The following is a 72,089-nucleotide window of genomic DNA, read 5'->3' on the forward strand; positions in this document are numbered from 1 at the left end:
AGAAAATCTAGAAGGCAACTCTCACACCATACCTATTACATTCCAACGCATCTTTGACTTTGCTTTCATTTAGGTATGTGGGAAAAGAAAACCTTCTAGTATCTCATCTTCGAAATAACAATATCATAATTGCTCTCCTCTCCAAATAAGTTTTGAGCCTCAAAACTTTTTCACAAATTAAAAAGATCAAATTAAAATAATTAATTAATTAACTCTATAATTCACTCTATAATACATTAAATTTAAACTACTTAAACTAATTTGATTAAAAACTTCATTTAAATTTAAATTGAATTAAACAATAGCAATGTAATAATTTTGTTGATATAAAACACACAAATAAAATAAAATACAATATTCATAATCACAAGTAAATATTACAATATTTAACACATATAACTTGCATAAGGCTAAGTACTTTTAATATTATCTTTACTTGTAGTCCTTTAATTGCCTTAATCATAAAAAAGTTTAACAATGGTAAACCAGTCCTGTTTATCTTCATGTAATCATTCAATTATTATGACATATTCACAAAAAAAATCCTTTAAATATGTTTAAGCAGATATATATATTAATATGCTGGTTTCATTCAAAATATAAACACAAATAACTATCTATATATGATTTTGAAATATTTAATATTAAAAAAATGAACATTCAAATATCAATATTTCTATTTATAATAAACATTTAAAATTATCATTACTCTCAATTTAGACTTTATTTCTTTATTTATGGCTATATAATCTCTAAATATCATTACTGCATAGATATATTCAATTATTTTTGATTGAACTTGCACCATATATATACTACAAAAAAAAAATTATATAGATAATACATTGCAAAGCATATATACTTATAAACACCTATTCATCAATCACAATTACTGAGTAATTTATCATTTTCAATTAACTAATTGCTTCTTGATTGTTACATTACAATTGTCTACTTTATTGCTAATGATAAACAAATAACTATGCAAGATTATTAAATATGTTATATTATTCCTTAACATGATATATAAAAATTATGAGGCAAAGACAAGTAACTGTAAAAAATAAACATGCAATACATATATTTACAAACAAAAGCCAGGCAAATATAAGTAAGAGCAGAAAAAGCAAGTGTTTGAGTTATCCATCCTCCTTTTGCATATTTACACAAAAACAATCTAATTTTGGCACAATGCTAATTTCTCTCCTCCCTTAAAAAAAATATTTATTCAATGATAAACCAGAAATTGACAATGGGCAAAATTATAAACTGCTCTTATATAGTCAATTCAATAGCAAGACAATTCTTTGAACTTTTCTTCCTTTTACATACCCCAATCAAGATGGCAATAAGTAAAATAATAACAATGCATGATGCTATAATTGATAAGCTTTTCATGTTCAACTATTCTATTCCATTGAAACCAAGTTGATGTTGGCATTAGTAAAAACAAAACATGGATTTGCCTTGACCTTTTGAATTGCCAGTACAGTTGTTGATAAAACTTTCACTTCGTAAGCTACTGCTTATGAAAACAAAATTGTCATTCTTTCAATAATTAAAGCTATGTAGGTTAAAGTTTCATTAAAGTTATCATTACATCTGGTAATTCAACATCTCCTGTTAATAAAATTTCACTCAAAGACTAAAAAATAATGTGGTCCTTTTCCATTGTCTCTGCCAATGTACCAAGCCTTACACTTATTTGTGAATCATTGGCTAAAAATTCTCTAAATTAATGTGACACAGTGAATCCCACGATCCACTTTAAACAAATATTTAATCTAGATCTACTCCTTATCTAGACCAGCTAAAAATAAGGTTAACGTTATTTCAATCCAGAAAAAATAGATATCCTCCTAACAATAATAATAGATGTTTTAATTAAGTAGCTACTACTGACTTCTTTTTCTTTTTCCCTTTCATTGTTTTATTTGCATGAAACTCTCTTATTAAAATGGAAGGTACCCTATCTGCAGTAACCCAATCAGATTTTTAAAGGTATTTCCATTTAATTCTATACCACTTTGTACCCCTGTAATTAACACATTTGATGATTTTTTCTGCTTCATCATAGCGTTCTTTACTTTCTTGGGGTTGTTTATCAACATCTTTTTGACTTCTATTTTCAACTGAACTATCCTCATTGTCCTGAATTAATTCCTCAGAGACGTTTTGTTCATTTTTATCATTTCCCACACTCTTTTCTTTTAAAGATTCCCTAATAACAGGATCTACGTAAGGTTTTAACCTGTTGGCATGCACAGGAGACCTTAGTTGTTTGTTACTCTCACATTCTCCTAGTAAATATGTAGCCCTTCCTACACATTTGGCTATGTAATATGGTCCACTATATTTTTCTGTAAGTTTGGGACTCATACCTTTCTTTACTTGGTGATTTTTTAACCAAACCACGTATGTTTCCTTGAAAACTGGGAATTCTGCATTTTTATTATAATTTTTGCAATCTTTGTGTTGAGACTCTTTTTTCAATAACATGGCTGCTTGCCTCCCTGTTTCTAATTCAGAAAGTTTCTCCTTTACAAAGGTCTGTAAAGATGATGTTATATCTTTCTCTGGCTGAACTATCCTATCAAAAGGAGTCTCCATTTCCATTCCAAACAATATATGAAAAGGTGAATAACCAGTGGCAGTTGATGGTGTTGATCTGTATGCCATCATCACTGAAGGAAGTAAAGATGCCCAATCTTTTTGATTTTTCGCACAGATTGATCTCAAAGCTTGGCTAATGAAACTGTTCATTCTCTCACACACACTGTTACTTTGTGGATGATATGCAGAAGTACACACTCTTTCTATCTGATAGATGTCACACAAAGCTTTAACCAACTTTGACCTAAAATTTGCACCTCTATCTGAAACTAAAACCTTTGGTGCCCCATATCGAGTAAAGACTTGAGAATACAATATTTCTGCAATTTCAGAAGCCTCTTGAGTTTTCAATGGAGATGCCTCTGGCCAACGAGAAAATGACTCTACCACTAACAAAATATATTTATACAGCTACAGGATTAATTTCGAAGACACTTTAATAGCCTTGGTTTATAATCCTTATGGTAGTTAAACGACTATTATCGGTGCGTTAATTATAGGGAATTAAACCTTAAGCCGTTGGGACCCAGCAGCGATAAATACTACTCTAACTCGGCCTAAATTTACTCAGCTCGCTTTTAGCCACCCACTGTGAGCAGGACACCATCATCAATAGAAAAATACTCCTGCACTTTCATTAAGATAAACAGGGTGATAAACCCGATGGGGTGAAAATACCGGCCTTTGTTAGTCAGAACAATAGCAGCCCTCGGATCGCGTCGCGTATTTCTCGAATTAAATGCTCTCAAATTGCCTTATACTGTTGAATAACCACGAAGAAAAAATAATAACTGAAAGTCCTTGAATAATCCCACCTTTTATAATACTTTTTTTTTTACATTTCAAATGACGAACATTTTGCTGTTGCGAAACACGCTAGTAAAAATCGCGCACTATCTTTCCCGACTTGGGTTTATTCAATTTGATGCACTATAAAATTAAGAAATTTAAAAGTTATAATTATATCATTGTCAAGGTATTTAATTTCAATTTAAAAAAAATAAATAGTGTATGTATCACAGCTGCATAAATTTTCAACATTTTTCTAGTCGTACACCATGATACACCGCAGTAGGGTTATAAGATTGCAGTCATTTTAATTATTCGTATGACAAACAAACTGCCAAATTATGAAAGGGGGCACCTTCCGGACCTCCATACATACGGCACCTGGCAAAGCTGATAGACAAAAAGGCAATTTTCAAATTTTCAGCGCGAGATCGTTTGCAATCCGAGAGAGACGAAGAGGCAATTTTCATATCTGCTAAAAAGACTTCGTTAGCCCAGGGAATTATATCCGATATAATTCCCTGGTTAGCCAAAGAGCAAGACGAGAACGCAAGTTTCGTATCGTCAGCGGGAGATCGTTCGCAATCCGAGTGAAACGATAATGCAATTCTCATATCCGTTCAAAAGCTTCTGTTTGCGGAAGATCGTCAGCCGGAGATCGTTCTCGATCTAAGCGAGACGAAGAGGCAATTTCATATTCATTCATGGGGATTGGTTCGCAAAAGAGTGTCAGCGGCAGATCGTTATCGATTGTTATTAACCCTCCCTTCCCATTGAAATTTATTATTTTATAAAATATTTTCCACTTCATCACACTCCCACCCCATTTTGGACAGCCTGTATCCCAATACTAGGAAAATGGCTTGGTTCTGGGTGAAATGATGTAATTGAACTTAATTGAATAGCCGCAATGTATTTAATTTTATCTGATTTTATTACTGGTGAAAACTTAGCTATGATATTTGGCGAATTAAATTTATTTTAAATTTACATTTAACCGTACCTGGGAATTTTGAAAATCTGTACTTAGAATTCTAAAAGGTCAGGTTACGCCCCTGATCCTTAACCTACCCCTCGCTGGTTAATTACTAGTTTACTTAACATCACAAAACGCAGTAGATCACTTTCCTGAAACCGCACTAATACGTGTATCAACAGATTTGCTCGCGGGGTTTATGTAAAGGGTGGTTGATTTTAACTTGTGTATAGGCAGAGCTTAGGTTTTGCGTAGCTCGTGAAGTTTATATGCACTTTTTCTCAAAAGTGTTTTAACATGTCCTGCCCCACCAGTCAGCTTTTGTTCATTACATCCGGGATATAGCGGTTTCGTTCGTGTCTCTGAAATATATGAGTCGTCGTAGAAACTTCCAACACTTTACTTGCTTCATGAAAGTCTGCCCTTCCATATCAAAGTCGAACATTCTGCGTGTGTTGCTAGACTTTGTTTTGATTATTTTTAACGACACAAGTTGATAGAAGTCTTAGCCGCCCTGACGCGTTAACAAGAGTTGCAGCTCTTTGTTAGTAACGAGCAGTGGTGGGTGGAAGGGTATCACGTGATTTTCGGGAGCCAATGAAAAAAGCGGAAATTTTACAGTCCGTAGTATGTACACAAAAGATCGCGTTTACCGCAAAATACCAGGAAATAAAAGTTTCACAGGTGCGTACATGAAATTCTTACATTATTTATATAAAATAGTTTTACGGATCCAATAAGACATATGTCAAGAATAATCTTGCTACATAACTTTTAAATCTGTGCTATACTTAATATTTTATCACGACTTGTAGTGGACAGTACTGTGTTTTTCATCGGACAATAATAATCGGAGGTTTTACCATAAACACCCCAACTTTCGAGTGGGTTATCTCGAAAAGCACTCGGACGAATCTTTTTAAAATTTCCTCAAGCTTTCATCGTATATTGAATTTTTAAAAAAGTCGATGGCACCCGATGGCACCCCTGGATCTTAAGAGTTATAGGCAGAGAAGTGTTGCATATAAATAGATTTACTGATTTGTAGAATCTTAGCTAGTATAATTCATGTAGATGGCCCGATAGACTGAAATGTTGTACAATATCATTCCCAATGTGTTAGAAAGTATAATAGCTAAACAATATCAGATTTAGAAATAACAACAGTGATCAAGAGTTATTTGCAGATGTGGTATTTTACAGTTGTTGAAATCCTACCGGTAGTATACTCAGCTAGTACTCGTACTGTACAGCAGTTTATAACATACAAGTAAACATAAGTGGGCGAGAGAAGATGGACGAGGTAACTAACTATTTTGTTCATTATGTACACATTTAATGTAATAATATAATTCCATGGTTAAGTAAGGCATTGCATTTATGTATCTCAACATTTAAGTCATTATTAATAAGTGCCTCTCAGTAACTTACTGTACATTGAGAAGTCTAGTGGTAATTAATTGCTATTTGGTTACTTTAATAGATGCTGGAATATGGAAAAAGGTGTCGGTCAACTCCAACTGGTTCTACACCTGTGCAAAAGGAAAAACATGGTAATTCTTTATTAAATCTTTAAGACCATCAATTTGCTTTAACTGAAATGTTTAGTTATAGCTAAAACACACATTGAAAGTCAGGTAAATGGCACTGATTGGTACATTGAAGATATGTTTAGGTGCAAAGATCTACAGTAGTCATGTATTGATTGAGTTTTCATTATAGTTAGAGCCACGTCTGCCAGGTCTCTCTTCCCAAATTACAATGATCCATGGCAGAGTAATGAGGTTAGAAAGTTAGTGGAGTTCATTGGAATAGCAGACTCCACATTAACCTCATGCAATGAACACCAGTGGCCTTCTTCTAAAAATCGCTCATTTTGGCAAGAATGTGCTGAATTTATCAGCAAGGAGGCTGGCACTGTACAAAGATCTGGTAAATTGAAAAGATTTTAGAAACTTTCAATGTTTCTTTTTATTGTTGTGAAGTGTTACCTGGTACTTACTTGTTTGTAGTTGTTAAGGATTATAAAATGTAACTAACATTTCATTTCGATGTATTTCTGAATCCAATGAATTAATAATAATTTTTGTTAATTTTGTTATTTTTTACTAGCAGATTATGGTGGAAGTTTCCAGTCAGGTTTCCTTGCTGCAAGTTAAACTACAACTGTTCGGGTGGAAGGGATTATTTTTAGGGAAAAGATTTTGTTGATTTTTACTTTTCTGACATACACCTTTGTTTAAGTTTGCTTCATTTTGTTCTAGATGGTTATTTAAATTTTGGCTATAAGTGATGAATAGCACTCTGTGAAACATTCTTGAAGATGATTTTCAATTCAAAATGTGCTTGTTCAATTTGCTGTGATTGGGGGTGGGGTATTAAACTGTCATGTATTGCACTTGACATGCCCCGTCAATACCCTGATACTCTCAGCATACTAAAAACAAAAGCACAATGTATGTATGTATATATATATAGTAAATTTTAATTTAAAAAAAAAAGACCTTAAAGATTTTAAAAAGATTTTAAATAAGTTACGTTCTTTACCGCTGCATGCTGTGGTAACTTATACAGCAACTTGTTTATCACTTTTTGTTTTGTTCAAATTTCAATAATAATCACCTTTTTCTTTTTTATTTTTTTTTAGGAAATGCTTGCAGGACTTATGCCTTGAAGCATCTAGCAAAAAAATTTGACTCTGTAGAAAAGGCTGAAGATCATTTTGGAGTTTATGAACTTGAAGAGGAAAGTGGAAAGAAAAGTCCAATTGTTGAACATGAAGATGATATTGAATTGATAAAAAGAAAGACCAAAGACATGGACACTGGCCAAATTTTTCATTTGATTGATTTTTTATGCCAGGAGTTGATAATTGGTGAAAAAGTGTTACCGGCCAATTTTTTTGAATCTCTTCTTTCTTTGGTTCAAACAGAAAATAGAACTCTAATACTTAATTTTATAGATGCTCTTAAAAAGGATAGACTGACGCCAGGCAAAATGCCACATGGAATGATTTCATACATTTTTAGTTTTTTATCCAGTGAGGAGATGGGTCAGGTGATGAGATGCCCGCCTGACTATGAAGCATACATGACAACCATGTATGCCCACTTTGGGAACAAGTGGATATCTCTACATAATGGGCCAATGTGGACTGGTACATGTAAGTGCAGACCTTTTATTTATTATTTTATTTAAAGTACTAATTAATGTATGGTTCATTATAAATAAAAAAGTAAGACAGATTTAAACTTAATTGTTTCTTATATAATTCTGATTTATGAAGCATACTTGTATCTATAGGTTCTGAGAGTACACGAGAAAACTCTGTAGGGAGGGGTAGAGTAGATCACGATGAAATGGAAACAGACCACAGTTATAGTGCTGGAACAGAATCAGCTGCCCATGAAGTTGAACTTGCTGGACGGGACCTTCTCAGAGAGGCCATTGATATGACTGTAGGTCCATTAGAATGGTGAGTAAATTTAATGGACTCGTTTCTCCCAAATCTATCAGTACACACTTGATGTAAATTTAATGGTTTCTATTTATATCATAGTACATATAAGCGTAGACTTTTAGTTTATATAGCATGGCAATAATGACATTTTGTACAATATGAGAGATAAAAAAGACTTTTCTTTTTTACACAGTTCAACATCAAGATCAACTCTATGGGCAGCTGATTCTGTTTCAGACAGAATGGAAATAGATGAGGGAGATCTCAGCATTGAACACATTGAAAGGCAGCATGGTTTAGTGAAAGTCAATAAGCACAAACCTATGCAATTGAAGATCATAGAGGTAGGATCAATAATTATTCGAAATTACATTCCATTTAGTTATTGCTATTATCATAGATAAGTTTTGTTTACTAATTTTCATTCCATCACATTTACATCTTCAGTACATTTCTGTACACCTCTTTAAAAAAACTTTGATTTACAGGCAAAGTGCAATATTCCTGGCATCAGTGGCAGGTCCATAAGAAATAAAATAAAGATGTCTGGACATTTTGGATCTAACTGTACGGGCACTTCTGTCCAGATGGGAATGATCCATAAAGCCAAGCAATCTAACCCCAGTGGAAAGTGGATTATCAAGTATGATCTAACTGATGTCACTCCTGCCCTAAGGGAGAGTGTCAAACACGTGTGGGCCGGGGATGTAGACATCGGGGACGGGGAGGTGCAATTTTTACACATGTGCTACAGGGACAAAATAAAGGCTGTCGGAGAAATAAACAAAGGTAACAGAAGGGATGCTGCAGTAGTCCTCAGTGATTTACAGAATCAAAGGAAGTTAGTCCTAGAAGATAGGCCATTTCTGGAAAAAAAATACAAGGAAGCTAAAGTCAAATACAACTTGAAAATAGAAAAAAAATCAACTCCACCAGAAGAGAAAATGTTAGCCATTGCATGGGACTTACAGGAATGTGAATATTTACTAGAACTGGGCCTAAAAATATCCAATTCCATTGAAAATGTGTGTACAGCTGTAAGACGGGGTTCTGAAAGATGTATCCCTTCCGATATAACTCAGGTCAAAACAGACCTTATGCTTTATTGGAAGGGATCCTTCAAAAAGAAAAGAACTGCTGCTACACATTTACTTGTATTCATGATTTCGGATGAGCAAAGAAACACAAGACCTTATGCTTTGCCTGTCAGGTGCCTGGCAGTAAGCACCCTGAAAGACAAGAAAGCAAAACTGCTTACTGAAGAACTAATACAGGCAATGACACAGGAGGGCATGCATGTTGTTGGTATGCACTGTTTATAGAATAGAAATTGCAAATGAATAAGTATTAGGCCCATTTAAATGAAAAAGAAAGCATCTGATTTTTTAAAATTTTTGAAAGATAACTGTTTGTCAGTGGGATATGTTTATATAAAAGTGTTAATTAACAAATTTGTCTCATTTATATTATTATTTTTGTTTTCATTTAAACAGATTTATATTTTGCTTTTACATTTCAGGGTCAGTTTCAGACGGTGAATTTAATTCTCTGAGAACAAAGGGAGGAAGACCAATATCAGTCATACAACTTATAATGGATTCAAAGGAGGAGGCAAGGAAGATAAATGCAAATCAAATTGAGGTATTCCTAAAAGTACAAAAAGGACCCGGTAAGGATGACTTCATTTGTAATGGTTGTAAAAAAGATCACAATGTTTGTTTTTAATTTAAAACACACAAAGCATGAGTAATTGTGTTTAACAGACAACTCAATTTTACGCATGCCCCATGATATGTTCTGATGAACTTAATTTTTCTTTTACTGTAGATGGAAAGCTACAATCAGAACGAAGGCATGAGGCCATACCACTTGATGACCTTGAAACATTAGCCTCACTTCAGGACGAAGGTGTTCTATTTGAAGAAGCTATTTTTGTTTTGAGGAGGAAACATTTTCCTCACATGCATAACCCGTACCCTTGGGTTGCAGGTAAACCAATATATCATTTCTGTGAAAATTGAGTACTAGTACATTTTTTAGTAATGTAAGTTGATGCCATTTTGAGAGACAAAAAGAGGTATTATGATGAACTTCATATGTTTATATCTATTATTTCAAGGTAAATCTGAAACAAAATCAGACTGCCTCAAGTCTTTAATGGCAACATGGATTTTCCGAAACAAAATCGAAAAGTTTGCAAGGGAAGGGATAGATTTCAAAAGTCATTTAATGGCTTTTGAATATGATGAAGAAACTGGTAATTATTTATCACACTAATAAAAACAGCTTTAAATCTTATTCAACGAGTATCATGCAATCATTATGATTACCACAAAGTAAAGTTTCATTGCAGAGTCAAGATAATTTCATCCTTTAGCATGTAATAATAGCATTCATAATTTTTGCATAGGTGAACTGCTGCATGAAAGGGAAGATCATGGTCATGTACTAAAAAGAATAACAGCATGTCTCAGAGATGGACAAATTCAGGACTTTGACTGCACAAAGCTTGTGGAGGCACTGCATGACAAAGACACCAACCTAACATACTCCGCACTTGTAGGGAAAAACAAGCAGAGTGTGCCTGATTGTGAAAGGTTATTTTAATTTGACCATTCCCACAGATATTTGGACCAATCTATCTCCTTAGGGATTCTCACTGAATTGCTATCAACTTAACCGTCATAAATTTATGTCACGCTGTTAATTATCTTTACCCCCTTGCTGGTTTGATAGCAATTTAGTGAGACTCCCCAGGGAGTTAGACCAATCCGGATGGATTGATATAGGCATGGGAATCCAGGCCTAATATCTAACCTGTAAAATGTTTATAAACTATTTTAAATTGTTTATAAACTATTTTAATTTCCTGAATAATCTACATGTTTTTCCTAATACTTACCCCTTTTCATTTTAAGAATATTTTCTAAACCTATGATCACATTCATGGAGGAGAAAGGGTACACTAATGAAGCCAACTTTCTCAAACTCATATTCAACTGGCACAGAGCTGCTGATGGCAGAGGACTCACAGAGCAACAAAGAAGGAAATACAACCAGAACTTTTTGAACTATATACTTGATTCCTGGATTCCATGGCATGCATGGCCAGGTTATAATTATAAGGACATTGATGTCAACTGGTATGTATAGACTACATCATATACACTGAGTGTGACATAATACATTATGCATGTACTTCATGTGGGATTTTTTATGGTGGCTTTTAATAAATTATTTTTGATATGTCATACATGGGCAAATATTTAAATTTGTCATCTTATTTGTAGCCCAATCAAAGGCATATGTGGTTTAACAAGAGAACTAGTGGTGGCCCTTGTCTGCAATCTAGAGTCGAAGTTGCAGCGGTCTACAGATGTCTCACGCCCTCCAGAACACCCAAGGGCTTTTACAACCGATGATGTGGAAGCGTTTTTTGCAATGTTGAGGGGGCTGTTGGGAAGAACCTTTGACACAAAACAGTTCTTTGAGCAATATCCGTAAGTATATAAGCCTTAAATCATTTTTTGGCATAATGAATGTAAACTTTGATAAAAAACAGCATATTAAATTATTAAAAAAATAACATATAATATATATATCAAATGAGTACTTAAAAATATATATAGATAATTTCCGCATTACTTTCTGATAACATTATTAATGTCTATTCCTTTGCATATTCAGAAAAATCATTCAGGAGTTCTTCAAAAAGCTAGACAATGAAGAAAAGTTCCATTATTATACTGGACACTGTGTTTATGGGATAAGTGAACAACTCCCCTCATTTAATGAACCTGCTAAAAGTGACAGGATAGAAAAATTGAAGGGAGGGAGAAGGGGAGATCCAGGTATATTTGTGGCAGGTAGGGCAACCTACATCCCAAGAGGTGGGCAGTCTGTGAGAGCAAGATTCCACCATGCCACTGAAGAGCTACCACCTGTGCAGTTCCCTGTGCCTGATTGTCTATCTGATTGATATTACAAATGATCAATATTACAGTAAGGAATTTTCATCATATTTATTCTTTCAATTTTATTGCAAATTCCTTTGTATTTAAGAGAACATCTTCAAATTTACAGGAAAGGTTCACAGTGATCAAAATTAATACAGATGAAATTCAGATATAAGAGTTATGGAACCGTCATGCTTGAAGTAACAGTTTGTTGATAGAAAAAATTTCTTTGTAAATATTTTAATTCTATATCAGCAACATAAAAAAATTTCTTAAATTCAATTGGTATATGTAACCAACACTATAAAGAAAATACCAGTTTATTATTGAACATATTTACTTTTTCTTATCACTTGGATAGGCCAAGCTCCTTTTTTAGTAACAAATAACTTAACATAAAAACCTGGCACTTTCCACAACCTAAAGGAAATGTTGTCAACTCTGCAACCAGTCACTAAATCTAAATTAACGTACCGCCATAATTCCTGTGGTAAATGGCCAATTGTAATCCACTCTCCTTCGTGCAAAATCTGGACTGCCTTGCTTCCAATAGAATAATCATTATCCAAAATGAGTCTTGTTGATACAGTTTCAATAAGCTTTTTGTTCATTTGGTTATGTATGTTTTTCAATAAGGTTTGTCTATACTGAAAATGGGCAACCCCCAATACTTTAAAAGGTAGACAGTGCTCAACATTTTCATCAGCAACATCTTCATCAGCATGTCCTTCATCAGCAATGTCTTCATCAACAACCTCTTCATCAGCAACATCTTCATCAGCATCTCCTTCATCAGCAACATCTTCATCTTCCCCCTCCTCTTCTTCACTACTTAGGTTTTTGTTGTCATCCTCGATGAAAGGTGCACTATCAGACTCCCAGTCCCAAACAATTAGGCAGGGACCAAATAACTTAATGTTAGTTTTGAAAAAGTAACGGACAAAAATGGTAAAAGGTTCAACATTTAATTGCAGACTTAAAATATCACTAGATGAAAATAAAGCTGTCTGTCTTGATCCATTACATAGTACAGTGGTTCTAAGCAATTCAACAGAAATGCCTGGGAAACAAGGAATAGTGTGTGTTATTTTGTCTGGAAAAACTTCTAAAACAGTCATTTCCTCATCACCTCCTTCTTCTGCTTTACAAATGCATAACATGTCTGAAAATAATTAATACATAGAAAATATGTGACACTGATCTATTGCTGAGCTGCAGGTGTACCGGTATATAGAATCTGTCTTGAGATGAAATATACATTTGGTGTAGATATGGGGTATATTCCTTTCTTTTTATGACATATTTATTAATTTAAATTTTAAATTTAATTCGTTTTGAATTATTATGGAGCAAACAATTACACCTACCTTTCCCAGTTTGTTAAAATAAGCAGGACTTAGAGCAAGATGAGTATGTATACAGTGGGCAATAAAATGACGTCGACCACACGACCAAACGATAAATAACGACGTAACGTTACGATTCACCCGTGCACATACTAGAATTTCCAAAAACATTTCTTTTTTACAGTGACATAGTTCATTTCCGAGTTTTTTCTATCGAGTCTGACCCCTGAAAAGTCAATGAAAGCATCAATATAACATTTTATTAATTCTTCAAGCAACAAATAAATGATATAAAATTTACGTTATTACCATGTAAGTGTCGCATTATTGAACGACGTTACAGGAAGACGTCGCCGGGAGCTCACTTTCGATGTTTACTCTTCGACGGCAAAACGTCAAATGAGACATGTGCGTGCGCATCTTTTGACGTATCACGTGATACCCTTCCAACCACCACTGGTAACGAGCTAATTGCACTCTTAACCTACCCCTCGCTGGTTAATTACTAGTTTAGTAAACAGTACAAAACGCAGTGCAAAACGAAGATCACTTTCCTAAAACAGAAAAAAACTCTGTATCAGTTCACATATGCTATCTCATCCATCTTCACTACACAAATATGAGCGGTAGCTGTCGTGTGTACTGGGTAAGGGGGTAGCAGTGAAACATTTGTTATAAATATAGATACAAATAATGTTCGCATCCTTCACCCCCTGGTAAATAATTAAAAAAGTGGGTTGATATGTATTGTAGGGTGGCGTTCCGTAATCGTTTTTATTATCTTATCATTTTCTTTTGTGTGAACGTTCTTTGTCATGAAGTGCGTTGAGTCAGATGGTTTTATCCCCCGAATAGCTGAACGATTCACTGTCCATCTCATGCGTGTGACAGTTGCTTTTTATATATGTTTTAATTTTGTTCGCAATGTATGTATATTATTTGGTATACGATGCGGTGTACAGAATGTGGTCACAGACGTAAATATTTGCATCGTGATAGACTGGGCTTCGAGATCTAGGTGGAAAAGGCAAATTAGGTTAATAACGAAGTTTATGGCCACAGTAATTAGTGGCCGATTTCTCACCTCATTCTCTTCAACCAGAGGTAGTTACAGATAACCATCGCCTGTCTTTATTTCAGGGACATTAGTGCTGGCTCATGACAGCATTGATAGTTTCCTACTCTTTTGTCACTTCCTCTTCCATTGTCTGTTGAGGTATGTCCGATGAATACCGATAAGGACAGAGACAACAGCACGCATATAACAATACTGCTGGAAGGCTCAAAATTATCACAGTTTATGTAATTTTATTTCAGAGATCAACTTAAAGATTGAAAGCACTCACTACCAACACTCGAAATTTGTACAAATACTTTTTTCGAAATGAACGTTCTCAAACGGAATGTTGAGATGTTGGTATGTGCTTTGTAGGCTGTTGATTGAGATCGGGTTCAGCCCCGTCGTAAGAAAAAATATGTTATAGTGATCCAAAACTATGCGATATTATACTCATTTTTGCTTTATTATTATTTAAGATATATTATAATATTATCTGTAGGTGAAACAAGAATGTAGTGATGAAAAAAAAGTAGGAGGGAAAACCAGAGGACTAGCAGACTCCTTATATAAAATAATGACAGGGAGAAAACCTGATGTGAGAGTGGCCTTTGTCTTCTGTCTTTCTTTCAAATTTTACTGCACTGCAGATACCAATGTTTCTAACTTTTTTGTTGAAGAATGCTGATACTGGTACGTGTTACTTTGGAACGCTTGACCCACGTAGCATCCTAGGGGTATATAAGTTTTCACTGTGACAGGAAAAAAAAAAACAGAAGAAAAAATTGCTGAAGTGTTTCCTTTTATTTATACTGATGAATCTGTTATCTGTTTGCCAAAAAGCATTTTTGGTTTGACCACATTCTCTATTGTGTCTGTCTGAAGAGAAAAAAGGATACAGGGTATATATTAGAAGCGTTTTACTTGGGAGGGGGGTCTACATATTCAATATACAATATGTATGCGTACATGAAGAACAATTGCATTATCATAAAGAAGGTTTAATTAAGTTTTGTTTACATTAATACAAACGCTGGATAATTTTTACAGAAAGTTAATTGTCCTTAAAACGTCCTATATTTTATCAAATTTTCAGCAAGCAGTAATCTGTAAAATGAAGCAAATAAAAACAAACAATTTAAACACTGAAAATTCTTATGAAAATTAGGCTATTTAAGGGCCCTTTTATTACTTAATATGAAAAACGGACCTATTTAAAACAACTTTTACCATCAAGCAAATGTTGATAACAAAATAATACTGAACGTTGCATGAAGTGAATATGTTAGTTCGAATGTTAGTTTGATCTTTTTTCCACAATTTAAAAGTTTAACTGTTTTAAAGGTTTAACTTGTTACTTAAAAGTCTAATTTAGTTTAATAGTCTAACCGAACAAATGTTGATTCCATGCAATTAATGGTTATAAAATTTAAGTTGACTTTTAGATGAAACATTAAAACAAAAATAGTGAGCAACATGGCAACATAAAAATAACCGCAAACAAACCAATAAATTAACACTGTGGTCGCATAAGGCATGTACATGTGCCTACATCGTCTGAATTACCTTTGTAACCGTACTTGTAACCTGGAATTCAATTGGATATAAAAGTGTAAAGTAAACAAAAAGGTTACTGAGGTGCATAAGCACTTTTAACAGTTCTATCTAAAAGCTATAACGACTTTGTCGCAATGTAGTTAGCGCGTTCGATATACTGTTGCTTGCACATGTAAAAAATGGCGCCAATGAAATATCAGCCGCGTGCTCAAAGTCGACTCGACGCGGAATGTAGTTATTGTTTTGAAAATAAAGTTTCTGTGAATGGTGGCCTGAAAAGATGTTTACAGTGTAATATGAAGTTTTAAAGAACATATTAAACCACGGCAGCATTAGTATATTCATATCAAGCAGACTCTGTGCATATACGCTAGTCATGCCCTGCAATGTGAGGGTCACGCTGTCGAGATCGCCCGTTCAACTGTTCAGGTAAAATTTAAGTAATGCTCGGCAAATCCATAGTGAAATAAGTCAATCAAGTTGTCTAGCGAGATATATGATGCAAGCACGTTCCACAAGGTTATAATTAACTGAAGCGATCTTAATAGCTGATTCAACGAGCCACACGTCGTTTACCGGATTACATAACAAGCAAAGATAAAGTGGTGTTGGCGTCCCGCTGCGGCTTCAACAGCTTATTTTGACAAGGCTCGCGCTACGTGATGGCTTGAGAAAAACATCATTGTTAAACCTTAGTGTCGATGCGTTAATTACTTATGGTCGCATTGTCTTCTTCCCACGGCGACCATTCATAAAAAGGGGGCGTAGTTAGGTATTAGACGAATTTTTTAATCACCCAACGCGTTAGTGGTGCGTTGTCCTCTGACATAATCCGTTACCTGTATCTCTCATTTGTCTCTGGTAGTGGCCCTAAAATGTCCATATGCCATGTATGGAAAACATCATTGATAGGTAATGGTTGCAATGGAGCTGGATGATGGTGATATTTTCTTTTTGACCTTTGACAAACTTCACAGGATTTTACGTAATGTTTGACATCCTTGTAAACAGTGGGCCAAAAATACTTCAGTCGAATCTTTTCTAAAGTTCTTTGAAACCCTTGATGACAACCACCTACTTTAGAATCATGATAAAATTTCAACAATTCACTTCTCATTCCCTTAGGAATTACTATTTGTTCAACAACTCTACAATCACCTACTCTTTTCTTTTGTTTACTTTGGTAATGATGACACAATATTCCACACTCATCTATGAAATAATTATCTTTCAGATATTGCTCACTTTTATTCAATGGAAATTCTGTAGAAGCTAGAGCCTTGAAAATCACATCCAAATCCACTGAATTCTTTTGTTCCTTAACCAGATCTTCACTTTCAACAGTTATTGAGTACACAGATATATCTTCCTCAATTTTTGTTTCTTGACTGTGTCCTTCACTGACCTCATTTTCCTCATCATATTTCTGTCTAGACAAACAATCTGTTGGATTCAACCGACCTTTCTTGTAAACAATGTCAAAGTCTAAATCCTGCAATTGCAGCGACCATCTCTCTAATTTCTGATTTGTAGACCTTTTTGATTTGAGCCATTCTAATGGTTTGTGGTCTGTCACTACAGTAAAGTGATTTGTTTGCAAAAATTGTCTAAATTCTTTTACACCCTCAACCAGTGCAAGACATTCCTTTTCTGACGTGCAGTAATTCTTTTCTGAACTTCTTAAAACTCTTCCACCATATGCAATTGCATGCTCTCTATTGTCATCACCAATCTGACTCAACATGTAACCAATCGCAAAATCAGATGCATCAGTAGTCAACTTGAAAGGCTTATTCATATTTGGATAAGCTAAAATTGGAGCTTTCACTAACTGGTCCTTTAACTCATTAAAGGCTTTATTTGTTTCCTCAGTCCACTCAAATTTTTCTGAATCTCTTGTTAATCTACATAGAGGAAATGCTATTTTATCATAATCTCTAACAAATCTTCTGTAATAATTGGCCATTCCAAGAAAACTTTTCATTTCTTTTTGATTTTTTGGTTTTTGAATTTTCTTCACTGCCTCAACCTTTGACATATCAACTTCTATACCATTTTTGGAAATAATATGTCCCAAAAATTTAATTCTTTCTGTGACAAATTTACATTTGTTTGGTTTTAAAGTCATGTTTGCCTCTCTCAATCTCTGAAATATCAACTCAAGATGTTCTAGGTGTTCCTCAAAAGTCTTACTAAAAACTAGTATGTCATCTATGTATGTCAAAGCACATTTCCAATTCAAATCTTTGAGAATTCTTGCCATAACAGACTGATATGTCGCACCGGCATTTCGAAGGCCGAAAGCTAAACGCTTAAATTGAAAATGCCCATGATGAGTAACAAAAGCTGTCTTAGGTTGAGATTCTGGATCTAACGGAATTTGCCAATAACCACTCGCACAGTCCAATGAAGAGAAATACCTACTTTCACTTTCTCCTACAGTGTCAAAAATATCAGACAATCTTGGTAATGGAAAATGAATAGGCTGAGTAACACTGTTAAGTCTACGATAGTCTATAGCAAATCTTAATGTACCATCTTTCTTTTTTACTAAGACTACAGGACTTGCCCATGGACTACTAGATTCTTCTATGATTCCATACTTCAACATTTCATCCGTTTGTCTTTCTATCTCAGCTCTGTTAGCTGGTGTCTGCCTATAATGAGCTTGTCTTTGAGGTAGTGCATTTCCAGTTTCGATAACATGACCTGAAATTTTAACCTCTCCTAATTCTTCCAAAGACAATGCAAAAACATCTCTATTTTGTGCTAAGAACTTTGTCAAAACAATTCTCTGAGTCTCCGTCACATCAGATGATGAAAGGTCAATTCCCATGTTCTTCACTACTTCATTAGCATAAACATTCTGAGATTGTTTATCCTTAACTACACTAGTATCATCTCCTGAGATATTCATATCAATACTTGCTTTGTTCTCTAAACTATAAATTTTCTCACGTTCTACTGCAGTCGCTTTGGCTAAAACCTTATTTTTGGGAATAACAATGGATCTCTCTGTTGGATTGTAAACTCTACATACTGTTGAACCCTTCTTTGGTTGTAAAACTGACTTTGCCAACATAAATTTGGTATTAGTAGGTTCTACTAACAAACAGCTATTTTTGATTCTATTGATTCTTGCCACCCTGACTGGAATAATAGTTTCGGATCTAGGTTCCAGAACTACCTTGCTAGATGTTCTTACTAAACCAATATAATTAGGTTTTTGCAAAGTATGTTTATTTCTGTTTCCTTGCAAATACAGAGAATTATCATTCAAGTCAATGATGGCTCCATTTGTTTTCAAAAAATCTAAACCCAAAATGATTCCTCTAGGTAAATTTTCAAAAACATGAAAAATATGAGAAAATGTTTGACACCCAATCTTCAGTTTCAAAAGGGTTTGACCTAAGGTGTTATATTTTTGACCTCCTACACCAGATATACTTTTGATTTTTGAACTTTGCATAGAACTTTTGAATTCTGAATCTATTCTTTCAAATGTCTTCTTGGATATACAGGATATACTTGCTCCTGTATCAACTAAGGATAAAACTGAATTTTTGCCAATAAAAACCTGAATTAAATTGTTGTTTTGGGGATCTTCAGAAAAAATTTCACTCATGTCCACTTTTTGATCAGAGATTGAAGATTTCACATTGTGCCCGTACCCCTATTGTTTAACAGATCGGCAAACCGCCGCAAAATGACCCATTTTCCTACAATTAAAACATTGTTTGTTTTTAGCTCTACATTTGTTTGGAGGATGGTACTCACCACAATAACTGCATCTTGCTTCTCTTCTGCGCCAACTCTGCCATGGCCTAAAATTTCTGTTCGGAAGGTTAGATGGTCTTCCTCCCTTCTGAAAGTAAACTTGTTGCGAATTAGATTTGTCTGTGCTATTTGCAACACTAACCTCTGCATTTTCACACTTCAGGTTTTGAAATATGTCAATCATTTTATGTAAACTATTCTCTACTACTTTCTCAATGCTGTGCTCAAGTGCACTTACAGTAGCTGAACTATTTTCCTTGACAGCATTTTCTGCTAAGACTGAAGATTTTATCAAGTCATTAATTGATCTTGGATTTTGCTGCACCACTATTGTTTTAATGCTACTATCTAAACCATTTATGATAGCCATTTTGAGATGTTCTTCGGGAAGATTTGTGTCTTTCCCTAGATTTATCATTTTTGCAATATAGTCTTGTACATTTTCACAATTTTGCTTCAAAGAAAATAAATGAACCATTTTGGCTCTGATAGATAGATTTTTTTCACCATATCTCTGTTTGAAATGTGTTACTAAAGAATCAAAATTATTTTTCACATTGTCTTCCAAAGACAGAAACCATTGTCTTGCTTTTCCAGTCATAAAAAATTGAAAAAGTGACACTTTCTGTTCATTTGAATATTTCATTAGTGTACAATATTGAATGTACTTCTCTATCCATTCCCTTCCATTTTCACAACTTTCTCCTTGAAATGGCAGTGGGCTTACATGTTGAGGAATTGTAATAACAACAGAATTGTTTATCTGTTGCTCTCTATTCGTTGACTGGCTAGCTGATGATGTATGGGGAACTTCTCGACTTGCTGTTGTGGTTAGGAGATTGTCATAAAGTGGAAAATGTCTCGTAGCTGTTGTTACTTCTGGGGTCTGATGAACACTTGCCCGCATAGAGGTTCCTTGATCACTTGGATGCCATGGGAACTGCTGGCTCTCTGTACTCATTGCCTTTGGACGTACAATCGGATTCATGGTGTAGTTTTCCATCACTGCAGTTGGTTTGCTGATACCAGTAGCTTGCAGTGGAGAATGCTGTCTGCTTGGTGTTATAGTTACTGAACTCGTGTAAATTGGCGACATCATAGCATCTGGTATTAATTTTGCTGCCTTTGTGCTTTCTGGATTTTTATCATTTTCATTCTCTCCGACATCTTCATTGATAGTTCTCAATTTATCTTTTATGATGTCTCTTTCCATTTTTCTGGCAGCTGATGTATAACTTCGTGTTTCTTTAGGAGAATATTTTTTCATTGTGAAAGTCTGGGATCTTCCTTTTAAACAATATTATTAAAAGTTTGGTACCTCCACCAATTTATCAATGTGCGATGTCGGAGTAGTTATAAGAGACAACACAAACAACGTCTTCAGTTCCAAATCGTAAAGTTCCTTTATTTTTCTTTGAATCAAATTTTATATTATATTACCAGACAAAATAACATTTTTTAATGTTTATTTTTTTTTTATTTCTCTTGAGAAAATCTAGAAGGCAACTCTCACACCATACCTATTACATTCCAACGCATCTTTGACTTTGCTTTCATTTAGGTATGTGGGAAAAGAAAACCTTCTAGTATCTCATCTTCGAAATAACAATATCATAATGTTACCCCTAAGATTATGCATTTAAATTGTCTTAACACTTGGACAATGTACACTTTTTTTTTTCTTATAGGCAGACAATATGACCACAGTGTGGAAGTTAGCTATCAAGAAAAACTCCACTAAACTGATGAAAGACATGGAGGTTTTAGAAATGATTCCATATTTGTATGAAAACAATATCCTCACTGATCATCAGCATGATCACATACAAAATGCTACTGGGAGAGAAACTCAGGGTAAGATTCTTCTTGGTTATATACTGAGGAAGGACCCTGCATTGGATCCCTTCGGACATTTCATTTGTGCCCTCCAGTGTACAAACCAAAATCATTTGGCACAAGGTCTGATCAATTCATACAACTGGCTAGAACAAGAAGGCTATGGAAATATGGATATTCCAGAAGAAATTCTTAATGATCCTTGCATATGTAACTTTGAATCCATGAGTCTTTTGTATGGCCATCAGAGGGTTTCATGCAACTGCTCACTCATAATCAAAACCACGAAGAAGGTTCTGAAATGTATTCAGTTTCTTATCACATTTTTATTGGCATTTCTGCTTTCATTATTTACATATAAGCACATTATCAAACCACCTGCAGCAAGTTCCTGTTCATTGAGGAAATTTAAATACACTCCCTTCAAAATATTAAGGCAATTCTTTCACTCCATAGCCCTGCAGGTATATGACCATTTGATTGAACCTCTGGTTTTGAGCTCGAACTCACAGTGTTTAGTTTATCTCCTTCATTTGGTTGGGTACAACTCGGCTTATATTTATTTTCCCTTTATAATAATGACACCAGTAGCATTCCTCATATACATATGCATTACTATCGCTTTCATGCTTAGCGGAACATGCAGAGCCTCAACATGTACCTATAGACAATGTCCAGTAACATCTAAGAGATTTTACAGGTAATTATGATATGTGTCGCTGTGGTCTTTATTCCTAAAGCACTTGAAGAAGTTAAAACAATGACAGCTGTAGTTTTACCACCAATTACACTTGTTTTGATTATGGTCTTTGCCATGGTCAGTTTACTTCTGACCCTCTTCCCAATATTTTCTTTATCCATAATGAACATATGTTCTCTGGTATGTGTGGGTGTTGAATATGGGTACTTCTTTAATAAATCATTGTTTCTTTCAAGCTATCCACTGCTGTACATTGTGATATGTTCCATTTTAGTGTCAGGTATTGATGGCTCACGACATACATATGTCTCATTAAGACATTTAAGTTCTATATTCACATGTGATGACCAAAATTTTCTCCTAGTCTTAAGCAGAATATGGTTCTTTATGCTGGTTTTATTTGCATATACATGTATACTTGCACCGAAATATTTTTCTGATCTTTGTCAACTAAAGTCCTTCCTTTAAAGATGCATATGAAGTCAAATTTTTGCCACAAAAGCCAACCAAATGCCAGCATACAGTTTCAAGTAGTATATCTTAGAGAATTACCAAAAGGCATCGTTTAATTTTACCCAAAAAACATATTTTACTAGTAACAGATTTTTCTTCTAGCATTCTTTGCTGTATATCAATGAAGCAGAAAGGTAGGTCACAAAAGTAGGTTAAATTTCTGACCAAAAATTTAAAGAAAGGAGCAGTCTAAAGCTCTTTTATCGCTGATTGAGTGATTTTTTAGTTTATCCCTTGGCAAGGCGAATTTATTTTAAGTCGTACAAATGTATAAGAAACTAATAGAAGTGGTTTATTCATGTTACTGGGAATCCACGCTCCACTGACGCTCTGCTCACTTGTTTCAATCAGTTCATTATCCTTGTTATATCACATGCTTCCTTTCCAAGGTAAAACATGGCAATGCACATATATAAAGTTAGAACTGTTATGAAAACATGTACAATGCCTTTTTTGTTATAAAACTGATGAAATTTACAATTCATTAAACTGGCCTACCACTGATTAATCTTGTATCAAAGTACTGTAGACTAAAATGTTGGTTTAAAAATTCAAACCAACTTTTAGGCCAAAGTTAGGCAGGTGTTTTTTAATTATTAGTTTCTCAAACTCAGCCAACCTCAAAATGGACAAAATGGAAAAAAATATAATAAAATTGAGCCCAAAAATATTTTGAACAATTAGTTTCTGAATCAGTGGTGTACCATGTTATCAAATTATGTAACTCCTGTAACAGAAGACATGCATATACATCCACATTGTGTTTTAGTTTTCTGGAAACCAACCTCTTTATGTTTCATATATCAGTATTTCTATAATTATTTCACTTAAGAAATAACAAGAACATATACTGGCTAAATACTGATAATGTAAAGAGGGCGATTAGAAGAAAATCCTGAAACACAGGCGGTATGAATGATATCTCATCCCAACTCAAGAAATAAGGTACTGTAAAGTGTTGTCCAAGATCACAACCATACTCTAATTAACATCACAATACTACATGCATCATGATAGCATTGTGATGCTTATTAGAATATTGTTTAAGTTACGCATTTTGTAAACTTGCCCATCACATCTGAATATTGATCTTTATAATGTTTTATTTATTTATTTATTTATTTATTTATGTTTTTGTCTTCTCTGACGTTAAAAAGGCAAATTAAAGTATCAGGGTAAATTAATTGTAAATCAAAGACACTGTATTCTTTTACAATAGGCAAAATTATCAGATAATTTTGTCCATGTTTTTTACTGGTAATTAAGGCATTACATTTTGATCCTTATGGACCACACAACACCGAGTCAGCCAAATGATCAAGGCCCTTTGATTTTATGTACTTAAATAACCTGAAAGCACACCAATAAACTAAGTTTATTTACCTGATCATAATGGTTTCTTCCAAAAGAAGTTGGAGCTCAGGCAAATTAGAGGATCCACTGTATAGTCCCAGCCAAAATTATTCTGAAAATATTACAGAAATTACTCACCAGATCTGAACAAAACTGATCATTGACAATCGCATTTTCCAGGACAATATTAGTATTATGTTTGGTGAAATACATATAACACTGGGTCCTGTGTAAAGGTGGCAAATATGAACGCGTAAATTGAATTTTTTTACAAGTATGCCATAAGCAAGCTCATATAACAGAAAACTTATGTGAAGCATCTGAGGGCATTTGAATAATGGGAGTTATTACTAAATGCCATTAGAAAATGTAACTAGAAGTGTTGTCTATGTAAATAATTGTGCACATCTTATGCCATTTTACAATGATTTTTTAATTTGTGTGATAAAATTGTTCTGTTTACATCTTATGCCATTTCATAATGCTTTTGTATGATAATTTTTTTTTTTTTTTTTTTTTTTTTTTTTTTTTTTTTTTTTTTTTGCATTAATGGTCATATGTAATTACTTGTATTATAAAATTACTATAATTATCATGAATTTATTATAAATTTCATATCTACTCTAACTCGGACTACGTATAAATCTAGAAAGTACTACCTGGTGTGTAAGATAAGTAAATACTGTGATGTTCAAGATGCAAATATATTCACTGAAAGTTGATGGTTGAACTAGCTCTTGAAAACAAAGATGACCTTGTAAAATATCAGCTCTAAAGTTCCATGTTAAAGCTGACCAAGCCAGTAACAAGTCTGTTACTTTATTAATTATCACTATATATCATTTTTAGTAGTAGAGTTACTCATAATATTTAGGCATATTAGTTGGAAAAGATTTGCAATTGGTATACATGTAATATTATACACAATGATCAAAATGAATTAAGAACAGGTGTAGGAGAGAATCAGATATACCAGTACAACTTAGTAACTACTGTATCAGTATATATATTTTCAAATTGGCTAAAATCAGACAAATTGCTGGCATGACTAATGTGCTGTATGGCTTTGTTGTACATGTTATACATATATATTGTATATTTGTTATGTGCATTGATTCACATGTGCATATAATGCTGAATTTCTTGATGATGATCGACACAGCTCTGGGACAAATAAGCAGTAGTCCTGAATACCTTTTTAGTGCATTTATTTATTTATTTACTCAAAAATTAGATGATAGTCATGTACCATGTGTCCGAGAAAAAAGAAAATTACAAAATGGATGGATACAAAATTCAGATCACAGTCAACATTGAAAAAGTTTCAATTTTTTTTTTTTTCATAAATGTTCACTTTGATAAGTGACCAGTTGCCAAAGATTTGTAAAATTTAGGTTCTGAGACTCTGGCAGTGAATAGGGGACATCTTTTCTGGCATTTTTACTTGAATTTTTATGAAAATTTCTGTGGCATTTATATTATTTTCAAGTCGATTAACTTAGCAATGAATTAATTTTTTTCATGTGGTCAGTCACAAGTATAAGGTAAAAAAAATCACAAAAAAGTCAGGATTAGTGAACTGCACATACATTATGTACCCTATTCTTATTAAAAGTGTGATCATTATACTGGAAACCTTGGCTTCAGTGTCATCATTAGTATGGGATTTTATTTGTAAATGCTGCTTAATCATGTATTATTTTCATAATGTTAAGACTGCCTTTTAGTTTGTATCTTTGCAACCCCACAAACAAAATTTGTGCAAAATTGTTTGTAAATAAAAACTTTTTCTGACTCATTGCATCAAAATGTTTAGGATGATGAGTCGTATCAAATATTTGATATATAACTTTTATCCCTTAGGTCAAAACATTTATAACAGGCAACAATATGTTACATTGTTAGTATAGTGGGGTTATATAATAAATGCGGCCTTGTTTGGCCAAATATCGACCAACCAATATTCTTTGTTCCCTTCTTTCTGGTTGTGAATGGAATTATGAAAGTTTGTGGTGCACTAGGAAGGAGGAGGAGACATAAAGGATATAGACTGGACCTGTAGAGGCTAGATCTGTATTTATGGACCCGACAAAATATGTATTTGAATCTAAATGTTCTGTGGTTTACATTATATTACCCAACTTTTTATCTATAAAATACTTTTTCTTTTCTAATAACATTTTGCATATTTACAAACTTCCTGTAGGAATCATTTTCAACCCATTGTAATTCCTCATTTTGTTTTCCCTTATTTTTCATTCCACATACGTGTAGTGCAGCAGAATAATTTTTTTTACACATATGCAAGCAAGGAATTTGCAAAATGCTGTAACAAAATGTATCGTGATTTGCAGTTTATCTTTTTTGTTGCATTTGTCCAAAATTTGAATTAATTTTAATTAGAATTTCTCATCTGTGCTCAGTATGGCTATTATACTGACTACAGATGCATTGGTAATCCAATTAAATTTTTTTTTCGGAAAACAAGACTTGGTACTAACAGAATAACAGTGAGTAGTCCTTTTATGGTTTCACAGTTATTTCATTTTAATTAAAAAATTATAGAAAATGAAAAATCATTTCTCATTATATGCTTTTTTTTCATAGGTCACAATTTTAATATCATGTAAACTAATATTAAATAAAACAACTTTTCTTTACGAGCTGGTTTTATTTTGACTTCTGTCCGGTAAATTTGACTTTTTATCTCTCTTTTGTGGATGATTGTTGGAAACAAAGTAGTCAAGTAATGAATATCAACACAAGCAGAATGTAGCTAAACAAGTAATAAAACAGATCCAGACATTTTCTGACAGTCTTCCCAATTATCTGTGTTGATCCAGCCTCCATTTTGCTGTCAATGTAAACTTAATCTAACTTTGATTGTCCTCCCTTCGCCCCTGTAGAGTTTAACTAAATAACCTCCTAATTTTAAACATCGTGCTCTTAGGTAACATGCCAACAAATTGCAATATGGCACCGTGGTTCACAACCTGACACTCCTACCAAGTACCTCCCCCCCACCTCCCCCCTCGAGTTCCAGAGGTCACAAGGAAACCCATTCCATGACAACGTTTGTGTTAACATCTCTGCCCTCCTTGAATACTCCAAAGGCCCCCTGTATTCTTAACATACAGATATGTCAGCAGTCTCCTTTATTACACTGCATCATTAAGGTGATATTTGCCCTATTTCCTGGTTCTGTCCTTAGGCTGCCAGTTGTTCACCTTTCGCTGTGGGCTACTTTCACTTTTTTCTCCACAGGTTCGTCCCATTCTTTGTCAAGTTCGTCCAGCCAGTCACCCGTTAGCTCTTCATCCACACTCATTACACTGTCTTCATCCTTCAGTCTCTCTGTTGCCAGTTGTTCCCCCTTTACAGTGCTCCCCTTGCTGCCATTTGATACAAACTGTAGCATGCTTCTTTGACCTCTAGGATGTTCAGATTTTTGATTGGATGAAGATGCCAGGGTTTGATTGTTGGTGGCACCTTTGTCATGAACCTGTGGAATGTCACTTTCCTCCATAAATGATTCTTCAAAATAGGAGAGGATATCTTTCTGTTTCTTGTCCTACAACAGCAAATGATGATGCATTTATAATTTTTTTTCTTTATGAAATACTATTACAGTATAAAATAAGCATTGAAGACAGAATCTACTGGAATAAATGTAAATGAAAGGCTGCTTTTCTTTTAATTATCAAATGTCTTCATTGCCTGTGTTTTACAAAAAGTTTCCTTTTCTTACAAAGTTTGTTTGCCTTATATGCAAGCTCATTTCTAATTTATATGAAAGAGACCACTGGTGATAACAAAAAAATTCACTACATGTCAAAGTACGACATATCCAGATTCTAACTCAAAATTATTTTATTTCTATGACTGAATATTTTCTCATTTCAAACAATTACTATTTTGGGCTACCTTAAGAACTGTAGTGTCTGCCTCAGAAAAGTCTTCCTTGCTCAGACCAACCTTGCCCAGCACTGACAGCTTCTTCTGTACTAAAGGCCTGAAACAGTAGGAGACTCATTATCCAGGGACAGTCATTTTGTTCTACTAGTTAAATTAAAAATGTTTCTTTTCCTTCCAAAAGATTTCAATAACATCAAAACTGACACTTACCAAATATAATCATCTGCCGTCTTCTGTGCCACCAGGTAGTGAATGTTGACCGAGTCCTGCTGTCCAATACGATGACAGCGATCTTCTGCCTGAACCAGAATCTGAAAAGATTGGCTACATTATTGTGATCAAAAGAAAACACGACTGGTTCTTATATTGTAAATGTGAATGGTTTCTTTGAGTTGGACAGATAATCTATAATGTTATTAAAACTTATTAATTGACAAGCCTTTTGGCAATCAGGACCTAAGAGTGGGCTAGTGTTACATACTACATATTAACTTAAAAGTAAACTTTTTACTAGCCTGGCGCCTCTCTGGCTAGTGCTTTATATGGTGCTAATTAGTGTTATAAGGAAATACCCTGCTCACCAAAACATACGTAATTTGTTACTAGACATACACAAATACAACCAGAGAAACAAATCCACTAAACCTTTTACGCGGGCACACACACACAGAACAGTGGACTAACTAGTCTTTGGGTCTAGTATGGCCAACCCACTTGAATTCTTCCCCACAGGGTATCTATTCAGTATCTATTAGCAGATTAGACGGCAAGCTTTGTAGTGGGTCGCCACATTTGACCCTTGGACTTCTTAGCCCCCTATTCTGAATGGAGCCATAGACTTACCCCTGGATTCCAGAAGAGTTCAGCAAACACCACCAGGGCAGTGCTAGTGAGGTTCAGACCAGCGTTGGCAGCAGTGATGGACAATATGGCAACCATGACATCATCACGGGTCTGGAACTTCTGGCAGAAAAAGTTACGCTGCTCTGGATTAGTCTTCCCATCAATTCTAATGTAGCCATACCTCTGGATACAAAAAATATAATTTAAAAGCATAAAAACAAGTGTGGAAATACTGCTGCAGTGTATATGGCAAACTAAGCTGCAGATGACTTTTGAATAAATTTATGATGGAAGGGGGGGGGGAATATTTCAGTATTATACTTAATGTATTGTGGTACAACTAAATTGTTTTTTAAAACATTACACATTTCGTGAACCTATGAAGCAGCACAATATTTTTACATAAAACTGTTCACTTTTTTTACATTAAATTAAAGCTGCACCTTACGGAGCTTTTAGCCACTCTGTAGCCTTCCAGTGCTACTATGTGTTACTATGAGTGAAACTACTGCTGTTTGGTAAATACCTCTTTCCTCACTGCTTCTTCTAAGGCATCTAGCACCTCTTTATGGTGGGCAAACACCAGGAACTTGTGGCCGCTTTCCAGTAGGTCTATCACATAATCTCTACAGGTAAATAATAATTATAATAAAATATTGTAATAAATAAAATGCAATGGCAATTAACATTACAATTTTCATTACACAATAATAAAAATTCATTCAGCTAAAACATTAGAAACTGATTTCCTTAAACACACCAAAGCTAAAAATATAAAGCAATGAATAAATACAAAGTAAAGGAAATGATAATACAGAATTAAAAATTGTAACCATTGAAGAAACAAAATAGCAATAAAACTGTGGAAAGAAATAAGTATAAATTCTAACCTCAATTGGTAACTCTGTGGAATGCCATTCACGCAAAAAATGCAGACGTCAATTCAACAATCTATCGGCACTATTTAACAGCCAAAGTTCTATATAACTCAATTCAGAGTTTCACCTTAGTATAACTTACTTGCAAATCTATGCAAATTATTACTCTACCAAAATTTTTATCTACATAAGTAACCTAATTAACATATCATACTTTAAATGTGATGTCTTAACAATTATATTTATTTTACCTGGCAGCTTTCACTTTTGCCTGTCCTGTGTCATGGAAATATGTCAATAAAAAGCCATGGCGGTCAGACCCCTATAATAAAAAAAAATGCAACAGTTTGCATAAACATCATTATAACATTTTTAGTTACCGGGTATGCTAATCGGAATTTTCCATGAAAAAAATGATTTTCTCTTAATATAGTACAGTGACTGTCAATGTAACTCACAAATCATTGCTTGATCTGTTCCTGCACTTGGATTCTGTGTTTTATACCATTTTAATGAAATGATTTTGTTTTCAAATGCATTTTAGAAGGAAGTATTGACATTTGGTACTTTCACTTGTAGAGGTTTACTAGACTAAGTCATGTTGTTTTTAAGGTCAAATTGGGATATTTAATTTAACAGTTTTGCAGGATATGTAGACACAGAAAATTTGACTTTGAGACAGTTACAAAAGAAGAAAGTGAATGTACATTTATTCAATACTTAAATTTAGTGAAAATTCAGCATTCGTTTAGGTAATACAATGGTACTGTAACATCTTATATATATTTAATACATCTAGCATCAAGTGTATGCTATACATAAAGCGTATATCTTTCTAGGTCAGTTTGAGCAGGTACGTTACTGATAAAAGCACACCTGCTGTAAAATTTTCATCCCCTATTTATAGTACACAGTATACAACATCACTACTTGTAAACAGGTGACAGACAAACCGACAGTATTCATTATTTCATACATGCAGTGAAGGTTTACTCTCTTTAAAACTGAAGGTGGGTTTTTATATTTTGTTACAGGCATACGTTCAATTTGTCTGTTTATAATTTTTACAGGCATACGTTCAATTTGTCTGTTTATAATTTTTAAATTATAAACAGACAAATTGAACGTATGCCTGTAACAAATATAGAACTTAGACTCGTTGACTAAGGGAAATTGTTTAAAAACAATTTCCCTTAGTCAACGAGTCTAAGTTCTATATTTACCACAAGTAAACTGTTTTCATTTCCAATATGAGACAAATACTTGCAACTATGATTTCAATTTCAGAGACGTGTGTCTTTTAATAATATGGAAAATCCAACCATAAGAAGGCACACAAATCTAAACAGGGGTGTTGGGGGCATAAATATAACCCAAATTACCCAATTTCCAGATAAATCTTGAGGACTTTCTTCTCTTACATACATGAAAGCTTGAAAATAATTCACCTTGATTTTGTTTGAATCCAGCAACATTGCAGAAGACTTGAGATTCTTGTCAATCTTCACAAGCTCTGGGTCCAAAACTATCATCTGCCGTCTCTTAGCAGGTAACTGCTGTAACACATCCTTCTTCAGGCGTCTGAAATAAAGTAAATAAGTGAAATGGTATTTATATTAAATAAAATAAATGGGATTGTATACAGGTAAATCTAATCTTAAGATTTTAATCACTTAGACTAAGTTGAACAAGGAAATAAATATCTGATATCAGGTCACCGTGGTGTTAATATTGAAAATGACACTTAAACAGGCAACTGCTACCCAACCATCATTTGGAAGACCATTGGCTTCAAAAGACAGCCTCTATTTCCAAAGACAGCTGGGAGGCTTACTAATAAAAAAATAATAATAATAAGTTGTGTGGTTGGTTTGGCTTACTGGGGTTGGACTCTCTGTAAATTGATGACCATTAAATTTACATACGTGTAACTTTGAATCTGTGAGTTTTTTATATGGTAATCAGAGGATTTCATGCAACTGTTCATTTTTTGTCAAAAGCATCACAAAGGCTCTGAAATGTATTCAGTTTCCTTTCACATTTTTGCTGATACTTGTGTTATATATAATCATAGAAAGCTTGCGCACATATACAACGTCGCACGCAACCACAGAGTCGCGACAACAGAGAACAAACAATGAAATCAGAAAACAATACCTTCACGTCATTTTGTAACGTATATATATGTATCATATTAACGTAAAAAATCAGAATGAGGACCGTAAAACGAAAAGCGCACATATACAAAGTCACACCCACTCACAAAGTCGTGACATTTGGTCACGTACATATATATCGGTAACGTATGAATCAAATGGACAATTTTCACAGATAGTTGAAGGCAAGAAATCTTATTTGTCTCGTTTTCTTTCATTTTAATGTAGCATTAAGACATAAGTGCTGGCCCACAAAACGAAAGAAAACCAATGAAAATAGAATAAATAAATATTTACACGCTTCATGATAACGTATGTATCAGTAACGTATGTATCATTTTAGCGTAACAAAGAAGAATAAGCGACGTGAAAACAAGCTTGCGCACATATACAACGTCGCACGCAACCACAGAGTCGCGACAACAGAGAACAAACAATGAAATCAGAAAACAATACCTTCACGAATGATGCGTAACTCAGTAAACTGATTCTTATGTGATTTGTTTTTTCTAAGAAGCATATTTGAGTTCATATGTACTGCTGAATAAAAATAAAAATGTTAGATATACATGTACAAACCTAAGTCGCCACAACTCTAGTGTTAAATATTTACAGTGCTAGAGCAATAGGCGACATCATGTTTTAATTGGGATTCTTTAATAATAATAACCTCATTTATTTGGGATGAAGGTCTATAGATGGACAAAACAAAATGGTCTGTTTGTACAATAATCTGATGGTAACGTTTTAGATTGTGTTAAGCCACATCGTGTCTTCTCTAACGCAATCCCGCGACAATGCTATTATTATTATGTAAACCAGGTGAGCATTTTGGTGAGAGGTATTCAGATAGGACCAAGGTCAGGAGGAAGAGGAAGAAGCTTCACGTGCCACATTGCCACAATTTCCACACGTAGACTGAAATTTTGGCACTGAGAACTGATGTGGTTTGTTGTAAGTACTGTATAGATGATATAAGGCAACACTGGTCGGTTTATGTTGACGATATTTTATCCGAAAGTATGCATTTCCCACTTCAGACGTAATGGCTCTTGGATATATTTCATTGAAATGAATGCTGAAATGAGCTTGGAAAGTTTAATAACTTTTTATATTGCTTTTTCCAGAAGGAAAGTATTTACTCATAAAGAAGTGAGAAGATTATTCCAGCCGTCCAAAGGTCTGAACGCGTTATTCCGTCTTAAACAAAGCAAGACGACAAAAAAGGTAACTACTGTAACATTCTCAGCTCCCAATGGGTGCCTTTTTTATTTTTTGACAGTGACCTGTACAAATATATCCTGTTTATTAAAGTTAACTGACAATAAACAAATTATTTTATAGAGAACTATCCGCGACCAGGAAAGCAAACGTATATTTGCTTGGCACTGTCGACCTCCCTTGACTTCATTTTTTTCTGATTGCAATTTCGATTACATACCGTCCTTGATATTATAATCTGAAATAAATTGTTTGCATAAAGTATTTGATTTTTAAAAAGTTGAGCTAAAGTGCCAGTATTCGGATTACGAATTTATTTAAGTGTGGATGCATTGGTATAAAGGAAGTGTTGAAATCATTCTGAAGAAGTTTTAAAAAGCACATGTAGCAATAAAATCCTGAATTTATATCACACTACCCACAAAATACGCAAAATAATGTATAACTAAGAAAGCCAAAAACCAATCAAGATTTTTATTAATATTATGTATTTCACTTTGTCAAATCCTAAGATATTGTTATGAATTTTGTTTAATCCATTTCATTTTCACTTAATTTCAGTGCCTCATAACAACCGTCTACGATGAGAATGGACGCACTCCCAGAAAAGACATCAGATTCGTGTTCGCCAGTCACCCATGTCAACGTTGTCTTGTGTGCCGAAGTTTGTCGTATAGTCAACTTGCAGGGTTGACATTTGCTTTGGTTTGAAATGTGTGCTTTGGGTTGTAATATTCTGCATCAAAACGTGTATCAAATGAAGTGCAGCTTGTAACGAGTGTTTTTTTCATGAAACTTCCGATAAAATGGACTAAATCCAAGCGTCAACCTTGCACGTTGCTGTTTTATTATTATACATGTGTAAAAAAGTTGTAGTACAGCACTCTATCCTCGCACGATGTTTTTATTTTAATTTAAATTTTTGTTTATACTGACCAGTTTTCGAATCTGAAACGACACTTTTGAGGTTATACTAAAATGTCTTGCTTAGGTGATCTATGAAAATGAAAGTAATTGTAAAATTATCATTAAATAAAGTCCAGGCAGAGCACAGTGCTAGTACGACCGGTTCAATGTTTGATTGTGAAATTATATGTGTGGGCAAATATGTAATAAGACGCTTTGTTGTGCACTTAAAAATGCATGATTATTCATATAAAATTGAATACAAATATTAATTTTTATGAAGTTAAATTTAGAATAGAAAAATACGTAAAATGCATTCAGGAATCTTTTATTGTGGGTTCAAAGGAACAAATGAGCGAAACGTAAATTTACAACAAACTGTAAACGCTGTAATCCAAATTATGACACTTTTAAGAGTTATTGCAGAATTGCCCACACGTCTTAAAACGGGACTTTCTAAAATTGTGAATATGCGGTTATGTCGCATGGTAAGAATAAACTTCCTTGGGTTCCCGGTATTTTGATATACTAGTACTATGTCTGATCAGTGATAGACCCATAGTTTTATTGCTGGGAGGAGTTCGTTTTCAGAAAATCAAATCAGGGGTTGGGTTAGTTTTTTTTCGCAATTAATAAGTTTTTGTTATTAAAGAAGGGAAATTAACTTTATACCTTCATTACAAAGCGAAAATACTCACAAAGAGAAACTGTGATTAGTAGAAAGTGTTACCTTTTGCGTCAATTAAAATGTACATGTAGAACTGGCATTTATCGCATCTTTTACAAGTTGAAATTTTGAAAAATCCGAAACTAAAGTTGTCGCAAAGTTTTGATTTGGGGGAAATGGGTATTTCCCAGTAATTAAAGAAACTTGGTCAGTTACACGCCTAAAAACCCTTTTTCTTTTGTTTTTTTTTCTAATCAAACATGAAAAAACAAAAAAAATTATAAGAAAAATGACACTTTGATTGGTTAGAGTAAAAGATTTCCACAAAATTGGAAAGTCAGTGTTTTACTTAATGTTGATCTTGTTCTTGGTTCTTTCTTAATTCTATATTTCGGTCGGGATCAAGGAGTGATTGAGAACAAAAGGCCTGATTAGGTGCCAGTCCTGCACGTGCTGTTGGGTTATTTTTGTTGAGTGTATCTTGACCACTGAACACCAGTGACCGTAGAGTTTATTAGCATTTTCTGAGTTTTTTTAAGTAAACTTGTTTTTGCATAACCTTTTCTAATTTTGTGTACATATTGTTCATAAAAATAACTATGACTGGGATGAGGTTGTAAACTTGCCATGTCTTCATGCTGGTCTTGATTCGCAGGACGCATACATTTAAGTGTTCACTCAAAATTGTGCCACCTAAATCCTATTTTAAGATTTTAAGAGAAGAAAAATGAAGCAAAATATAAGGTACATATCCATTTACCTACAAGAAAAGCACTCATCAAATTAACAGAACTGAATAATGTTTGACTGCTGTTTGGTGTTGTGTGCGATCATCAGCATGGGGACATACGGTTAGTTGTGGGGTCATGAGTGTGTTCCCGCGTGCGGGGGGGAACGCTTACATGAGATCATATGCATTTTGAATTTTCCATACTACCACCACCCTTGAATTTTGGATAAAAATGTCCCTTGGTGAAATGTTAGCTCACTCATAAGACAAATACTCCAATGTCAACTTTGAACGATTGCTGTAAAATACTTCCCTGCGAATCTACAACTTTCTTTTTTAACTTTGGGCAAAAATATAAAAAAGGGAGATTTCATGTTCTTTATTAAAACCAAAACGATTGATCTTGAGCGACACTTTTCAAAATGCATAGAATCTCCCACACATTTAGTTGTAGATAGTTGTATTTAAGATTGATTTATATCTCAAATTGCGCAGTCGTTATGAAAATTACTTTTTATGTAGAGCCAAAATGTAATGTTTGGATTTTGCATACATCTGTATGGTGCAGTTGTTTGTATTTGTTATAATAAATGTACATAAAAGTTGTAAAAAAAGATGATGTGTGACATGTCATATGTTCATTCTTGACTTTCTTTTCTTCAGCTCGACACGAACCTTTGGTTATTAACTGAGTCGTCGTCTTCTCTTTCTTGGTCTGTCGCCTTACCTACTGCGCTACTGCCTCGGCTTGTTTTTCCTCATTCGTATGATCTTCTTGTAGTAGTTCAAATTGTTTATTTGAGTTTATTTTTGCAAAAGGTAATTTGCTGGGACCTAGAAGCGCCAGGAATCGAACATGGGGACCTTCTGTCTCTGAGGCAAGCGCGTTACCTACTTCTCTAAGTGTTCCCACCCACCCTCCCCGGGTAGACTTTCTTCTTATAGTAACCAAAGAAAAATTCTAATAGCACCCCTTTGTAATTCCAAAGTGCCCGAGCCAGGAATCGAACCCCAACCCCAGACTACCACTGAGCCATGTAGCCATCAGTAAAAACACTAAGACATTTTGAACATTCAATAAGTTTATTATTCGAGAAGTACAGATTGCTGTTATGTATTCAATTATTTTGAAACATATATCTGTAAAACATAATTGTCTTGAGTCTTTTTATTACTACACGATTTAAAAAAATGTTTGAGATTCTGAAAGAAAACTTTTGATGTTTGCTATTCAATTCACTTCAAGATGTAACATGTAACATTCTTATCTATTCAACTTGACAAATAAACTATCTACCACACTTATGGTCTTATGTTTGCTCTTAATGACACAAAATAAACATTTCAACTTAAAAAACAATGGCGGATCTAATCTCTGCCCCCCTCCCCCTAGGAGAGAGACCCATTCTGGACTTACATGATAAAGTTCTCAAAATACTCCATCTCGCCCCAAATGTCAACATCTGACCCCTTTAAAATGTCCTGGATCCGTCATTGTTTCCTTTATATAGCAATGAAAATTATGAGACTTATATTTATTCTAAATGCTCTGTTTAAAATTGAGTGCTTTTTAAAGTCGAACACGTATCGTTAGGAAGAAAAAAACTGACACAATTCCGTTGTTTAACCCCCTTTACACTGGACGGCGTCTTTTCTGCGTCCTTTGTGCGACCATGAAATTGGCATCGGTCGTAGAAAGGACGGACAAGCAGCACTTTGGTTGCAGAATGAATGCTCAATGATTGGCCAGTTGTCGGCACGCAAAGTATTTCTTTTTCACTCTCAAACGGGGCCGTACTACGGGACGCAGAAAGGACGCCGTCCAGTGTAGAGGGGGCTTTAATTAAGCAAAAAAAAAAAAGTGTCAAAATACGTAAAAAACAAATACAGCGTTTAACCAGCTTTTAACAAAATTGAAAGAATAATGAACATTAGATTATAAAAGAAATATGAAATTGAAAAAAAATCCTTTTTAGAAAACAAACTACATGTTCACTTATGAAATTTGGGTTAAAATCCAAGGAACAGATCACGATATTTCTCACATTTCCTATATCCATTTTTTAATTAGAAAACAAACTACATGTTCACTTATGAAATTTGGGTTAAAATCCAAGGAACAGATCACGATATTTCTCACATTTCCTATATCCATTTTTTAATTAGAAAACAAACTACATGTTCACTTATGAAATTTGGGTTAAAATCCAAGGAACAGATCACGATATTTCTCACATTTCCTATATCCATTTTTTAATTAGAAAACAAACTACATGTTCACTTATGAAGTCTGGGTTAAAATCCAAGGAACAGATCACGATATTTCTCATTGTTCTAAATACGAGAAAACAACCCTAATTTCTGCATCATTTAGTCGATAGAATGAAAGATACTGGTAAGGTATAATACCCGAAAACGATTAAATTTGGAAAATAAAACAAATTTCATTCACATAAATGGTCCCATCATCTTTACCCAGAACCTGTACTTTTTCAACAGATTAATGGCAAAAATGTATATTTCAGAATAAAACGTGTCATATCTTATATTGTAAGAACTACATTCAGAGATAAGTAAAACACGAAAGAACATGTAGTTGCTTTTCCATCATATGAATGATATTTACATGAACAAAATAAGCTTTTCAAGAAGGGAATTTTCGCAAATGGAAATTGATATTTGTAAATTCTACATACTTTTACAAGTAAAACAAAATAATCGCTCTTGGTTCATAAAAATACATCTTTTACAAAACAAGACAGCAAATGCCTTTTTATCTGAACATTGAAAGAAAGACACACAATGAGCGTCAATCGTAAAGTTCTAGATTTCAGTCCATTTGGAGAATGAGGCTGAAAAATTACCCTCTGCTTAGTGACTTAGAACCAAATGAACATCTGTCATCTATCTATCTATCTATCTAGAGACATATCTATTAATATCTGTAAAAAAAAAAAATCTATCAGTCGCCCTGGTAGAGGGTAGTGAAGAATATAGTCACACCGGTAAAAAAAAGGGAAATTAACAATTCGTAGAATTTATCAACGGTTTTGATGATGTGTCTTGGTGATTTAGGTGAAATTGCTGGCTAATATAGAAAAATATTTGGCTTTAAACCGACATAAAATTGGTATATTTTTGCGCACTTAATTCGCATTCGATCTAAACTAGAAAGTCACCCTTTGCTGTCTTGCTAAAGAATATCACATATAGCACCATTTCGCACGACACGCGTGACGAACTTGAAACTACGATAGTAAAGAACATATTTCAGTGCAACAAAATAACTTTTCTAACTGAATACCATACATTCTAATATAACGTTCTAAATATTCCAATAATAATAATAACAGAATAAAATTTATTTATAGTCTAAAATCCATATAAAATGTTCAGTAGACTTTACAGGGGTAAAATGGACAGAATGAGATTAATCGAGTAAATAAATAAATACACAGTAAAAATGTTAAGATATTAAAATGGATAGTAGGTACAATGTAAAGATAAAAAGGCCAGTCAAATCAGTTATAAAACTTTTTGAAAATAAAAATTTTAATTGTCTTTTTAAATACTACATTTAATTTGTAAAAAATCCAAATTCGTGATGTTATGTTGATAAAAAACACGAAAAAGACACCTTTGGACAGAGCCCTTTCAACTCGGTTCCAAACAGCATTTCGAGCCATCAGCTCGCCCCTTATGTATTGAAGGCTTTATCTTATAATATGTCACGCAGAAATCAATACAACTACAATTTAGCTCAAAAATTTCATTGAAATGAAATATTAAGTCTTAATATCGCAAATATTCGAAATAGAGGTATATTAATATATTCCCTTTATACTTGAATAATGTTCTTTACTTCGGAAATGGACGTTTGTTACTATACCTATGATATATTCTATAATTCCACTACCAACCGCTCACTAAATATCAATATGCCAATAGCCAGACTCTCACAATACATATCACAACATTTTCCCCTCCTTGGCCATTTCTCACGGTAAACATCCACTGCCACTACTAATTCTATCGACGAAGGTCAAAATACTGAACATGAAGTGCAACTGCATCTTCCTTTGTTTTATGAGACGTGATGAGATGAAGTGAATGTGGAAATAAATGGTACGTGGGGAAAATGTTGGGAAATGATCAAAAAACCACTTTTAAACAAACGGGCGTCAAAATATTTTTCAAAAATGAATCACAAATAACTTATCACCAAATACCTAACATTGATTTCTTAAAACGTTATACTGATATGGCTGAAATTACGATATTCTTATACTTAATATCTAAGCCGCCTTCGCTCCACTTCCTGATCACTCAGCACTGAGGCAGTGACGTCTCCTTCCAGGCTGTCCATCCCATTACATTCATGGTAGGGGGAGGTGACAGGCTGAAGTGACCGCCTTTCCTTTTCAACTCTCACCAATATTTTACGGATGAAACTTCATTTGTAATTTACAACATTAAAAATACATTGGACAAGTTTGTGTTCAGTATATTTCAAAAAATGCCAGACAAAAATTAACTTCAGATCCTTATCAACCCCGTGACGACATTATGTAGGTCACTGGCTTTCTTGATATGACTCAATAAGGTCCACTGATTTGAATATCTGAGCAGTTTTTGCTATGTTTGACCAAGTAGACCTTACTATAGAGACTTCGGTGTTTTGATTCTGATGCTGCCTCAACCATGATTGTGACGGACCCCACAAAATATCAGCCCATTGTGTTAGTGAAGACATAACGCGAGGCGGGGAGGGGGGATAAAAAGTTCATACAGAAATTACCTAATAAGCCATTGGAAATGACAATATGATATTTTAGTTTAAATTAGATGTCGACGAAGCATTCAATAGAGAAATATGGATTAAAAAGAAATACGTTGAAATAAAACGGCACAAATATTATGGGGGGAGGGTATGATGATGGTATAAAAGGTTTGGGAGAGTCGGGGAAATTGAGTTTTGAGTGCGTTCGGGTGTTTACCGGTGTCCTTTAACTTTAACACACCAGGTTATACAAACTTTTACAACTTTTGTCTCTAAAAAAACCTGTTCAAATTTATATTTTTCTACTTATATAACTACCGTATGTTTCAACTATAATAATTCACAAAGATGGACTTCGAATTCCAAGATGACGTCTATTGAGAAAGAGCGCCATTACTAAAAACGCAGCACTAGAAAATTAACTGGCAAAGCGTCAACGCTACGAAAGGAACTAAAATTGAAATAAGTTCCAGCAAATGTTATGCTGATGTTATGCTAGAAAATCACCGTGACATTATAATTTAGCGCTGATTTACTCTATCAAATTCTTCCTCTGAAATGTTGTCCCAATGAATAAAATTGAAGCTTACATACTTGTCTATCATGTCTTGAATTTGAAATTTTAAAAGATTAAAATAGAAAGAAATTATAGGCATTTTTCATTGAATTTAGCGTTTTTACACACAACGAACGCGACACAACATAATGGCGCGTGAAAAAACGACGTAAAATCTCTACGCAGTGTCGACAGAATTTACGTGAAGTCAAATTTTGCTATTTTTGAACTACACAAACTGTCGGCGATTATCACATTAAGTATGTTTGCCAACTTGCACGAAATGTTGCACATTTTCATATATGCACTAGGGCCTATTTGTGCAATTATCCAGAATACATCAGAAAACATAAGAAATGCTAATGAATGGGATTTAATGTTTTTGCCGAACTGTCCCCATAGGCAATGGGCTAAAAGAGAGAGTTGTACAGATTGCGGTTTGAAGGACAGAATGATAATTTGTTTTTTTAAATAAAGAAAAAGTGATTTTTTTTTCGAAGTGAGATATTTGGGACTTCACAAAGAAACCTCAACTATATTTAAAAAAATGTTCCAGTAACAAAGCTAGGCTAACGACGTGAGTGTCACCTCTACCTGAGGTGTGCAATAAGCTGAATCCCCGATGAAAGCAACATAACGGAGACTGAAACGGAGCGCAAAAATTGTCTTGTTTTAATTATTGATTAAAACAGGCTGTTAGTATGACCAATCTGATGAACCTCTTGAAACATTGAATGACTTTCTTAATTGCAGATTTGATTTTCCTGTATCATTTTGTGTAGTTAAAGCATTCTACTATAGCAAACTGCTAACAACACATTTCTAACCGAGGCGTTATTTTCCTAAGCATAAAAGTTAATTGTGTGTGTGTGTGTGTGTGTGTGTGTGTGTGTGTGTGTGTTTCGGGGTGGGGGACGTAGGTCGTGCGAGGGAAACTTCCTCTCTGGCAATTGTCCATGTTGACAGGTATTTAATGGTCCGGGAGAATAGAGGAAGTTGAGTTACAACAGTGATTATGCTACAGTATTTGACCTCAAACTTTCTCAACATGACCGTGACGTTGTCCATGAATTTCATCATATTGTGCTAGTGAAGACAGTGATAAATGATAGAGGGCGCTGATATGATCATTTTTCTTATAATATCTTCGGAGTCTCATAATAATTTTTTTTAAATACTCGGAACTTTTTGTACTGAATTCACTTATTTCAAAAGTGTCCATATGTCATTAATTTCATTTATATGAAAAAAGAGTTCCAAATAACAGTGGTAATCGTACTTGAGGCCCCTGCAGGCGATGTTTTTTTCTCTGGGAATTCACGTGGAGACGTTGTCCAGGATCGAGAAGCTATCTCTATCTAAGAAGCTAATTCCTTGTAAAATTTTACCTGTATATAATAACACGCTTTATATAAATGATCATGGACCGATTTGATCAATACTTTCATCAAAATGCAAGCTTTATTATTTTCTTATTCTTTTCTTAAAAATTCCAGTCCTGGGGGAATCTGTCCAGTGCGGACGGCTCCTACAATTTCTTTGTAGAATAAAAGAACTCTAACATCTCGTGATTGATAGATATCAATCAAAGCTGTCAAATTTGACAGTTTGAGTAAACATACGTCAATCACATCCATACCGCCAAAGAACTTTTATCTCCTGTGATTGATAGGTGTCAATCAAAGCTGTCAAATTTGACAGCTCGATTGACGGTTAGTTAAACAAACGTCAATCACAATCATCCTGCAAAGGAGCTTTTACTTCCTGTGATTGAGAGGTGCCAATCAAAGCTATTAGAAGTGGATGGCTTGATTGGCAGTTATATAAACAAACGTCAATCATCATACTGGTGATCAAGTACAGCTGTTGAACAATGAATACGCCGTATGTCCCCGGGATTATTTAAATGAGTAAATTAAAATTAGGCGTCATTAATGAGTAAATACAGTGTATAGGCATGTGCAAAAAACAGATATCTTTTACAGTTTAGGGTGCCCGTGTTTAAATTAAAAAGTCTCGGTCTTGCATTTCTATACAAGCAGGAACTTTTTTAGTCATGTTAAAAATAAGTCCAAGCTACGCTTGCGGTTGGAGATTGTCAGCAGGAGGACTGTTCAGTTTAGATGTTTAGAAGATTGAGAGCACAGGAAAGAGTTTGAAATCCCCAAAAAATGCAAGTCTGCTCTGCGCCAGTATAGCTATGTAGTCTCACCTTGTTTTGAGGGACACATTTTACTTTGTATTGTAGACTCCAAAGGCTATCCTTCAGTTACATGTACACATCAACTCTATGGCATGGAGTGTGTTCACCCGGATTGAAAGAAAAAGGGAATAGGGCACAGGATAATTACCCACAAAATAAACAAAATAAGAAATAAATACACGATAATAAATGAAGTTCGCAGTGAAATACATATGTTAAATCCCAGGTCAAAATAGATAATAACTAGAAGTATTAAAAACTACTTTAAAGGTAATGTATTGGCCGTTTTAATACATACATTGATTTTCTGTGACAAATAAACCCAGTGTAGTTTCGGTGTCTACTCTATACCCGCATATTAGTACAACACATAATCTACGTTCACATTTAAAAATGTCCTCATGTCTACCTTTTTTATCATCAGCCTGTGATGCAAACAACGAAATTTAGAGAAAGTAGATGCGTATATTATGAATATTTCCAGCGTTATGATTTCGGTTTAGAAATGTTTTGAAACTTATCGATCTTGCACGAAGACAGTCCAGTCTGACCTGCAAAGTTTTCCAAAAAATAAATGTTATTTCCAGCCCACACGTACTCAAAACCAAAATTTATTTATTTCTTTATGATAAGTACCGTAGGCTGAGAAAAATGTTTGCCGGGGGGGGGGGGGGAGTATAGAGCTTACTCCCCTCACCCACCCCGCCCTTACATTTTCAGCCACGTCAGTTCTTAGCGGAGAAGAGGATGCTGGGCCCAGTTCATTTCTTTACGCCTTACATATTTATAAACAAGTTCTTGATACATGGCATCGAGGACCGTGACCCCAGTCAGTCCTAGGCCAACTTCAAGTGAGTAAATTTCTCGTTGCCCCCCCCCCCCCCCACCTCCCTTCTCCTACTCAGCGATTCAGTGTTTGCACTGATGTCATATTTGCCTGCAGCTTGACAGACGAGACACTTACTTGACATGGAACACCCCCTGACGTATTTTACTGATAAGGTTGGACCTAGAGGAGTGGTCAGGAACCCATTACGGAGAACGACTTCTCACTGTCCTTGTTCATCCCCTAGCTTCAGGTTAAACATACCATATCTCATAACATTGGTTTATAGTCATGTTATTCAATTGATGTTTTCATTCTTGCAAAATCAGTTGTTTGTGTGGACAGAAATTTTGCTATTTTACAGAAAGAGCTTATATTGTTATCATGGTGACGATGTGGTAAGTGTGCTTGTAAATGAAATTAGCTAGAGGATTACGTGGGCTTCATTGCGGCAGTTGCCCCTCTCCCAAAATATGGGCTCCATGAATATTTGAAGACAATGCAAAAAACGATGACTTAGACAAAGACGAATGACGGGGAAAAAACAATGAGCAGAAATTTCGGTATCTTTAATTATTACTTTTAGTGTTGGTGTTTTATTGTAGAAAGTGCCCTCACCAATCTTTCATTGCTTTATTCGTTTTTTATCAACGTATTATGATGGACCCGGGAATGTTCAAGTTGGAGCACTGATACAAGATCTGTAAAAGAAAAAAACTAAAGAAAATGGCATGAAGAAGGTCTAGAAAAAAAGGTGTCTGGCAACCCCAGTACACGCTTTACATTTTTCTGTGGGAACAACTCAATATTTTTCACAAGGGCCAGGCTGTCATCCATCAAGAGAAGATCGGTGAGGATGACACAGCACTATTGGACCTGTTCATCTGTTCAGTTTAACCCCTTGTCTGTTACGTAAAACGCTTTAGTTAAAGCTCAAGTTAGGATTTAATATCTTTATCTACGTCAATATAACCGCTTTACGTCTTCTCCAGTATTGATTTTGTCAGCAATGGAATCCGGTAGAATAAAACCGAGACCTCAGTCTAATGTAAAAGTAATGATAAATAAAATTTTATTCTAGTAAATAATCTATTTTTGAGATAGTCTGATACATGCATCAATGTTTTATATTTACTTCGTCTCTGTGTAACAGCAGCAGAAGTCTTTAAAGAAGTCCTCAAAGCATTGTGTACCATTGACTGATTTGCAGCTACCTACAGGACAGTCTACTTGATGTGTACCAGTAGTATTGCGGGGATTTTGTCATTAATGAGCAGATATAAAGTACAATGGTTGGACCAGCTCGAGATTAAATTCCTTATTATCTGTGTAAAAAGCAACACTGTTTTGTAATGTAAACGTATTCGCCGTAGCCCGTAGCCCGTAGCCACTTACGATGCAAAATAAAATTTAAAAAAAAGCATGGAAAATCGTTTACGATTTCATCGCGCAGTACGCTTTTCAAATGTAATCTAGGCATGAGAATTAAATTTATAATCTAATAACGGTAATAAAATGAAAATACACTTCTCCGGTGGATATGAGTTATCACTTTTTTGGTGTTTTTGATATGATGATTCTGCTGCATCTAGAGTATTTCGATACAAAAAAAAAATGCCTTTAGTGTAGTATAGATATACCGCCTCGTATCAAATCCTGTCGAAAGAAACAGCAAAAGTTTTGGAGTGATATATCAATCATATTTGTTTCTTTTGTATTAACTTATTTTTGCGTAGTATTCTACTAGTTTTTTTTTCGAAAATTCATAATTAAATCATGCTTATATTTTTACAGGGCTATCACAAAGTACACGTACACAAAATTAAAGACATCAAGGGGTGTTTCGTCAGGTCTTACGTGTAGCCGAAATATCAAAAAGACCTTCTTCTTCCTCTACATGTAGATTACCTTATCTAGACAAGCACATATACACCTGTATTTAAATAAGTACACATATTCTTTACATCAGCGAGTTTCCTAGACATGAGAAATTTAAGTAATGGCAGCTGCACAGGTTTATAAAGTATATCTATGTATGGAATGTGTTGTTTGTTAGTTTAATCATAGACAACGTAACAACTTGACTTTGTTAAAAAAATTAAGTAGGTAAAAAATCCAAATGTTGTGAGAATAACGACTCAAGACTTTACTTGTTGCTTATATTAAACTTGAGCTTATTTACAACAAACAGGCCTATTTTCCGCACTTAAACAGTAAGAGAAGACAAAAAAAAAAAAAAAAAACACACAATTTGACACAAGCCAAAAATTTAATTGTCTAATGTAAAATGTAATTTTGCCACAAGTCAAGGCGGTTTTAAGTTGTGTATCACGAATATCATTAAAAAGCGCGTAATCGGATGGTTATCAATTTATACAAAGTAAGATGTCTTAAAATTTCCCCGTGAACCACCACGACGAGTGACCAAGAAGATTTTAAACTTTGAAATCTTTTTACTTCTAAATATTTTGACTTTTATGCCTAGTTTTCGCTTTAAAAAAGAGAAAGAAATTATCCATGTAAAAGTCACCTTTGTCGAACCAGATAAATAGAAATGCAGTCAAAATTTTAATGGAAGCCTTAGACACGCATATTTTTACATCATAATCATCACCTAATATCTAAGGCGTGCGATTTTCACCCAAAAGCTGAGACGTATGCAGTTTACTATCTATTTTTCACTTGTGAAAAGATTGTGTTAGTGCAGAAAAAAATTCTTTCACACCAGATGACAACTGAAAACTTTAACAAGATTTTTTAAGCATCATTTATTATCATTAAGATCATCATCATTACAAATCTCTGATATGAACATCACTTCCGGCCAGTCATATATTACTTCAAGGAACCCAATTTGCATATAAGAGAAAAAATGCATTTTTTCTGATTTTGGCTTGTTTCCAATTTTTTCATTACTTTCAAAAAGTAATGTCCCCTTAAGCTCACAAATCGGAACACTTTTGAGTCATATGCACTGATCGTAAATTGTGTAATTAGTAATAACTTTTTTATATCACAGACGTGTATCACGTTTTCACTCCACAGCCATAAAACTCGTTGATAGCTGCATGGGTATAAAAGTAGGTCAATTGCCTGTATAAAATTACGATTATTGATTTTTAGTATGGACCGTTTTACGGGGGAGACAGAAGTGGAAAATGTATCAAGATGCCAGCAAAATATTTCGGTTGCATAGGGTTGGTGAAAGGCAGAGTATATTGAGAACTTTTAAAGAAAAGAATTAAACTAGCCCACATCTCCAGCTTCAACACGTAGAACTTTATATATGCCTCGGTTCCTCTCTATTTCATCTGACTCTCCCTAAAATTTTTCAGACCGCGTTAATTGTTCAGCTCCCGGGAACCGCGAAGCATCCAGCGTGGTGGCAGACGCTGAGCTCTGCAGACGGCACATTGCATTCACACAAATGGGGGTAAAGGTTTTCTGGGGGAAATGCTGTATTTTATTACATCTGACGAATTACGTGATAGAGGGAGGAAAATTGACTTTTTTAAATTTTATATTGACTAAATGTAATACAAGACACTGATATTTCTTCTCAAAATTGACAGAATAAAGAAACGCAAAAGGATATAACCTATCTCCCCTTACATGGCATATCCTATCCGTGAACTTGATCTACGTTAGTTTTCACACTCCTACACACGCTGAGTTTGTATGGTATCAGTAGAAAGGGGGCGTATGGGGGGGGGGGGAGAATTTTGATTTAAGTATGGCGTTATGGTTTTACTCATGTTTTACTCATGTTATATTTTATACAATAGATCATTTTATTTTAAAAGGATAGACCTGATCTGAGAGCGTTGGTAACGTTTTTGGGACGAGAAAAGTAAAGAGATTTAGCTACTTCGAGCACATATTTCAAAGCGTACTGTGTGTAAAAGAGATAAAAATATCGTACCGCAGCAGGGTGTTTTAAAAGATTTTAAATCCTTTAATCATTTTGAAAAATGACAGAAAAGGAATTGTGTTAAAAAAGAAAGTTGCCGCTATTTACAGTACTTTTTATGATAATAGGCCTACATTTAACATGGCTATAGCAATAGTACAACTAAGATAAGATAAAGTAAGTATTTATTAAGCCAATAAAAATATTTAGATATAAATATCGGCAATTGTTATCCTTTGAGAGATAAAACTAAGATAAAACACTGGACAATAAAAAACATTATGAACTAGGCCTAAAAGTGGAATTAAAGAGAGACAAAAAACTACTTAAAACCATTTACTGCCCTTAAAAGTCAGAAGTCTGCTGGATAAAAAATTTGAAAAGAGAACTTTTTTGGTGGGTGGGATCCCCACAATTCGTTTTGTTGTTTTCTCCATTCTGTCTTTCAAGATATCATCCAGTTGGGAGAGATCTCTCTCAATTATTTTACCGGTGGCGCTAATAACGTTGGAGTGTTTTCCCCGTTCCTCCACTGTAGCCACCAGATGCAATAAAGGTTTTAAAAATACTCTCAATGTTACACGTATAAGAGTTAATTAAAACGGGCTCATTATCTGTAAAAGTTGCAAGTGATCTAGAAAGCCGCTTTTGCCTAAAGCAAGTTTACTTTTCAAGTGAATTCCTAGGAGTTTTAACTATAGGCCTATATCTATTGGATTTAAACATGAAAATACTGGAATATTAAACCGAAAGTGTTGTCCGTAATTGAACCATATGGTAGGGTATATGTGTGCGAGCATGAGTGTTCATGAATGTATTTGAATGAAGTTAAAAGTTTGTACCATGTATTGTTTATTTCTTTGGTTTAATAGAAAAAAATTGAAAAAAGAATCTGATAAAAAAAATTAATTAAAAGAGTCCCACTGGGTATTTTGTTACCAGTTAAAGCCACTTTTTATTTCCCTGAGATGCGTGAAATGTCCATATTATTTAGCATGATCCATGAAGCACCTCATTCCTGTGGCTCGTAAATGCGGCTTTTTGTTCTTTGCCCTTCGTGAAATAAAGTCTTGTAATTTTCAGGATTTTCAACTAGCATTGTTGGTGTGATATACATAAAGTTTTGTTTACTGTGATTTGTAAATTAATGATTTTATTTCCTGTGAACTGTGATCACCCCTCCCTAATGGTACCCTCAATTAAGAAAAGAAAGAAAAACAAAACTCATTTGATTACAAAAATTTAATATCTTATTGAAAAATTAAGAGAATGACATTTTGCAGGTTTTAACTGGCTTCTACAGAGGCAATGATAGTTCTGCATTGACGACCCTGAAAAATAAAAGTTGAAAATATTAAAATATTATTCAGTTAAAATGTGTATTCAGTTAAATATAGTGTAAATAGATGTTGACAGTAACTCTACAACCACCAGCTCTTTGCTACTATCATATAATTACTGCTTTCATGTACTGTTTGACATAATTTTCCTCTAAAAAACTGAAAGCTTACTTAGTTATGATACCATCAAAACAAAGAGACAAACAAAAAGAACTTCTCTGTAAATGTATAATAAATCTATTCTTTTAAAAATACTGTTGACTTTTCTTCATTTCTTAATGTCTGAAGTGTTTAGAATTATTTAATTAATAATAATAATAATAATAACCATTTATGTTCGTGCCCTCTGTCTGAAGCAAGACGTGAACAGATTCAATACCCTCCTCCACCTAGATGGGCCGCTATTCTTTGGAGCTAAAATGTATAATACAATATTACTTACTAAGAGGCAAAAGTATAAAATGTTCAATAAGTCAGTGCAACATCATATTTCATGTATGAAGCTTCAATGAAACACTTTTACCAGTATTTGGAATAAACAAAATTGCCAAGTATCATTTTAATCTGGCCAAAAGCACAATTTGTGTTGGCACAACATAAGGAGTCTGCGTGTGTGTGTGTGTGTGTGTGTGTGTGTACATGCACAATCACATTCCATCTGTGTAATAAATATTGACCCTACTATTCTATTGACCCTACTGTCTTACCTCTGTCCTTCACGTCCTCTGCCACAGTTGTTGTGTCATTGATACTGACTGAAGAAAAACAGGAAAACAAATTAAACATTTCATACCTGTGCACAACAAAAATTCAACACATTATTTAACATAGTCAAAGACCCATTCAAAGATATAGATCACAGAACAGTGAATTTAAACTCAGTGTTTGTGTATCAGAGTCTCCCCCTAAAGTCCATCTGTGTGTTTACATTTTTAAGTGTGTTAAATGAATTCCTGTTAAGTTGCCCTAAGCTTACTGTCTTACCTTTTTCTTTGATGCCCTCAGCATCTGACACACTCTCTGTGTCTTTGATATTGGCTAAAGAAAAAATGATATCTAATAGAAACTTAACATTCCATATCTGTGCATGTCCAAATAGGATTCAGTATTACAATTTATGAAAGACACATTCAAATCTTTAAATGACTTAAAAATAAATCATCTTCTTAAGTATGCTAAAGACTTTGCTTGAGCAGCATGCTTGTGGTATGTATGTGCGTACGTATGTGTGTTTGTTAGTGCATGTGTGTGTGTGCATGCATGTTTCATAAGTATATTAAAAGTCATAACTATTTTACTGAGATTCCTGTCTTACCTATCTCCTCAATACTTAGGGTCTTTACAAGTGTTACATTGTTCTTGTCTTTCAGTTTGGTATCAACTGTGTGTGTGTGTGTGTGTGTGTGTGTGTGTGTGCATGAACATGCACTATTACATGTCATCAATGTAATAAATAGATCCCTATTCTATTGACCCTGCTGTCTTACCTCTCTCCTTCACATCCTCTGTCACAGTAATTATTGTGTCTTTGACATCAACTGAAGGAAAAAAAAGAACACAAATTCAACATTCCATGCCCATGCACAACAAGGATTCAATACCATAGTCAAAGATGTATTCAAAGATTTAGATCACTGAACAGGGAATAAAAACACAATGTTTGTAAGGGCCGGATCTCGTGAGATTTTCTGACAGTCTTGCAAATTATGTTTGTTGATCCATCCTCCATTGTGGACTGTCTTCTGACAAAAAAATTAAATCACCATCAATGTAAACTTCTAACCATCTTGCGGAAGACCCAGAAGATGGCCTCAATTTGCCCCTGTTTGTGTCTGAGAGCCTGTTTGTGTGTGTATAAATTTTTTAAGTGTGTTAAATAAACACCTGTTAAATTGACCTTACTGTCTTACCTCTCTTCTCGCTGCCCTCAGCATCTGACACACTCTTTGTGTCTTTGAAATCCACTAAAGAAAAAATGATATTTTAATAATATTTTAATATTTAAAAATACAAACTTAACATTCCATATCTGTGCATGTTCAAAAAGGATTCTGTAGGCCCATTACACTTTGATGAAGACACATTCAAAGATTTAACTGACTTGAAAATAAATAAATAATCTTCATAAGTATGCTAAAGACTTTGTGAGCAACACGCTTGTGGTGTGTATGTGCATGTGTATGTGTGTTTGTTAGTGTATGTGTGTGTGCAAGTATATTAAAATTCATTATTATTTTACTAAGATTCCACCCTTACCTAGTTCCTCAATGCTTAGGGTCTTAACAATTGCTACATTATTCTCTTCTTTAGTATCACCTGAAAGAACAGAACTGAATTTTAAGGAATACCATTTATGTGAGTATGTTGGAGTATGTTGGAGCAAGGAGTTTTTATAACTCCTTGGTTGGAGACAAAGAGAAGCGTGTTAGTCTGTTAATCTGATTGTATTCAGTGAGAGTTTCCATGGAGTTAGTGCACATTAGCTAGGTCTCCAAATTCATTGCCAACAGCCCCTGAGGATCCAGACTTGCACCCTGAGAGTCAGGTTGTTGTTGTAATTTTATTTCATGAATCCTTCCTAAAAGATAAAAAATGCATCAAGTTGATTGAATAGAGCAATGGTGTGGACTTACCACTTGTGTGGACTTCAGGCTTGTACATGTAGTCCCACTCTGGAATAAGATGAGACATTTATTTATTATTTACAAGTTATGATATACACTAAAATAAAGTCTTAAATGTATTTGACAATATTAAAGGACCATTTCATCATTTTTCTACAGTTTTTTATGGGATAGTGAGATTTCCAAATGTTGTACATGACAGATTTAAAAGGTTACGAGAATTATGAGTTCAAGCACCTTTTATTTCCATGTCCAGTTCTTCCCAAGTACAGGTCACTTCCATGCTGTCCTTAGTGGTCACCTGGAGGCACCTGTTCCTAAAGGGTTCAGGCTCCCATGTCCAGCCAGACCCACGGTGGTAAGGCTGAATAAATTTAAAGAATGAATGAATGAATGAATGAATGAATAAATGAACGAATGAACAAACAAACAAACAAATAAATTACTTGATGATATGTTAATGTCTAAAATGAAAAGTAAAATGTTAATATATACAATAAATGATAGATCAAATACACCAGAAGAAATGAATGAAGGTATGAATAAATAAATAAATACTTAAACGTATAGGATTTTAATTTTTCTTTTCAATTTGAAAGATTATCATTTTTACCTCAGATCATTATTTTTGTAAAAAAAAAAAAGTTTCATACTTACATTTGTGGCTTAATGAATTTCCATACCATATTTGAGCCCTTGGGCAGGAGAAACTCTGCCCTGAGAGATGGGACTCCCATATCAGTGAACCTTGACAGGTTCACTCCTCACTGGGGGTCCCATCCCCCGAGGGCAGTTCCCCTGCTCACCACTTTTGCTTTCAATAAATTGTGTTTTAAAACAATTCTGACTGTGGCCATGGCTGCTAAAAATAAAAAGAAGAAATAAAATAAAACAGAAAGAAATCCTATCAATATATCTTTTTGATATTTACACTACAGACATTCAAATTGATCACTGGGATAATAACTGTTCGTCTTGGCCAAAAAATGAATTTTCCTGGAGTAAACAAATTTCCCATACTTACCAATGGTTAATGAATCCATTTTTACATTCAAAGTTAGTCCCTGTTTTTTTTCCTAAAAAGTTTTTTTTTGTTATAATTTCATATTACAGAGTAAAGCCATCTATGGAGTTCACGTGGTCCGCTGACAAGCTCAGATATCAGAATAATAGCTATAGCTGCTGTTTTTGAGGTAAAACGGATTATATTATATTATATTATATTATATTATATTATATTATATTATAATTTATTATATTATATACGAGTTGTTCACAATGTATTTATTGTAAAATATAGATCTCATACAAAGAGTTAATTATTATCCCTTTAATTAATGTGAATAAAGAAAGATATATATCTATCTTATTTTCATATTATGAGCAAATAAAATGTTTTTTTTATTATTTTAAGTAACAAAAAAATAATTGCAAGAGTAGTTTTAGGCCCATATTGTATTATAAAACACATACAGTCTGATTATACAAACACACACACAACTCACGAGCACACTATTCTTCTTTATTAATTTCAATTCCCATATCTGCTGTCATCTGCAATATGTACAATAAATAAATGAAATCATGTTAAACAAGATACAAATCATGGAGTTCTGTATCTTAATTTGGTAGTTTGTGATGTATGCATTTGTACCATTATCAGAATGATCAGCAAAACGTGTGACATGAATTTTTTAAGAATAAAAATCAACCACATAAAAAATCATGAACAGGTAAAAAGGCGCTGTGTGGGCTTACATTGAACTTGCTGCAGAATTTCAGTATTGAATAAAAAATAAAACTCACCAGCGACTGTGTAGACATTGTCTCTTTGCTTTGTTTACTAAAACAATAAACAGGAATAATTATTGTATAAAAGAATTTCATTGGACGGTTCCTGTATTGTTTCCTTAACTTTAAACCAATCAGATTGACACTTCGTTGAAGCTCTCGACCTTGAGTCTTTCTACTAAATATCGCAATATATATCACCCTGGTCATATCTATTGCGGTTCCAGAACTCTCTCCCTCCTCGCACGAGTTTCTTAGAAAGCAGGCGGTGAACCTGTTGCTGATACTGGCCGCAGTCCTTTACAAATCCTAAGTCTCACCTCTTGCATAGCGCCATCTATACTAAACAATTTTTATATGGCGTAGACTAGGCAAAGGGTGACGCTGAAAAGTCGGAATTTTCATCAAACGTTCTGCACACTGAGTTTCACCATACATCAGGACACTTTTCTTAGATGGTTTTGTTATAGATTCTATTGACAAACTTAATCGGTGAATTCAGGATGAGACATCTAAAGTGACGGACACATATGGTATCGACTGTGTCAGTTGTTCACTGTTCACATCACGATGCAATGTGCTGGTGAAGATTTTACAAAATGCTTCAGAATGTTGACGCTGCAGATTAAAACGCTCTTGGAGATCTAGCAAGATTGCACGCAGTCATCTAGTTCAGTTTTGTCATTCCCTTTTCATCTGCAATTACCCAATGCCTTATGAAGGTGAGGAAATAAAATGAAGAACTAGCGTTATTCCTTCTTATATAATTTTTAAGTGGGCCTTTTTCTTGTTTCTTTTGAGTCATCAGTCGAAATAGTAATATATATGAACTTAACTATGAATAACTAAAACTTCCCATGGCGTGTCCACTTACGTGAACTAGCACTACCATCCTGAGTTTCAGAAAGCACCATAAACCCACCTCTTTAATATCACTACTGGTACAGTGTATGCTTGAGCGTTGACTTACAACAACACTTTTTTTGGAAAATTTATTTTTATAAAGTATTTCTTTGCAGTTTATTTGATACTTGGACATAATAAGAGAAGGACATGAAACGCTGAGCAAGATCAAAGGATAATCAGCTTTATGCGAGCTCTTTGCAAAACCATGTGCATTCGGATCACATGACCTCCTGTACAGGTAGCGAGCATATTGCAGTTGTCAATGACCTTTTGTGTCATTGGGGCAGGTAGTTGGCGATAACTTGAGTCAATCCTTCGGGTGGATAAAGACAATAAACTTAAAGAGATTTACTTAAAAGTATAAATACAATTTGTTCTGTCAATTTGGAAGCTGTGTGAGAATTTGATATGTTTGTTCATGAAGGAATTCAAAATGCCCTTTGTGGTAAAGGCAATCTTGTTTTGAGCTATCAAAACAGCTTATCTGAGACAATGGGCAAATGTTTACCCGAACGCACATAGCTTCAAAGGAAGATGCCGCGTTTCACGTCCTTTCCTTTTTATGTCCAAGTTTGATGTAAGTCTAATATTCTGGATCTTGAGGAAAAACCCTGGTCATTGACTATTTTTTCTTTTCCAGTTCATCATCTGACTCCACACTACACTGTACTACACTGTACTATGAGGCACAGGACTATACTGCCACAATGGAACACAATGACTCCAGACTACTACACTGTACTAGGAAGCAGAGGACTATACTGCCACAATGGAACACAATGACTCCAGACTACTACACTGTACTAGGAAGCAGAGGACTATACTGCCACAATGGAACAAAATGACTCCAGACTACTACACTGTACTAGGAGGCACAGGACTATACTGCCACAATAGAACACAATGACTGCAGACTACTACACCGTACTAGGAGGCATAGGACTATAATGCCACAATGGAACACAATGACTCCAGACTACTACACTGAACTAGGAGGCACAGGACTATATTAAAATAAAAATAATAAAACACAATGACCGCAGGCATATTTTCAAGATGGTCAGATAACAATATGAGTTTCATAAATCTTCATAAGTAGATCCCATTGTCTTCTGGATCTTTACATATTTCAGTGAATTTTTGAATCTGTAATGCTGCTTAATCACAGCCTTTCAGCAAGTTTTTCATCTTGTTCAATGTAATGCCTGATATTTAGGTGAATTTGTGCTGCTAATGATGTAAGAATTTTGATGTAAATTACCCAGGTATTTTAATGCTTTGTCAAAGAAAGTGAAGGAACAGTTTTAAGACACTTGAAAATAAAGTAGATTGTTTTAAAGATGTATTTTTTATTGTCTTCCTGTGGATCACACATGTCCTCCATATATGTTTGTATGTGGTAATATTGTTGCTGTATCAACTTAACTTGGAGATGTTACCACAGCAATGACTGTAGCAATGACAGTAATTAGGAAGGGTGTAGTAAGTATTGCTTAGAATGAAGATAGATATCAAAGAAATGGGTTGTCAAGTAGTGGGTAACGACCTTACTGAAGCTGTAAATATTGTCAATTTAGTAAACTCGGGGAATTTAGAGATGAGTAATGGGTGCATTTGACCAGAAAATATCAACTTCTTTGTTTGACAACATGATATAAAATTATGTTCCAGCTTTAAAGTACAGATATTGGTCCATTTCTAAAACTGTTGCACAGCTGATTCATATACTGCTATTGAAAAAGTTGTATGTAGTCACCTGTTATCAATTCCAGCATTCCCAACTTGTCCACATAGGGTGCCATTCACTCTCAGCAGGTTGGCTGTCATGGATCACATTTGCCATTGATAGCAAGAAGAAGTCTTGTATGTACAGTATAGGTAATTTGCAATCTCCTACACAAACAAACTCAAATCATTACATTTGCTGTTTTCTTTGAGAGTAAATAGTACATTGCAATATTGAAATATTTCTTTTCAAATTGGTTAATTCTCTCTTTTCTGATTATCAATTTCCAATAAACTTGACACTTAAAAAAAGACAGACAACTGATCAGCTTATCACAGATTTTCATTGTTGTTAATCGTCATTTGTACAGATTTCAGAAACATTGGACAAGATTTTTTCAAAATTATTAAAGTTTAACTGTTTTGAGTCATGGGATTTGCCAGTGATTTAGGCACAAACAGCTGATCAGCTTATCATAGATTTTTATTGTTGTTAAACATCAGTTGAACAGATTTCAGAAACAAAGGACAGGGTTTGTTAAAGTTATTAATATTTAACTAATATTTAACTGGAATTTGTCAGTGTTTTCAGTGTAATTTTCAGCTTTCTCAAATCTTGCAAAATTATTAACATTTAACTAGTTTAAGCCATGGAATTTGGCAGTGTTTTCAGTGTAATTTTCAGTTTTTTCAAAGATATTGTTGCAAGAAAATACTTTTCATTAGACACAGTCAAGAGATGATCTTATCACAGGTTTCTATTGTTGTTCAGCATCATTTGTACAAATTTCGGAAATATTGGACAACATTTGACAAAGTTATTAACGTTTAACTATTTTAATTTCCTGTGTTTTGCCAGTCTTCTCAATGTAAATTTCAGTTGTCCCAAATTTGTTGTCTTAAAAATCACTTTTCATTACATACAGTCAACTGAGCATCTTATCACAGATTTCTATTGTTGTTAAGCATCATTTGTACAAATTTCAGAAATATTGGACAAGATTTGACAAAATTATTATCGATTAACTATTTTAAGTCATTGCATTTGCCAGTCTTTTCAATGTAATTTTCAGTTTTTTCAGTTATATTGTTCTTTTTCCAGAGTACCCTTACCATGAAAAAGCAGACAGTGAAAGACAGCACCAAGAGCAGCATTTTGTCTTATCCATGTGTACAATACATGATATGTGGCAAGATTTAGGACATTGTCAAATGTTGTGATAACAGCAACCCATTCCAGAAACCCATTGTAAGGAGTAATCTGCATCTGTCATTGATAGTAAGGAGAAGTCTTGTAAGGGTATATATTGTTTTCCAGATAACAGTTATAGGTAATTTGCAACCTCTTACACACACAACCTCAAGTCATCACATTTGCTATTTTATTTTATATTCACATTGCAAAATTATAAACATTTAACTATTTTAAGCCATGGAATTTGGCATTGTTTTCAGTGTAATTTTCAGTTTTTTCAAAGATATTGTCGCAAGAAGATACTTTTTATTAGACACAGTCATTTGATCAGCTTATCACAGGTTTTTATTGTTATTAAGCATCATTTGTACAAATTTCAGAAACACTGGACTAGATTTGACAAAATTATTAACGTTTAACTATTTGAAGTCCTTGGATTTGCCAGTCTTTTCAATGTAAATTTCATTTTTCCCAAATATGTTGTCCCAAAAAATACTTTTCATTAAATACAGTCAACAGATCATCTAATCACAGATTTTTATTATTGTTAAGCATCATTTGTACAAATTTCAGAAATATTGGACAAGATTTGAAAATTTTATTAACGTTTAACTATTTTAAGTCATGAGATTTGCCAGTGTTTTCAACGTAAATTTCAGTTTTCCCAAATATGTTGTCCCAAAAAACACTTTTCATTAAATACAGTCAACAGATCATCTAATCACAGATTTTTATTGTTGTTAAGCATCATTTGTACAAATTTCAGAAATATTGGACAAGATTTGACAAAACTATTAACGTTTAACTATTTTATGTCGTGGAATTTGCCAGCGTTTTCTATGTTATTTTCAATTTTTTCAGTTATATTGTTCTTTTTCCAGAGTACCTTTACCATGAAGATGCAGGCAGCGAAAGACAGCACCAAGAGCAGCACTATGTCTTATCCATGTGTACAGTACATGATATGTGGCATGATTTAGGACATTGTCAAATGTTGTGATAACAGCAACCCATTCCAGAAACCCATTGTAAGGAGTAATCTGCATCTGGCATTGGTAGTAAGGAGAAGTTTTGCATGGGTATATATTGTTTTCCAGATGATAGCTATAGGTAATTTGCAGCCTTCTACAAAAACAAACTCAAATCATCACATTTGCTGTTTTCTTGAGAGTAAATAATACATTGCAGTATTGAAATATTTGTTTTGGTTACGTAATTCTCACACTTCTGATTATCAATTTCCCATAAACTTGACACTTTAAAAAAGACACGGACAACTGATCAGCTTATCACAGATTTTTATTGTTGTTAAGCATCATTTGCACAAATTTTAGAAACATTGGACAAGATTTGTCAAAATTATTAAAGTTTAACTATTTTATGTCATGGGATTTGCCTGTGTTTTTGGTGTAATTTTAAGATTTCTCAAATAGATTGTCCAAAGAAAATGATTTTCATTAAACACAGTCAACTGATCATCTTATCACAAATTTTTATTGTTGTTAAGCATCATTTGGAAAAATTTCAGAAATATTGGACTAGATTTGACAAAATTATTAACGTTTAACTATTTTAAGTTCTGGGATTTGCCAGTCTTTTCAAAGTAATTTTCAGTTTTTTTCAGTTATATTGTTCTTTTTCCAGAGTACCCTTACCATGGAAAAGCAGGTAGTGAAAGACAGCACCAAGAGCAGCACTATGTCTTATCCATGTGTACAATACATGATATGTGGCAAGATTAAGGACATTGTGAAATATTGTGATAACAACAATCCATTCCAGAAACCCAATGTAAGGAGTAATCTGCATCTGGCATTGGAAGTGAGGAGAAGTATTGTATGGGTATATATTGTTTTCCAGATGACAGTTTTAGGTAATTTGAAGCCTTCTACACAAACAAACTCAAATCATCACATTTGCTGTTTTTTTTTAGAGTAAATAATACATTGCAATATTGAAATATTTGTTTTGGTTAATTCTTACACATCTTAATTATTATCAGTTTCCCATAAACTTGACACTTTAAAAAAGACACAGACAACTGATCAGCTTATCACAGATTTTTATTGTTGTTAAGCATCATTTGCACACATTTCAGAAACATTGGACAAGATTTGACAAAATTATTAACATTTAACTATTTTAAGTCATGAAATTTGCCAGTGTTTTCAATGTAAATTTCAGTTTTCCCAAATATGATGTCCCAAAAAATACTTTTCATTAGATATAGTCAACTGATCATCTTATCACAGATTTCTATTGTTGTTAAGCATCATTTGGAAAAATTTCAGAAACATTGGACAAGGTTTGTCAAAATTATTAATGTTTAACTATTTTAAGTTCTGGGATTTGCCAGTCTTTTCAATGTAATTTTCAGTTTTTTCAGTTATATTGTTCTTTTTCCAGAGTACCCTTACCATGGAAAAGCAGGTAGTGAAAGACAGCACCAAGAGCAGCACTATGTCTTATCCATGTGTACAATACATGATATGTGGCAAGATTTAGGACATTGTCAAATGTTGTGATAACAGCAACCCATTCCAGATATCCATTGTAAGGAGTAATCTGCATCTGGCATTGGTAGTAAGGAGAAGTTTTGTATGGGTATATATTGTTTTCCAGATGATAGCTATAGGTAATTTGCAGCCTTCTACACAAACCAACTCAAATCATCACATTTGCTGTTTTCTTGAGAGTAAATAATACATTGCAGTATTGAAATATTTGTTTTGGTTACGTAATTCTCACACTTCTGATTATCAATTTCCCATAAACTTGACACTTTAAAAAAGACACGGACAACTGATCAGCTTATCACAGATTTTTATTGTTGTTAAGCATCATTTGCACAAATTTTAGAAACATTGGACAAGATTTGTCAAAATTATTAAAGTTTAACTATTTTATGTCATGGGATTTGCCTGTGTTTTTGGTGTAATTTTAAGATTTCTCAAATAGATTGTCCAAAGAAAATGATTTTCATTAAACACAGTCAACTGATCATCTTATCACTAATTTTTATTGTTGTTAAGCATCATTTGGAAAAATTTCAGAAATATTGGACTAGATTTGACAAAATTATTAACGTTTAACTATTTTAAGTTCTGGGATTTGCCAGTCTTTTCAAAGTAATTTTCAGTTTTTTTCAGTTATATTGTTCTTTTTCCAGAGTACCCTTACCATGGAAAAGCAGGTAGTGAAAGACAGCACCAAGAGCAGCACTATGTCTTATCCATGTGTACAATACATGATATGTGGCAAGATTAAGGACATTGTGAAATATTGTGATAACAACAACCCATTCCAGAAACCCAATGTAAGGAGTAATCTGCATCTGGCATTGGTAGTGAGGAGAAGTATTGTATGGGTATATATTGTTTTCCAGATGACAGTTTTAGGTAATTTGAAGCCTTCTACACAAACAAACTCAAATCATCACATTTGCTGGTTTTTTTTTAGAGTAAATAATACATTGCAATATTGAAATATTTGTTTTGGTTAATTCTTACACATCTTACCCTTAGCAAAATTTTAAGCTTCCCGCACACTGTTTCTGCGGATGCGCAGCAGATTCACAGTAAGGGTTTCTGCGGATGCGCAGCACGCCTCATTTGCATGGTAAAATACGCACCTCCTGCACACTCCTTGCACATCTCCTGCAAACTCCCTGCACACCCCCAACACCACAACGAGCACACTTCTTGCATACCTCCTGCGTACTTCTTGCATACCTTCTGCGTACTTTTTGCACACTTCCTGCGCACATCTTGCACACCTCCTGCGTACGTCTTGCACACCTTTTGTGCACTTCTTGCACACCTCCTGCGCACTTTTTGCATACTTTCTTGCACACTAATTTAAATATTTTATAACACAATTTAAATTTTATTCACTCGTTTTTTCAATCAGTTAATATTAATTCTACAAAGACAGGTTCTGAGTTACATCTAAAGATGTGCCAACAGAAATATTGTAAAATCTGTTTATCAACAACAAACAAGAAATTACAGTCATATATTGTGCTTTATTAATCAAATTAAAAAATCGAACAAAATCAGCAAAATCCAAGCCATGTCCATATTTCTCTTCTTTACATCTTTCTGCCACATTTCTCTTCTTTACTCATCCTGTCCTGCTCCGTCCATCTAAAAAAAGAGTATACCATAAAGTCCTACAAATTTACCACACTGTGCACAATGCTTAACATCCAAATCTTAAACGTCCATGTGGAGGACAAAAAAACCATCAATATACACATTACTGTTTGAGAAGTCCTAAAATCAAGTTCAAGTGTTTATTATTCATATAAAGAAAAGGTTGAAAGGTAGGCAGAAAAAGGTCTTGGATATTAAAAAGAAAAAAAAACAGTGCTAAAACTGCTTTGAAGAATACTTTATATACATTCCTCACACATCTATGTTATGTTGAAATCTTAGGGTTTATGGTTGTATTCACTTTTTCACTTATTTTCAACATATACTTGTTGAATGATGTAATCAGCTTGCAGTTAGTGTTGTTCTCTTTTAAAACTTACTCTGCACAGCTCTTTCAACTGGAGAATCCTTCACAAAAGAAGCTGTTGCTGACAGTTCTTGTGGGCTGAAAAACTCTCTAGTAACTTCTTTATCACAAAAGTACTTGACTTTTTGGTACACTTTGTGAGAGTTTCGATGAGCCACCAACTATAGATATTCACAGCAAAGTGTCCCTTCCAGTCATGCCAGCTTCTGTATGTTGTCTACTCTCTAGGGTCACCTGAAATAAACTGCAATTATTCAACAAATGTCCATTTGTTCAAGTAACACAGTAAGAGACAATTTTTTTTCAGATTCAACTGCATTTGAAGAAACATTTTGGTGAGCAATTGATCATAGTTTTATAAGAAATGAAGAGACTAAACAGTGATTGGATTTTATATCCTCGTTTCTTTGTTGGCTAAAAGGGAAGTATACATTATAAATTAAAACTTATTTAATGTAATATAGATATAATGTTTACAATGTACACTACAAATTAGATCAATTTTCTCATTTTCAATTTGATTAGATGCCCAAATGATCCAATGCATTACTGTAATACATACCTTCCTCAATCCAATTTTTCTACACTCTGTACTCTTCCACTATGCTCCTGAATTAAAACTGGCTTGAATGTAAACAGCCTTCACTCATAAACAAAGACTTAGACAGGATACCACACATCTGATAACACCAAATAGGTGGTTGTTGTAACAATAGCTGCAGGAATAGAGACCTAATAATAGGTGCCAGGCTAACAAAAGAAATTCACAGTTGTTGAATCTGTGGTTGGTGGAGTAAGGCATTCTCTAACATCAGTTGACTGTTAAACCTTGGGCTTAAAGTGTGATTGAGCATGATTTATAATAAAATGTATCTTTAAAAATATTAATTTGTCCTCGTTTCCCACCCTTTATGAGGGACAGTACTACTACAGTATACCCTTCATGTTCGCTTTCTTTTACGTCACATTATATATATTAGGCTGGATTGAAATTTCACTTTTTAAAACAGCCAAGGTCAAGTAAAATCTGACTATAAGCAAGATTAAAATCTGACTAGATAAGGTTGACTTTCAATATAATAGAAGAAATATGAAGTTAGTAAATATCATCATAAAAATACTAAAAATACATTTACTGTGTTGTTATCTTTTTGTGAAAATTAACTAGCAAAGTCAAGATTATACTAGCCATGTTTAATTTACCACAACCCTAGATTTCATAACTGTTACATTTCATGACTGATACATCCTAATAATAAGTTGTGATTTATTCCTCAAAGAACTCTCATACCAATATTTGGTTTATTTGTTGCTAATTTAACAATAAGAAATCAGTTAACAGATTTTTAAAATCTTGATTAATCTGTAGGCTTTACAGATTGCAAGACGTAACCATGAGACTGTATTATTACATAGTAGTTAGCACATATATTAACTGGATTAAGGGACTGGATTAAAAGAAGTGCTAAGGCAAATACAACCAACAAAAAAGTTCCATGACAAGTATTATCTGACCCGTAATAATGATATTTTTGTTGTATTTAAAAATGTGAGGGAAATGATACAGCTTAGTTAATGTAACAGCAGAGCTGAAATTAAGAATCCAGATGAAAATAAAAAACGGCACTTTGCAGTTTATTTTAATACATTATCCTAGAAATACATCTGTGTTGGCTTCCTTGGTGTACTCAACATTCCAAGAACTGTTGTCTTGGTTCAGAATAGGGTAGAAGATAAATTTTTATTTTACAATATACAAGACATAATAATGCTTTTTCCATCTGGCTTTAAACTGTACATGTATGTCATGTGACATTTGTATAGACGTCTTCAGATGGAAATTTTATTAATGTTGTACAAATATAAAAGCTTTAAGAAGGCTGGAAGAAAATTTGTCCCACACCATTGCAACATTCACTTAAATCTGATTTTTATTTCCAGCCATGTCTGTACATTGCTGTCACCTATGCTATTTTCAAATCTTTGTCATGTTAACCGTCTCATTATTGAACTAATTACCTCTGCCAAGGAGGTTATGTTTTCACCCCTGTTTGTCTGTCATCCACATAACTCAAAAAGCTATGGACCGATTTTGATGAAATTTTCAGGAACTGTCAGAAGTGGGCCAAGGAACAGATGAATAGTTTTTGGTGGTGATCCAGATCAATAATCAATCAATAATCAAAAGTAAAAGACTTAATCATTTTAGAATGAAAATTTAGGGGTGAAATGGCATTGGGTGGAGACTTTGATGACTTGGCAGAGGTCTGCACTCTCTGAGTGCTTTTTTAGTTGCATATGTAAATATAGTCTTTTGACATTTTCTGCATCTTCACAATTTTGTTAGTTGTTTATATTAAAATGATGGTAAATCTGTTAGCGTGTATTGTGAATTAAAGAATAAGATATGGAAATAAAAAATGCTATTTTGGTTTTTATTTTCCACTCTTTTTTTCTGGTTGCAATTTTTGGCCTCTTTGCAACCCCACAAATGAAAATATTTGCACTATTTGTTTTGATATTTATTTATAAGAGATGACATTATGTAATTTTAACTAATTAACATTATTTAATGCTATATAATATCTAACACCATTCTTTAATAGAGGGACCTTTCAATAAAAGCGGCCGCTACCGGCCAAATTTCGAACACTATATATCTGTGTTTGTCATTTACTTATCCTTTGGCTTGGGTTAATATTTAAGTTTAGTTTAGTTTAGTTTATTTCACTGTAACATATGCATCCACTTGTGTGGATGAAAATGACAATATGAATACAATTTTTGTGAATATGCTATTAATGAGGAGACATAAATAAAATTATATCAGCGTAGTTTGTCAGATTCGTTCCTTTACTGTTTTCAGATCAAGGAAATTAGATATTTAAAATTGTTCTATTGATGTATTTTTTATTTGTTTGAATAGAGGTCTGTCCATACTGTAATGCCATACTTGAAATTTTGTTAATTCTTTTGGAGGTGGTGCATTGTTCTTTATGTATGAAAATATATTGATTTTCATTTTTAGATACTAGTGAAAGTCTTTTTGTTTTTGGTACATGCATGTCAATAGTATGTATGTTCTTCATTATTTCACTGTAATAAAGGATATTTTGGGGGGAAATATGTATGTTCAATTGTTGCTCTTTTTCTCCCTCTAATCTTTTCCCTTTCACTTTAATTTTTATAAGAAAAACAAATAATTTTTGTGAAAAAATGGAATAATATCAATAAGTAGATTTTCCAATTAAAAATATACAAAGGTTAGACAAAATTCTAATTTCAAGAGGGGAATATTGGTGCGATATATTTTTCAGAAACCTCTTAATTGGCCACTGCGTTACCGATATGCACGTTACCATTTTGCGTGTAGATTGTTGTTGTTGTTGTTGTTGTTATTTACGTTGTGAGTTGTCTGTCGGCACAACACTCAATAACTCCCTATCCTTTAACTTGTTTGATTCCGTTATAATATTTATCTGCAGTTAGTGAAAGTGTAAGTCATTTACTTTACAACATCAATTGAAAAGGCTACAAGTTGCCTTAAAATTTTGCATGTGATCCTCTATGAAGAGGAACTGTAGCAGCCAACAAGATTTTTAACTCTGAATTTTTTTACTTCTGAATATTTTGACTGTTATGCGCATTATTTTTTTCGCTCGGCTTTCTCCTTTATATTCACTTAAAAAGAGAGAGAGGGGGTATTCTAATTAAATTCATCCTTGTCGAACACAAATAAACAGAAATGCTGTCAAAATTTTAATGCTTTGCCGATATCCATTTTCAATCACAGTTTTCTTTTTACCTATATCAAATAATTATGACGAAATGTCGCGTGTGATTTTCGCCCAAAAGCCGTGACGTCTGCAGCGCATCTCTGAGGCGCGTTTACTAATTATTTTTCACTCGTGGAATGATTGTGTTAGTACAGAAATTTCTTTCTCACCAGATGACAACTGAAAACTTTGATAATATTTTTGAACCACCATTAATATCATCAAGGCCATCAAGATCATCATCATTACAAATCTCTGAACATCACTTCCGGCCAGTCTTATATTACTTCAAGGAACCTAATTTGCATATAAGAGAAAAAATGCATTTTTTCTGATTTAGGTTTGTACGGAGCTTTGTTAGTATCATATTAACTTTTTTTTATTTTCATTTAAGTTTTATTTTATGGAATTTTCACCGCGGTGAAAATAATTTTCACCGCGGTGGAAAATAATTTACACCGCGGTGGAAAATAATTTTCACCCCGGTGGTAATTCCTGGCCATCTCGGCCCGGGTGATGAATAGTTAATGAGAACCTTACATTTGCCAGATGCCGTCACGGTGCATACTATTGTTACATACACACAAGGTTGGAGGATCTGTTCGTGGGGCCACTGCCGTTAACTTAGGTTTCCCATCTATATTTACCACCTATATAATTAAAGTCCCGCTTGCAGTTTTATGCAAAGGGAATCCCATTGTAATTACTAAATACTTAAAGCAATAATAACTCTTTGTTTCGGCCAAAAAATGAATTTTCCTGGAGTAAACAACAATTTTCCCATACTTACCAATGGTTAATGAATCCATTTTTACATTCAAAGTTAGTCCCTGGTTTTTTTCTAAAAAGTTTGGTTTTGTGTTAAAATCTCTTAAGAGATTTTAACAGAGTATAGCCATCAATGGAGGTCACGTGGTCTAAAGACAAGTTCAGATATCAGAATAAAAGCTATAACTGCTGTTTTTGTGGTAAAACAGAATAAATTATATTTCTATGAGTTATTCACAAGGTTTTTATTGTGAAATATAGATCTCATACGAAGAGTTATTATCCCTTTAATGTTATTTTTGGACAATGTATTTTTAAATATTCGTGTGATGTGTTTGCCCATAGATCTTATCTTAATAGATGTAATCTCGGTTTCTTCGGAGAGGTTTCTTTCTACCAATATCCCCAATAATACGCAAGTTATTATAAAGGGAAAAACGACGTACAACATTGCAGCATTTCGGTGGTTTTTAATCTATTCGAATACTGCCCGCTTCCTCCACATTCCTGGGATGATTGGCACATAGACCGGTTAAACCGCGTGCATGTGCATGTGCTTGTCTTAATCAACTTCCTTCCCAGACATCTGGTAAATTTTGGATTCGCATATACTACATGTATGCATCACCCGGGCCGAGATGGCCAGGAATTACCACCGCGGTGAAAATTATTTTCCACCGCGGTGAAAATTATTTTCCACCGCGGTGAAAATTATTTTCACCGCGGTGAAAATTCCATAAAATAAAACTTAAATGAAAATAAAAAAAAGTTAATATGATACTAACAAAGCTCCGTAGGTTTGTCTCTAATTTTTTCATTATTTTCATATAGCAATGTCATCTTTTGCTCACAAATCGGGACACCTTTATTCCAAATGCACTGTTTGTAAATTATGTAATTAGAAATAATTTTTATATCACAGACGTGTATCACGTTTTCACTCCACAGCCATAAAACTCGTTGATAGCTGCATGGGTATAAAAGTAGGTCAATTGCCTGCCATACGATTATTGATTTTTTAGTGTGGACCGTTTTAGGGGGGAGACACAAGTGGGAGATGTATCAAGATACCAGGAAAATATTTTGGTTGCATGCGGGTACTGAAAGTCAGAGTATATTGCAAACTTTGAAAGAAAAGAGTAAAACTAGGCCACATCTCCAGCTTCATCATGTAAAACTTTATAGATGCCACGGTCCCTCTCTATTTCATCTGACTCTCCCTTAAATTTTTCAGACCGCGTTAACTGTTCACATCCCGGGAACCGCGAAGCATCCAGCGAGGTAGCAGACGCTGAGCTCTGCAGACGGTACATTGCATTCACAAGAGGGGGTAAAGGTTTTCTGGGGGAAATGCTGTATTTTATTACATCTGACGAATTACGTGATAAAGGAAAGGTGTTTTTTACATATTTGAATTTATATTGACTAAGTGCAATGAGAGACAACGATTCACTGTATTTCTTCTCAAAATTGACAGGTTAAAAAAAAAAGAGCAAAAGGAGACTACCTATCTCACCTATGAATCCTTACATGGCATATCCTATCCGTGAACTTTTGATCTACTTTAGTTTTCACACTCCAACACACGCTGAGTTTGTATGGAATCAATAGAAAGGGGGCGTATTGGGGGGGGGGGGGATTCTAATGTGACTTTTCATGTTCAAGAAGATATGGTATTTCTATTTTGCTAATGCTACATCTACAGCATATTTGGGTTCATGCACAGTATTACACACTGCTAGATTATGGACCGAAGTATGTTGTTTTATACACGTCTTTTTTTAATATAAAATAAAACATTTTATTTTAAAAGATAGACCTGAACTGAGAGCGTTGGCAACGGGGAAGAGCAGTTTTGTATCCAAACCCACAGTTGTTGATTATGCTGGTCTGCACATTCCGCGCTTTATTGTAATTTTGATCTGATTCGTTTATTTTATGATGACTTACTTAGGACAAATAGTGAACCGAAGTACAACTTCAATGATTGAATTTGGCTCTCCCCCTCTTCGAGCCTGTGTGTGTGTGTGTGTGTGTGTGTTTAGTGTGTGTGTGTGTGTTTAGTGTATGTGTAGGGGAGGGTGTATGTCGTTTTCACGTAGTCCTGCCATACATTGACAAGGTACCGACATTATTTTAAAAATTAATTGTAGCTCAACTCGTAAGTAAAGGGAGTGTATATTCTATTTTCATTTCCATTTGCTTGAAGCTGTATTTGTTGTTCAGATTCCATTTTTAATTTAAAATTATTCTGCCTTTGTTCTTTTCATTAATTTTTCTTGTATTAATTCTGAAAAGTAATTTTTTAATTTTTAGGTAACAATTGCTTTGTTATAGATAGAGTCATCCAGATTTGTTCATGATTCTATAAATTAGTGACAATACCACCAACAAGAATGACTTAATTAAACCCGTTCTCTAGCGCGTTGTTTCCTACGTAAGGACTCCTATTTATGGTTTTGATATGCACTGTTTGAACTTCGCGCTTCGGACTGCGACTAAAGTATGATGGTGATGAAGACGTACGTGCCGAGATTTAACGTAAATGCGAAATGATAACAGATAAAAGAATCATCATCATCATCATTTAGAGCCTATAGTGTTCCACTGTTGGACAAAGGCCTCAGCATGCTTTTTCCATTGTTTCCTATCCTGAGCCTCAGATTTCCAGTTTGGCCAAGGTTTCTTCTTCCAAGACTTCCAGTAGTCATCTAATTCATCCCTCCATCGTTTGACTGGCCTTCCTCTTTTTTTTTGTCCATACCTTGGGGTCCATTCTGTAAGCCTGATTGTCCACCTATTGTCCTTCATTCTTTTGACATGTCCTGCCCACCTCCATTTCATTTCTTTAACTGTGAGCAGTACGTCCTTAACTTTGGTCTGTTCACGTAACCATACATTCGTTTTCCGCTCTCTTGGATTGATGTTTAACATAATTCTTTCCATCTTTCTCTGAGCTACTTGTAGCTTGTGTTCCATGGAGGCATTCAGTGCCCAGGTCTCTGAACCATAGGTGATTGCGGCAGCACACAAGCATTGAACACTTTCTTTTTCAGGCAGGTAGGAAGGTTGCTCTTGAAGATGTCATTGTGTTTCCCATATGCTGCCCATCCTGCTTTTATCCTTCGTTGGATTTCTTTCTCCAGTGTTCGATCACTAAGGCTGAACCGTTGCCCAAGGTATATATACTCTTCTACTGCTTCTATCTCTTTGGTGTTGACCTTCACTGTGCAAGGGGTGGTTAGTGGTCCAAACATCACCTTTGTCTTGCTGGTGTTCATCTTTAGCCCACTTTTTGCGCTTTCATCTGCTAACGCCTGTAGCATTTCTTCGAGGTCTTTTGCTACTATTATGATGTCGTCTGCAAACCTAAGGTGATTGAGCCTGGTACCGTCTATGTTTATGCCCTTGTCCTGCCAGTCTAGATCCCTGAATATACGTTCCAATGCTGCTGTGAACAGTTTAGGAGAGATTGTATCTCCTTGGCGTACACCTTTCTTGATTCTGATCTTATTGGTGGTCTTGTGTAGTTTGACTGTTACAGAGCTATCGGTGTATATGTCTCTGAGGACGTCTACGTATCCATCTTCGATCCCTAGATCTTGCAGGGATGCCAGTATATACTGGGTTTCTACTGAGTCGAAGGCTTTTTCATAATCAACGAATGCTACACATAGTGGAATGTTATACTGGAGACATTTCTCTTTGAGCTGGTTGACAGTGTGCATTTGATCAGTAGTGGTGTACTGGCCTCTGAAACCTGCTTGTTCCTTTGGCTGCGCTTCATCTAGTTGTCTTGTTAGCCTTTCAGTCAATATCTTGGTGTAAATCTTGTACAAATTAGAAAGTAGGCAGATGGGTCTGTAATTCTTGATGTCTTTCCTATTGCCCTTTTTGAACATAATGATCATGTTGGCGTTCTTCCATGCTACAGGAATTTCCTTCAGATGTAAGCACTTTGTGAAGAGCCTGGCTAATTCCTGAGATAGGATATCTCCTCCTGCTTTTACCATTTCTGCTTTGATGTTGTCATTTCCTGCAGCCTTTCCGTTCTTCATTTTCTGGACTGCTGACTCTACTTCCCAAGCTGTTATGTCTGGTAGATCGCATGCCTTTGTTGAGATTTCTATTCCCTTGTTGCTGTCATACAACTCTCCATAGAATTCTTCTACTCGTTCTAATATCTGGTCTTGTGTGGTGAGCTAATTTTCATCTTTGTCTAGAAGAGTCAGCATTCTATCCTGCCCTAGTTGAAAGGATGTCTTTGCTCTTTTCATGCTCTTTCCATTTTCGATGGTCTCTGCTATCTTCTTCATGTTCTGCTTCCTGATGTCTTCCCTTGCCTTCTTCTTGATGGTCTTATCCAGTTCTGCATATTCGATGTTGTTTCTGATGTCCCTGTTGTTGTTTACCTCCGTTTTCTTCATCATCCGTCTTTTCTTCATGAGAATCCTCGTTTCTGTTGAGAGCTTTGAGTCCTTCATTTTACTGGCCGGTGCGACTTCTGATGCACATTCTAGGATGGTGGTCGTTATTCTATCGTTCATTTCATCTACTCCATCTTCACCTTCTAGCTCTAGTGCACTGAATCTGTTCGTTAGGAGGATTTGGAACTCGTCTTTCTTTATGACCAGTTGCTCAATACTAGGTCTCTTTGATGGATTTGACAGGCATTTCTGTCTGTCCTTCCTGACATTGATCCTAATCACTCCCATTACTGCTCTGTGGTCACTGCCCGCATCCAGTCTGTTTAGCACTTTCACATCCGTGAAGATGTTCGGTCTGTTTGTCATGATGTAATCAATTTCATTTCTTGTACATCCATCTGGGCTTTGCCATGTCCATCTTCTTGATATCTTCTTCTTGTAGACGGTATTCATGATCTTCAAGTTATTTGCTGTCGCCCATTCAATCAGTAAGTCTCCTCTATCATTCCTCTCTCCGCTGCCAAATTTCCCTGTGGCACGCTCTTGTTCGTCTGACTTTATCCCGATCTTGGCGTTGAAATCACCCATGACTATGTGGTAGTGGCAGTCTGTTGTCAACTGACGTTGTGCTTCTTCATACAGTTGTTCTACTTCTTCATCTGGTCTGCTTGATGTTGGTGCATATACCTGAATAAGTTTCATTGAGAATCTCTGATTCACTTTGAGCTTGACTGTAGCCACCCTTGTGCTAATTTGCTTTACCTCGATGATGTTCTTGCTTAGAGCTTTGTGTATCAGAAATCCAACTCCTTGTTGGCCATTTGAAGCATTTGTATGGTACAATATATGTCCACTATTCAAGGTAATTAAGCGTTCTTCCGCTCGCCTAATTTCTGACAAGCCTATCACATGCCATTTAACTCCGGTGTCCTGGAGTTCAGTTTCCAATTCTGCAAGTCTTTCATTGTTCTTCAGAGTTCTAATGTTGTAAGTAATGATGTTGAAAATTTTCACTGGTCTTGATGTTTGGTGATCCTTGCTGCCCCAGAGATTCTTAGCACCTCCTGCACTCTGCTGGTCTGAACCAGGATCACCTCCTAAGTTCAGGGCGTTTGTGCGGCTGGGTACTGGAGGCCGTGTGTTTGTTGGTCGTTTCATGCTGGATTTTAGGCCTACTCATCCCACGCTGGCCATTGCGGGTTGGGAGAGGGTGTTGATGTTGGCAACACCATTCCTAGGCAAACTTGTGTGAACACACTAAAGAGCTTTGCCTGCCCTATGTTTGTATACGGTTTTTCTCCGCTAGCTTTATGATCCGGCTGGATTTTTGCTACTAAGGCAGTAGGGTTTTTTGTGTAAAAGAATATCCAGCTTTAATTTCAGTTTATTTTCCGTGAAAGTTGTCTGATATCTTATTGATTCATGTGCCGATATATGTTTGCAATATCTACTTTATGTAGGAGTGGTAGCAGCAACAGTTCACAATTCACTG

The 72,089-nt window shown here is 34.5% G+C and overlaps 3 protein-coding genes and 3 long non-coding RNA genes across 11 annotated transcripts; 2 read left to right on the top strand and 4 right to left on the bottom strand.

The window, feature by feature from the left end:
* Window positions 1-4,363: 4,363 nt before the first annotated feature.
* On the top strand, window positions 4,364-12,118 carry LOC147762076 (uncharacterized). 6 transcript variants are annotated; one of them, XM_087011369.1, is made up of 15 exons: window positions 4,364-5,062; window positions 5,582-5,681; window positions 5,862-5,931; window positions 6,101-6,310; window positions 6,491-7,541; window positions 7,682-7,853; window positions 8,076-8,182; window positions 8,327-9,143; window positions 9,358-9,507; window positions 9,666-9,827; window positions 9,958-10,095; window positions 10,249-10,435; window positions 10,757-10,981; window positions 11,129-11,338; window positions 11,526-12,118. In XM_087011369.1, exons 7-15 carry the CDS (start codon window positions 8,081-8,083, stop codon window positions 11,815-11,817), a joined length of 2,283 nt encoding a protein of 760 aa, XP_086867495.1. In that variant the 5' UTR covers window positions 4,364-5,062; window positions 5,582-5,681; window positions 5,862-5,931; window positions 6,101-6,310; window positions 6,491-7,541; window positions 7,682-7,853; window positions 8,076-8,080; the 3' UTR covers window positions 11,818-12,118. The 6 variants fall into 6 exon arrangements, with proteins under 6 accessions (XP_086867495.1, XP_086867490.1, XP_086867491.1 ...); XM_087011364.1 differs by having other exon boundaries at window positions 4,368-5,062; window positions 8,032-8,182; window positions 11,526-12,116; XM_087011365.1 differs by having other exon boundaries at window positions 4,368-5,062; window positions 6,494-7,541; window positions 8,032-8,182; window positions 11,526-12,116.
* Window positions 12,119-26,584: 14,466 nt separating this feature from the next.
* Window positions 26,585-31,183, bottom strand: LOC106177548 (SNF2 related chromatin remodeling annealing helicase 1). The gene is made up of 7 exons (XM_087011370.1): window positions 31,018-31,183; window positions 29,821-29,891; window positions 29,218-29,317; window positions 28,692-28,874; window positions 28,059-28,159; window positions 27,858-27,945; window positions 26,585-27,504 (listed from the first exon to the last, which is right to left on the bottom strand). Exons 1-7 carry the CDS (start codon window positions 31,099-31,101, stop codon window positions 27,157-27,159), a joined length of 975 nt encoding a protein of 324 aa, XP_086867496.1. The 5' UTR covers window positions 31,102-31,183; the 3' UTR covers window positions 26,585-27,156.
* Window positions 31,184-48,751: 17,568 nt separating this feature from the next.
* Window positions 48,752-49,816, bottom strand: LOC147762077 (uncharacterized). The gene is made up of 3 exons (XR_015334156.1): window positions 49,572-49,816; window positions 49,193-49,278; window positions 48,752-48,855 (listed from the first exon to the last, which is right to left on the bottom strand). It is a non-coding gene; the product is annotated as an uncharacterized LOC147762077 (long non-coding RNA).
* A 3,291-nt stretch (window positions 49,817-53,107) lies between these two features.
* On the top strand, window positions 53,108-55,533 carry LOC147762078 (uncharacterized). The gene is made up of 2 exons (XR_015334207.1): window positions 53,108-54,001; window positions 54,826-55,533. It is a non-coding gene; the product is annotated as an uncharacterized LOC147762078 (long non-coding RNA).
* A 5,264-nt stretch (window positions 55,534-60,797) lies between these two features.
* LOC106158016 (uncharacterized) lies at window positions 60,798-62,549 on the bottom strand. The gene is made up of 4 exons (XR_015334218.1): window positions 62,189-62,549; window positions 61,640-61,860; window positions 60,925-61,250; window positions 60,798-60,880 (listed from the first exon to the last, which is right to left on the bottom strand). It is a non-coding gene; the product is annotated as an uncharacterized LOC106158016 (long non-coding RNA).
* A 7,823-nt stretch (window positions 62,550-70,372) lies between these two features.
* On the bottom strand, window positions 70,373-71,755 carry LOC106162426 (protein CFDP2-like). The gene has a single exon (XM_087010619.1). It carries the CDS (start codon window positions 71,753-71,755, stop codon window positions 70,373-70,375), a length of 1,383 nt encoding a protein of 460 aa, XP_086866745.1.
* Between the last annotated feature and the right edge of the window lie 334 nt (window positions 71,756-72,089).

This window comes from Lingula anatina, chromosome 4, assembly GCF_051362555.1.
Source record: "Lingula anatina isolate TDL-2025a chromosome 4, LinAna3.0, whole genome shotgun sequence".
Taxonomy (NCBI): domain Eukaryota; kingdom Metazoa; phylum Brachiopoda; class Lingulata; order Lingulida; family Lingulidae; genus Lingula; species Lingula anatina.

Excerpts from the sequence above, each read along its gene's own strand:
- LOC147762076 (XM_087011364.1), top strand. The coding sequence starts at position 7,196 with ATGGACACTGGCCAAATTTTTCATTTGATTGATTTTTTATGCCAGGAG. Across the intron at positions 9,828-9,957 it reads CCCGTACCCTTGGGTTGCAG|GTAAATCTGAAACAAAATCA; the intron begins GTAAACCAATAT and ends TATTATTTCAAG. Across the intron at positions 10,096-10,248 it reads TGAATATGATGAAGAAACTG|GTGAACTGCTGCATGAAAGG; the intron begins GTAATTATTTAT and ends ATTTTTGCATAG.
- LOC106177548 (XM_087011370.1), bottom strand. The coding sequence starts at position 31,101 with ATGATAGTTTTGGACCCAGAGCTTGTGAAGATTGACAAGAATCTCAAG. Across the intron at positions 29,318-29,820 it reads GCAAAAGTGAAAGCTGCCAG|AGATTATGTGATAGACCTAC; the intron begins GTAAAATAAATA and ends ATTTACCTGTAG. Across the intron at positions 27,505-27,857 it reads CAGACACTACAGTTCTTAAG|GACAAGAAACAGAAAGATAT; the intron begins GTAGCCCAAAAT and ends TTGCTGTTGTAG.
- LOC106162426 (XM_087010619.1), bottom strand. The coding sequence starts at position 71,755 with ATGAAACGACCAACAAACACACGGCCTCCAGTACCCAGCCGCACAAAC.